The following is a 72,089-nucleotide window of genomic DNA, read 5'->3' on the forward strand; positions in this document are numbered from 1 at the left end:
GCGACTGGAACACCGGAAGATAAACAACCCTCTAGTTTGATTTATGGATTAGAACAACTGAAATTAATTCAAAGTTAAAGCAATGTAGGATAAGAAGATTACTCCGAAAATAGTTTGTGTGAAAATAGTTTATGTGAATGAGGAAAGTGTTTCTAGTCCGGCCGACTAGAGATCATTCTCTAGTCCGCCACCCAAAAACACATGGGTCCCACATATTTGGGTGATGCAAAGCATTCATTTGATGGGCCCTGACATAGAGACGGTGTCCACAAGAAATTAGCTTCATAGGAGCATCCCAACCCTATGATTTGTGGAGCTTAAAATGGACGGCTATAAACCGCCACAAATCTGTCCATTTTTTAACTCCACAAATCGAAGGGTTAAGAAGATCCTATGAAGCTGAATTTTTGTGGACATCCTATCTATGATGAGGCCTATCAAATGAATGTTTTAGATCACCCAAATAAGTGGGACCCATGTGTTTTTGGGTGGCGGACTAGAGAATGATCTCTAGTCGGCCGGACTAGAGAATGATCTCTAGTCGGCCGGACTAGAAACACTTTTCTCGAATGAGAATATGTTACCTCCTCAAATTTACCCTCACTAACCTTGCGAAATAAAGATATGTGAGAAGGTAATTATCTAATCACGTTCACTTAATTATAATAAGAACACAAAATAAAAATAACAATGATATTTGCACCTCTTTCCATCATTTCCCAATTTATGTTTGTTTTTGCCAAAAATAATGTTACTTGGAGGAAAAGAACAATTGGATGCTACCTGTTTGAAAAAAAAAAGCGGGAACCTTCATTACGACACGTGCATAAGAAGACGATGAAGAATGAAGTCTTCTTTTTCTCCTTCTCTCAGCTTCAAAGAAGAGGAAGAAGAAGAGCGGGAAGAAGATGAAAAATAAGAATAAAAAAGAAGAGGAATAAGAGAAAAAGGAACAAAAAGAGGAAGAAGAGAGGATGAAGAAAGAAGGGAAAAAAAACTAGTGGCTTAAAAAATGTAAAAGAAGACAAAGAAGGAAAAAAAAAAGAATTGACGCTTGAAAAATAGAAGGCGTCAGAAAAAATAGAAGGCGTATAAAAAAAATAGAAAAGAAAAGGAAGAAGGGAAAAAAGAAGAGTCGACCTTGAAAAAAATGTCAGACCCAGAAAAAAATGAAAAGAAGAGAAAGAAAGAAAAAAAAAGAATCAATTCTGAAAAAATATAAGGAGGAAAAAAAATGAAAGATCCCCAAAACAATGAAAAAGCTTTTGGTCTCCTTGTAAATGTTAACAAACCGCTCACAAATGACCCACTTATTTAGGGGAAATGATTTCTATGCTCAATTGTTTTGATAAACACGTGCTCTACTTGTTTGTCGTGTAGTGTATAAAGGGTTTTAACTTTTAAGAGCTTTAAATACTCCACGTGGAGCGCCTGTTATCAAAACAAGGAGCGCAGAAATCATTTCCCCTTATTTAATTTGTTTGTTTTTTCTCCCAACACATCCGAAAAGCTGCTTATCTCTCGGAATCGGAAATTTAGAAAGACGACACACATCCCCTCTGCATTCCTTGTCAAACCCCCCAAAATCTCGCCGGAATTCGACCAGAAAATATCATCAAAACACCTCGAGAATCTCAAACACCTAAATCCGTGTGCACAAATTCAAATCGATTTTACTGTAAGAGCAAGATATCACCCCATTGTTCTCTCTCTAACCCTAAAATGGAGAAATCTGGTTACTGTACGGACGGTATCTACAGGTCTCTCCGCCCTCCTCTCCTTCTCCCCAAAGACCCAAACACTTCCATGGTCTCATTCCTATTCCGGAACTCATCTTCCTATTCTTACCGTCTAGCCCTTGCCGATTCCGATTCCGGCGAGTCCCTGACCTTCCTCCAATTCAAATCCATGCTCATCAAGGTTTCACATGGTCTACGCAAAATAGGCGTAAAACAAGGTGATGTTGTTCTACTTTTCACTCCGAATTCAATTCAATTCCCACTCTGTTTTTTTCGGAATCGTGGCTCTCGGAGCGATTGCCACGACTGTAAATCCTCTATATACAATCAATGAGCTTTCTAAGCAGGTGAAAGACTCTGGTTCTAAGCTTGTGATCACTGTTCCTCAGTTGTGGGACAAGGTCAAGGAATTAGGCCTGCCCGCTGTAATAATTGGATAAAAAAACCCTAAAAACGACCCATCTCTTTTTGACTCTGATTATGCTAGAATCGCCTACTTTTCCGACCTGATCGAAATGGCGGGGCCAGTATCGGAATTCCCTCGGCTGTTGATCAAACAAACGGACACGGCGGCGCTCTTGTACTCCTCCGGTACTGTAAAGCTTGAGCTGTTAGAGTTGGTGTTATTTAATCTTTTATACTTCAACACTCCCTCTCACGCTTGGCCCCTCTTTTTTGGGTGGGCGTACACGTGGCAGATGCGAATCCTCTTTTTGCGTTAGCCATACACAAGGAGATGGTGGTTTTTGAACCAAGGACCTGTCGTGAGGCAATAACTCTAATACCATGTTTAACAACCAATTACTCCAAAAGCTTAAGCTGTTAGAGTTGGTGTTATTTAACCATTGGGATTTGCTAAGCTCCATCGCAAAAGGCTTTTCTCGGCTGGTCTGTCGCAAGTCAGACCAGCCACCTCATGAATGGAGACAAAAGCTGTTGTCTCCATTCACGAGGTGGCTGGTCTAAAGTGCGACAGACTAGCCGCGAAAAGCCTTTTGCGATGGACGCTAGCTATTCCCTTAATCATTTATACTTTAACACTCCCCCTCACGCATGGCCCCTCTTTTTTGGGTTGGCCTACACGTGGCACATGTGACCCCTTTTTTGGGTTAGCTGTACACAAGGAGTTGTTGGGTTTTGAACCCAGGACCTGTTGTGAGGCAATAGCTTTGATACATGTGAAATAACCAATTACTCCAAAAGCTTAAGCTATTAGAGTTGGTATTATTTAATCATTTATACTTTAACAGGTACGACGGGCACTAGCAAGGGTGTCACCTGACGCACCGGAATTTCATTGCTACAGCGCTCATGGCTTCTTCAGATCAGGATTCCAATGGAGAGTTGCTTAATACATTCCTTTGTTTCCTTCCTATGTTTCACATATTTGGGCTCTCAATCACTACTTATGCACAACTTCAGAGGGGCAACTCTGTTATAGTGATGGGAAGGTTTGATATTGATGGGGTTTTGAGTTCGATCGAGAAATATAAAGTGACCCATTTGTTTGTGGTTCCACCGGTCATGATTGCCCTCGCGAAGCAGAGTTTGTTGAAGAAGTATGATTTGTCCTCGTTGAAGTGGCTTGGTTCTGGCGCAGCGCCTTTGGGGAAGGATGTAATGGAGGAGTGTGCAAAGAACTTCCCTCAGGCCATAGTAATGCAGGTATTTCAGTTTGGAATGAATGAGTAATTGAAACAAATGGTTTATAATTTTTTGTGGGCTTGTTCAGATAGGTTGTAAATTGAATGTTCAATCTCTTAGTTTATTTTGACAAAAATTGAAAATTTAGGTTTGCAAGAGTGGCAAGCTGAGAGATTATTGGGGTCCTAGGTGAAATTCCAATTTGTGGGAGGCTACATTGGAAAAAAGTCGTTGCTAACTTGGACTTATTTCGATTATTTTTTTTAAGCAACTGGAGAAAGGATGGCAAAAATTATCTTGATCTTGGGTAGCATTCCATCAAGTGTCATAATCTTAAGGCAGGTGATTAAGCCTTTGGGATGGGTTTAGGTTAGTACTTAGTGAGGAAAGGCCTAGATGCGATATGATCAAGATGGATAATTTTCATATAAGCTAGGTTCTACGGATTGTTTCTTGATCTTGATAAATCAACCAAATGACTAGTTTTAGTCTTTTAGTGTAATTTAATATTTGGATGAAATTATGATTTGTGAGATGTTATCCGGGCATATCCTTAGGTCCTAGTATGAGAAAATGGATGTTAGATAGTTAGACATGACTCGAGTAATTTTGAGTTGGTTATCTGCCATTTGATTATTCAGTTTTAGTTTAAAGTAAAATGTTATTATAAGTATTACAAAAATTTACTCGATAAGTGGATGAGTGCGCCCTAAGGTGAATCGTATCTCTAAGCTATATGCTTGCATGAGATTGGAGATAATTCACTTCAATGTCTATTGTGTGAGTCCAGACAAGTTAAATGGAGTTGGGATATTATCGTGCTAGTCTGATAAAAGTTTGATACAGTGCTCTCGGTATTGGGAAAGTGAATCAGTCCCGAAGATCTCTCTCCTTAGGTTCTAGTATGAGAAATCGATGTTAGATTGTTAGACAGGACTCTAGTAATTTTGAGTTGGTTTAGTGCCATTTGATTATTCAATTTTAGTTGATAGTAACACATTCAAGTCTTATGAGAATAGTGGCAATGATGTAAGTACATGGAATGTTTTTTTTTGAAAATGTAAGTGCATGGAATGTTATTTCACTTTGTTAATTAATGGGATAGCTGTATTTATATGGGGTATTCTTGGATTATTAATAATTCTATTTTTCATTTGGTAGGTTATTCTAATTTAGTTAGAATAAGAAAAACTGCCTTCCAGTTCCAACTAATCAAGGTGGGGGAACCTATATGGAGTTTATAAAAACCTTCCAAAGCGTCTCTTCTTACTATAGATTCATGCAAAACCCTAAGAATCCCTTTCTCCTTTTTCCTAACCTTCCATCTAAATATTTGTCAATGATCTCGACCCTCAATTGTCATTCGGTTAGAGATTTAACACATTGTAAAGCTATAAATACCCAAGAGTACACATCCCCTTTGATGTGCCGAGCCTTTCCACTCCATTGGACTTTTGGTCTCCATTATGATGATCTCAATGTAATTATGCGTATGGTTGAAGATCCTAGCAAAAAAAAAAAGAAAAAGAAATATGCTTATGTTTGCTAATAAATTTATGTTGAAAATTAAAATGTTTTTTCTCAAATGTATGTAAATGCCTAAGGGCATAGTGGCCTTTTTGTAATGGTCTCTCTCTTGATAAATACATTAGTGAGGGGAGCTTTCTCCAAATCACTTTCTTCTTCTCCATTCTTTCTCTCTAACATGGTATCAGGGCCCTAGGGTTTTGATCCCCTAGGGACCACCATCGACACCCCACCACCATCACTTTTCTCTCGGTTCTCAACCTCTCCACACCTTCCCTCGTCTCTTCTCACCCCACCCTCTCGGCCCCACCTCTCCACTCTCTCGGTCCCTCTCTCCCATTCCTTCCCACCCTCTCAACCCCTCTCTCCCACCCCCATCTCGCTGTAAGCCCCCCCCCCCCCCCCCCCATCCCATCAGATCTCTCTCTCTCTCTCTCTCTCTATATATATATATATATATATATATATATATATATATCACCCTCCGTTTAAAATCCTAATCTTCATTTCTTCCATCATGTCTTAAATCTCTTTACCCTTCCTTCTCTTCATTCCGCAGCTCCGACTCCTTGTGGTTCTCTTATACTTTATGTCTTTGAGGCCATATCATGCCTCCGTCTTCTATTGTTTACTCTTGGAGCCGCGATCTCTTCTCTTGATACCTCTTATATCCCCTTGTCGTTATTGGGCCTCTTAGTTTCGATTTCTACACAAGGATTCCCTCATCATTGAGGATCCCTCTCTCGGGCAGCCTTCTCTTCCTCTTGTCCCTCCGCCTCACCCATCCTCTTCTTCATATAACCCCTCTTCTTCGGTGGATGGTTCATTCCCACCCATGACCACAGTCGAGCTCGATGGGTCCAATTACTTGAATTGGAAAGTGGCTCTGGGGACTTACCTCATTTATAGGGGGGTGGTCTCTCTTATCTGTCGTGATCCTCCTGCTACCACTGATCCCACGTATGAGAAGTGGGAACAAGATGATGCTCTTATTCGTACCCTCTTCTGGCAGAGTATGATCACTTAGATTGCAGGTACCATGATACACCTTCCGACTTCTCGATAGATTTGGGATCATACTTGGGTCCTTTATTCCGGAGTGGGCAACCTTGCCCGCATATGTGCCACCTATTCATAGTGGATGCATCTTCGGCGTGGTGACTTTCCTCTCTCTACCTATTATAGTCAGTTTGTTTTCCATTGCCAACAACTGGATGTTCTTATGCCCCTTATGAGTGATCTGACTACGGCCGCCCAGCAGCGGGATCAGCTTCGTGTCGTTCACTTCCTTGAGACCTTGGGCCCTGAGTTCCTGCCTCTTTGCCAGCAGATCTTTAGATCCGGCACTATGCCTTCCCTTCATGAGGTTTGTTTGTGTGCCCAGCAGTGCCTTTTTAGTGATTCTTTGCCGTCTCCCTCTGTTAATAGCACTACGACAACGACATATGGAGTGGGTGATCGTGCTACCCGTGGTGGTGGCACCTTTGGTTGTGGTCGTGGACGTGATTCTGGCCGTGGTGCTGGCCGTGATCTTCATGCTGGTCGTGGTGGCCGCCCTCGTCCCTATTTCTCTCACTGTCGACGAGAGGGACATTTTCTTGAGACATGCTATGCTCTGCACCCTAAGCATCGCCCTTCCACTGAGCCTCAATTTGGCCGCTTCGCATACCTTTCAACACCGGAGGCTTCAGAGTACTTGGCCACTTCATCTCAGACCGGCCCCGCCCCTACTGCTGATGGGGTCCTTCTCTCTCGTGCCTACTATGATGAGTTCCAGCGCCTCAGGTTGGCCAGCCACCCCCGAGTTCCGGTTTCGCCTAGCCAGGTAGCTCCCTTGCATCTCTTCTTACTAGCTCCTGCTCTTGAATCATTGATTCCGGAGCCTCCAATCATATAACATGTACTTCCTCACTTTCGTTTCGTTTTCTTTATTCTAAGTCTGTTACGCTTGCTGATGGGAGCTCTACTCCATTATCTGGTATTAGGAACATCTCCACTCGCCCGGCCTCACATTGTCCTCCGTTTTATGTGTCTCCAAGTCGCCTTTTAGCTTGCTTTCAGTCAGTCAGCTTACTAAATATCGTAACTGCTCTATCTCATTTTATCCCTCTTATTGTTTGTTTCAGGATCTTTCAACTGGGCGTATGATTGGCTTGGGCCGTGAAGTGGATGGGCTTTATCGTCTGCACTGTGGCTCTTCCCGTGCCATTTTGCACAACTCCATTTACGCCTATCAGTAGCACTGTCGCCTTGGTCATCCTTGCCTTGCGCGTTTATGGCGGACCTCTATTGTTTCTTCTCCTGTTCAGTCTTTTCAGTGCAAGGCATGCAAACTTGGGAAACACCATCATTTGTCCTTTCCTCATAGGCCTGTTAGTTGCGCCTCACGCCCTTTTGATTTAGTGCACTAAGATGTATGGGGTCCCACGCGGATTACCTTTATTTTTGGACATCGATATTTTGTTGTCTTTATTGATGATTATTTTTGCATGACTTGGCCTTATTTAATTAAAGATCGTTCGGAAGTTTTCTCTGTGTTTCGTATTTTTCATGCAGAAGTTACTAATCAATTTAATTGTACCCTCAAATGTCTGCGCACTGATAATGCAAGAGAGTATTTCTCCAAATCCAATGGTTTTGACGACTTTCTTTCTACTCACGATTTTCTTCATAAATCTTCCTGTGCTCACACATCTCAGCAAAATTGTGTAGCTGAACAGAAGATAAGATCCTTACTGGATGGCACCCGCACTCTTCTTATACAAGTGCCAAAGAGTTATTGGGGTGATGCAGTCCTTACTGCAAATTACCTTGCCAATTGGCTTCCTTCCTCGGTCCTTGGAGGTTCCTCTCCTTTTGGTCTGTTATGTCCTCATCATGACCCTTTCCCTTACTTCTCAGATATTTGGTTGCGTGTGCTTTGTCTACAACCTTGGTCCTGGTCTTGATAAGTTGGATCCTCGATCTGAACGACGTATCTTCCTTGGTTACTCACGAACCCAGAAAGGTTATCGTTGTTACAACCCTCGCTTGGGTCGGTCCTTCGTCTCGGCTGACGTCACCTTTTTTGAGACCGAGTCTTACTTTCTCACTCCTCAGGATGATCCCCCTTGGTTCCGATCTTCCTCTCCCTATTCCCGTTCTCCCTGACCCTGTCGTCACTCCCTCTCCATCTCCTCCCTTCTGAATTCTTGAGATTGTTCCTGTTTGCGAGACCTTGTGTTCCTTACCGGTACCTGCAGATCCGCCTCCAACGACTAAGAAGACCTATCAACGCTGACTGAAATCTGCCCCTTAACCCTCTCTGTCCGCGCCATCACCTGCTCAGCAGGAGATCTTGCTTGCCATTTCAGAGGTACCTGTCGACTCTCCTATTACCCCTCGTACACGTTCTCATAGTACTGCTCATAATATTTCTTCTGTTCTTTCATATGATTCTCTCACCCCTGTTTTTCTCATAGTTTTGTGCCTGCCTACCCTCTGTTTCTTTGCCACAGTCATTGCAAGCGGCTCTTGATCACCTAGGGTAGCGGACGGTTATGGATCTTGAGATGGAGGCCATTCAGGCCAATCAGACCTGGGATTTAGTCCCTCTTCCTCCTGGTACTCGTCCTGTTGGCTGTCGTTGGGTTTATACAGTCAAACACTTACCTAATGGGACTGTTGAGCGCCTTAAGTCGAGTTTGGTTGCCAAAGGCTATACTCAAACTTTTGGCGTGGATTATGGTGAGACGTTTTCTCCGGTTGCCAAAATTCCATCTGTTTGCGTTCTCTCTTGCTGTCAGACATGGGTGGCCCTGTGGGAGCCGATTTTTTCCTGCGCGTGGGCGGCAGGGGATCACCACATCGGGTTCTTTGGGAGTGTTAGTTTGATCTGCGTTTCTTGCGGACTCGGGATTGAACTTCGCAAGAAAGAAAAACTCAGAGTCGCCACCTAGGTTAGGGCCTAGGACCCGTGCTTGTTCTTCCAAGGAAATGAGTAATGATACTGGAATTTCATTGGAAGAACAGTAACCAAACGAGTTCTTTTGCTCTGGGCCTAGAACCTTATATTTTGCTCTGTTTGCTTAAGGCATGGTCCTTACAGATATCTGGTTAAGGGTTATGGTTACAATCGGGGAAGGTGTTAGGCACCCCTTTTGCCCGGACGAATTCAGTCTCTTAACTTAGATTGGCATTTGTTGAAGAATTTAAAACAGGATAACTTATCTTTTTATCCTTTATTTAAGTTATGCTTAATTCCAAGATGTAAATAAAGGTGAATTTACAAAAAGACCGAAAATAAGCGCTAGTTATCCTGATCGATGTCGTAAGTTGTATACGGATCTCTGAAGATCTCTCAACTAACTCACGATCAGGTTAACTTAAAACTAACGTAAAAAGACAGTGCAGAAAGAAAAGTAGAGGGATTTATATCATAAGTTCTGAGGGTTACTGCAAACCGGATATCTTATGATGTCACCACCTCGTACTTTACTTTGTAAAGAAAAGTGCAGAAAGTAAAAGAAAGGTAGAGGAATTTATATCATAAGTTCTGAGGGTTACATCAAACCGAAGATCTTATGATGTCACCACCTCGTACCTTACTTTGTAAAGGAAATTGCAGAAAGTAAAAGAAAGGTAGAGGGATTTATATCATAAGCTCTGAGGGTTACTACAAACCGGTGATCTTATGATGTCACCAACTCGTACCTTACTTTGTAAAAAATTACATAAAACTGTTAAATAAATGGAATTTTACCAAAAGCTGATGGGAAATAGGCAGGGTGACTGCACTATTCTGAAAAGAGAGGGTTCCGAGGCTGCGAAGATTTCGGCAGCATAACGGCACTGTGTTGACGAAGAGACTTCGGGTTTGCCGAGATTTCGGCAGAACAACGACGCTATTTAGATAATAGGGCCTTGGGTTCTTTGAAAATTCGGCAGCGCAACGGCACTGTGTTGGCAAAGGGGCTTCGGATTTGCCGAGATTTAGGCAGAACAATTGCGCTATTATTTAAAAAATAGCTCGTGTTTCTGCGAAATTCGGTAGAACAACGACGCTAGTTAAAAGATGTTACTCCGAACCTTCAGAATTTCGGCAGAATGCCGACACCCGGTGTGAGCAGCCTAGAGTTTCTCTACTTTCTCTCTTCTAAAAGCAAATAAACTAGGGTTTTTTGGAATTCAAAAGGGGATTTGGGCTGGAGATACACTGAAGTTGGGTGTATATACACCAAAAGAGGGAAGAGAGAGAGAGAGGTGAAGAGTTTTATTTACTCTTACCCCCCATATTTATAGGTTTGTGGGGGGGGGGTAAATTGGTCATTTCGACCAAATTTCGTCAAGTGGCGAAATTGTGATGTCATCTGGATGATATCACTTTTCGAAAGGCGCAATGTTTCGTCTTTTCTGTCTCGGAAAATGTGAGTTTTTGTCTTTTAGCGGTGAGTTTCGAATGTTTGTAACTCCTCCGATTGAATTCCGATTCACACGCGTTCAGATTCGTTGGATTCCTCGTTCTGGGGGTTTTCCAATGAACCTAATATCGCTTGCTTTCGGGAAACGAAGGGTCCTTTGGGTAGAAACGAAAGTTTCTGATTCAAAGTTAACTTACCGATTGAAATGCCGTGTGACCATGGGCTTACCGGCTTATGTCGTAAAAGGCGGGTGCTGTGTAAAACAGTCTTTTCGGTTGTCGAAAAAGGTGGGTGCTGTGTAAAACAGGCTTTCTGGTTGCATTTATGAGATAACACGGTTTTTTGGAAATCGTTTCCTTTTGCAAATACCCTAAAGAGAGATTGAGAGAAACTGAACTGGTTCTCTGGGACTTGTCTTAAGGTTCTTCCTCGCGACACCTATCATTAATACCGCCTTGACAAAATTAGGTGTCTACAGATGCCCCTCTTTGGTAGAGGGTGCAAGGTACCTGAATGCCACAGTAAGGAGACAATAGAATTTTGTTACTGGAGACTAATGATAGGCTTGCAAGACTCACATCGGATCCTAAGGCATACATCCTTTACCTAGGAATCTTGCTGGTCATCGAGTGGAAACCTCTCGCCTACAGTTTTTGGGGTTTTGAAAATACGACCGTTAGAACGAGCCTTGGGTGGACGTCCTTACTAACAGTCGGGAGGGTCATCAGAAGTCAGGTTTGGGGCCTGACTTGGGGAGGGACCTCGGGGGATGTCGTTTTGACATCCAGTGCTGTCACCGGTAGCAGAAATGCCGAAATGGCACCTGGTGATTAGTACAATAGAGCAGATGCATGATCGTCATTTGCTCTTTAGATTTGAATAGGTTGATTTGATTGTCTGTAGTACTGAGTACAAAAGGATTTACTCGGGTTTCGAGTGGTTACGTTTGAACATTGACTTGATTGCGAATGAACCAAAACGTTGGGAATTGGCCTGGCGAGCGAGCGAGTCATGGCCAATGGATTCGACCAGGGGAGCGAGTGAGCCTTGGTCGATTAGGGATTGGCTTGGCGTGCGAGGGTGCCTAGAGCCAATGGAATTGACTAGGTAAGTGAGCGAGCCTATGTTGATCAGGGATTGGCTTGGCGCGAGAGTGTGCCTAGAGCCAATGGATTTGACTAGGTAAGCGAGTGAGCCTATGTCGATGAGGGATTGGCTTGCCACGCGAGTGTGCCTAGAGCCAATGGATTTTGACTAGGTAAGCTTGTGAGCCTATGTCGATCAGGGATTGGCTTGGTGCGCGAGTGTGCCTAGAGCCAATGGATTTGACTAGGTAAGCGAGTGAGCATATGTCGATCAGGGGAGCAAGCGAAGGAGCCAGGGCCAATGGAATCGACCAGGTAATCGAGTGAGCCTGGATTGATCAAGGATTGGCTTGGTGTGCGAGTGTGCCTAGAGCCAATGGAATCGACTAGGCAAGCGAGTGAGCCTATGTCGATAGGGGATTGGCCTCGCGAGTGAAGGAGCCAGGGCCAATGGAATCGACCAGGTAAGCGAGTGAGCCTTGGTCGATCAGGGATTGGCCTGGCGAGCGAATGAGCCAGAGCGAAAGGATTCGACCAGGCGAGCGAGTGAGCCTGGGTTGATTAGGGATTGGCCTGGCGAGCGAATGAGCCAGGGTGAAAGGATTCGACCAGGCGAGCGAGTGAGCCTGAGTCGATTAGGGATTGGCCTGGCGAGCGAATGAGCCAGGGCCAAAGGATTCGACCAGGCCAGTGAGTGAGTCTGGGTCGATCAGGGATTGGCCTAGCGAGCGAATGAGCCAGGGACAATCTAGGCTCCAAAGGATTCGACCAGGCGAGTGAGCCTGGGTCGATCAGGGATTGGCCTAGCGAGCGAATGAGCCAGGGACAATCTAGACTGACAAGATTGAATTTAATAAGTATCTTGGATGATGAGTTTAATAGATTCCTTCGGGGATTGATTGTCTTTTATTTCGACTTTGTTTGTGTTTGTTGTTTTGAAATAAAATGCATTTTTGTATTAAATAGACACCCGTTCTAGGTGGATATTTATACAAATATGCCCATAGTTTAATTCTTTTGAACAACTTGATTTGAGCATTTTGCATTGTTAGTGACAACTAACAATGCAAAATGCCCCTAGTATGGTTTCGTTAATGATTTGATCATACATTTTGTACTATTAGTCATACTTCTATGGCTGATAATACAAAGTGCCCCGTGTATATATTCCCATAGCTATGTTGCATGGATTCAGATTCGTGTGTCGGGATCCGACACGGATTCGAGGTGTCAGATTCGTCAAACCCCAAAAATTAGGATTCAGATTCGCTAATTTCTAATAAATAAAATTTAAAAATTAAAAATAATAAATTTACATCTATATAGATATATGTATTTATATAAATTCATGAAAATTTTGAGAGTGGAGGGTTGAGGCGTTAAAGTTTTTATTATGAGAGTCGAAGGAGGAGGAAGGGGGTCGAGGCGCTAGGGTTTTTATTAAAAGAGTGGCTTGTGCTTTCCCATAAAAAAAAGTTCAGAAGAAAACACACTTAAAGGAAAAATATATAGGATTCACATTTTAAAAGAGACAAAAATGAGTCAGATTCGCCTGAAAAAAAAAGATTCGTTCGGGACACAGCTACCACAAGAATTCGGGTGTGTCCCACGCGAATCCAAGTCCGATTTGGGTGTGGAGACGTGTCGACACGGATTCAGCATAGGGTGGCAGAGAATCCGTGCAACAGAGTTCCATAGACACGAGAAAGTTAATACAAGGTAAGAAACAGGAGAGCAATTTTATTGCAACGACAAGAGGGTTCTTTCTGAGCACTCCTGATCATGAGGTTATATCTTTCTGAAAATTCTTCTTCTGTACGCGTAGTACTATGCTATATCCTGATTTCTTCTAATCGTGGAGTGATTCTGAAATACCTCGAACGTCCCAAACGTGGGAATGTTTTGGGGGAGAGGGTATTTTTGTCCTCGTATATTAAATTATAAAATAATTAAATAAAAATTAGAAATAGTTAGTTTCCTAATTAGAATGAGTTAGGGTTTCCAAAAGCCTTTAAAATTAGGACTCTTAAAAGGAAGAGTCTATAATAAACTCCTAAGGCTACAGATTTTGGAACTTTAAACCCTAAAGAGAAATTGTGTGGAGCTTTTGAGAGAGGAGAACGAAGAAAAGCTTGGAAATCCATCTCCTAAAGAGATATGTAAATATAATTTTGCTTTAGTTTACTCTTTAAAGAGATTCAAATCTCTTGAGAATAAAGATTATAGTATATTTATGGTGATTAAATCAAGCCTTGTGTTCTTCGATTGAAGAACCATTGATTAGGGTGGAGGAGAATTAGTTTTTTCTCGAAGATCTTCGCTTTCTTTCGTGTTAGATGCCTTAACCAATTAAAGAGATTAATAAATAACTTGTTAAGGTATTTAACATGTTTAAAGGAATAAGAAAGAAGGGTTTTCGGGTTGAAAATCCAGAAGAAAACTTATGTTCTCGCGGGTTTAAGAAACACCAAAATCGCAAGGTTCGGACGCTCGAAGGGCAAGGGTCGGGCGCCCGAATACGAATACCCGAGAGGAGAAAAATCTCAGAGGCGCTCGAGGGGGTGGCTCGGACGCTCGAAGGGGGGTCCACGGACGCCCGGTTCGGACCAGGAAGGGTTGATTTTTTTGAAGATTTTTCCAACAAGTTTTGAGGGCACAGATCTGACCCGGAGGATATAAATATTGATCCAAAATGTTAATTGGTGATTGATATGGACTGTAGGTGATACTATGCACTGATTTAAAGATCTTGTTCGTGGGAAACGATTCACACGAGTACCACAGGTGAGTAGACTTGTTCTACCACACTTATTCTAATATTGAATATGATTTCTTATGCAAGTGTGCATGTTCGTGATTGATATTGACTGTATTGGTGTACACGAGGGTCAATATTCATAGTGTGGTATTGACTTCTAGTTCGGATCTACCATATGCACGTATGTGCCAGTTAGACTTTTATTATCACAGTTTTGTATCAGGACAACATGCTGTTGTCTAAGTGAGGATGCAACAGTTAATGTCCGTTGAGACAAAGTGTTAGGCTTGGTTACTAGTGTATGAGACTTTTTCTAGACTGTCAAAGTAAAGTCATGGATCAAGCTGCAGTATCATCTTTCGCGGTATTTTCGAGGGTGAAATCCCGTACGAGATCGTTGGGATTCGGCTTCCTACAAGTTAGTAGGTAGGTTCCGTTAGCTACATAGTCTACCAGTACTAGTCTCACTACATTAGGTGTCAGGCACAGTTAAAAGATACAGTTATAGATACAATTATGCATGATTATGCTAGTATTACAGTTTTGCTAGCTAGATTGCTATGCCAGTTATACAGTTTTGCTAGCTAGATTGCTATGCCAGTTATAGAATTACATACATTGCCAATTACTCTGTTTTTATTAATTGGTATTATGTTATTAGTGTAGACATGTTTATTTCACTGGGGATTAGCTCATTCCACGCATTCTATGTTACAGGTGGAGAACAATAGATGTTTGATTTCGCAGGCTTGGGAGTGAGCAAGGGCGACAGTTTAGGATTTATTATTTTCAGTTATTCAGACAGTAGCTTTAGTTGGAATGAACAATTAGTTATTTGATTTGGTTTAAATTGATGTAGTCCGTTGGATAAAGATATTTAGTCTCCGCATTGATTACTCTGATAGATAATTAATTGGTTAATTTTAGTAGCTCTGTTTATTGCATGGTTGTAGTGTGAATGCCTTACATATTCGTGGTTGATGAATATGTGGCGCTGTTGTGTGTCTAGACCCGAAACTCGATTTGGGGCGTAACAGATTCGCTGTGTCTTTCATTCAGCGTATGACTTCCTTTGCTGGGTAATGGCTTCGCTGGGGAAAGGGTAATCTTTTCTCTGACTTTTTCTGCGAGGGAGGAAAGGAAGGAGACTCGATTCTTACTGAAACAAATGCTTTTGATTCATTTTAGGTAGGTCGAACCCTAGAAGATGAGTTTAAATGTATTTGTTCATGGGCAGTGTTCCCCGCCCCTGGCTTTTCGTTCATGGTCCAAAGACCCTTTAGATTGTTCAAAGTTTTAACGCATTTTGTTTTAGACCAAAGAGTGAAGGCCCGGCCTGTATTGAAAACACGCCTTGTCAACAACCAAGTCACCCTTGTTAATAACCAAGTCACATTTTGCAGGTTTTCGACTTGGCGAACCGTTTTGCCCGAAATTTTGCCAGAAACGTCCTTTCGGGTTTCCATTTTTGTGGGCATGATGACCCTAAATTTTGCCTAAGTCGCCTTTTCAGGTTTTCAACCTAGCAGGTCTTCAGATCTTCTTGTTCTGGACATTGGGAAGACTTACTGGAGATTCTTAGAAAAAGGTTTATTGGCTTTGCCAAAGGTGACCGAGCCTGAGATAATCAGGTTGCCTACGTACCCCAATGAAGGATTGGGATCAGGTCCTTGTAATTCAAGGCTTTCTGCTGAGGAGCTAATTGGGTAGTTTGGCTTTGCCAAATGGGAGCGAACCTAAGGTGATCAGGCTGCCTACGTACCCCAAAAAAGGGTTGGGATCAGGTTTGCGTAGTTCGAGGCTTTTCTTGGGGAAAATGATCGAAAGGGGGTAACCTGAAAGGTTTTGTTGGCCTCGCCAAAAGGTGACCGAACCTGAGTTTGTTAGGCTGCTTACGTACCCCAAAGAGGTTGGGATCAGGTCCGCATAGTTCGGGGCTTGAAGGTATCTTCAAAGGGTTTTTGAATTTTGTAGGTGAGTCATTTTAGGCTCTGATCGGGACATGGAGGCCTTCGATATTTGTTCGAGGTTGGTAGGTTCTGACATTCTATTTCCATTTTGGTCAAGAAGTCAGACAGCTTTTCCAGACAGGATTTCATCAACGATGTAGAGGCCAGACCAGTTTGGTCTAAACTTTCCCCTAGGATCGAAGACAGGGATTCAGAATTCTCTAAACACCATATCCCTATCTCTGTAAGTTCTCGGTTTAGCTCTGTATCTTCAGTAGGTGCATCGGTTAACTATTTTTTTGACAAATTTGCCTTTGACAGATTGCTGAGTAATGTCCACGACGTCGAATTCTGACGAATGATCGTCAGGCGACTGCTGGTGATAACATCGAGGAAGATGATAAAAACCCTTGATTTTTTTCGAAGCTTCTTGACATTCAGGGTTCCACTGTTTGGATAGTTATCCTTTGGACAGGTTTCGTTCAGGTCTCTTGAAGTTGAGACAACATTGAACCTTTCTATCCTTCTTGGGTACTGGAATGATGTTTGCTAACCATTGATCTTTTGAAGTTGAGACAACATTGGACCTTTCTATCCTTCTTGGGTACTGGAATGATGTTTGCTAACCATTCGGGATACCTGACAACTTCTAAAAAAGATTGCTTTCAGCTGCTTGATTACTTCATCTTTGATCTTGAGAATCCATTCTGGTCTCATTCTTTTGAGCTTCGCTTCTTCATCTTGGCTTCTGGGAAGAGAGGAATATGGTGCTTCACAATTTCCCCACTTAATCCTGTCATATCTTTGTAAGATCAGACGAAGACCTCTTTGAATTCTTTTAACAATTTTGTTAATTCCGCACGCTCTTCAGGAATAAGGTTTTGCCGATTTTTATCTGCTGAAGCTGGGATTCAGTGCCGATGTTAAATAATTTCAATCTCATCTTCAAAAAGTTCTGCCCGACCTTCCTCCTCTCGTTTGATTAATTCCTTAATCTTGAGGGGAGTTTCATCTGCATCCTCGTCCGAGGAGGGTTGTTCATTATATTTTAAAGCATTTATTTCAGTAGAAAAGAAAGATAAAGGCGAGTACATAGAAAGTTCTTTGATTTGATTTGCAAGATAAATCAGAGGAAGAACGGACTGACGCCCCTTCTTCAGGCTCGATTACATTTGACACTCTTTCAAAAGAGGGATCAGATTTGAATTGTATTTTTACTCAGAGTTTGGCCCAGATGGGAGGACGAACGAACTGTTTCTTCTCGAGAAGATCTTGGATAACATGTTTTAAAGCAAGACATTTATCGGTTTTGTGTCATCTACCTCGATGGTACTCGCAGTACTCTCCGTTGCTTCAACTTCTTGGCAAAGGGTTAGGAGGCGGACGGGGTGCAAGCAAGAATATCTTATTTTCTCGGAGGAGTATTTTCATGATGGTAGAAGGACTGGCTGGTAAGGGAGTGAATTTCCTTGGCGGCTTATTTGCAATGGCAGGCTCTTGGAGTGCATCACTTTGTTGCCAGACAAAAGGTGGTTTAGAAGCTTCTGCGACTTCCTTCGCCGTGTTAAATTCTTTGGGTGCAGAGGATTTCTAAACAACGGCCTCCGTAAAAAGTTGAGCCTCAGCAATCCATCTACGAACCATGTGAGCCTCTATTTTGCTTTCAATGTCTGTGAAGCACTTTCGACTTGCGAAACAATGAACGGCCATGTGACGTAAAGGAAGAGGAGCAAGGTTCTGTTGCCTTATCCAAATTATTTCTTGTAGAAACAGATCCAACATTGGCGCTACTGGTTGTTGCAAATCCTGAATGTCTTGGGCCTGATCCATGGGTTTTGCCATGATGGCAAGAGGATTTGAAGGACTGGAAGGTTCTGAAATTTCTACCGAATGAGTAGGAACTGAAGGACAAGGTAGATCCAAGGTTCTTTCTAGACGAGCATCCAAGCTTTTGATTTCTTGGGTGCAATGGTTTCAAATGTAAGAACTTTCTACCTGCAGACGGGAATATTCATACACTAGTTTTAGAGCTTTTTCACACAAAGAGGAAGAACCATACAAAGTTTTTTTTTTTGTAATTTTTACTACTTTTCAAATTTTGACAGGGTTTTGACAGAACCTGGACATGCGAGGAGCTGAGACTGAGGTCTGCTCCTACGGTTGCTGACTGGGAAAATACCTTTGAATAGATTGAATTTGATCAGAGTTTAGATAAAGATCTAATCCTGATCTTGAGATGACGGATGGACAGAGGTTCGATACTTTGGTAATGACAAAGGTTGACTGGGTATATCTTCTCGCGAGAAGACATATTCATTTGAACAGAGCCCTGACGCTTTGACATTGAACAGTGGTCGGGATAGGTTTGTATTTAAAAGTGATGACAACATAACCTGAGTGTAACTCCTGAGTTACGGACAAGATACTGGTTAGAAAATAGGGCTATCTTCCCAGAGGAAGATGAAGACAATTTGGGCAGAGTTCTGCCGCTGTCTTGACCATAATGGGTCGTTGGGATGAGTCTAACCTTTCAGAAAGACTGACTTGAATTTGAGCAGAGCTTGGGTATTGTGACAATATCAATGGTCATGTCAAGATTATCTTCGTACAAGAAGACGGGTTAATTTGGGCAGAGCTCCGTCGCCTTTGACCATAACAGAGGTTAGGAGGAGTCTAACCTTTCGGAAAGACTGACTTGAATTGAGTAGAGCTCGGGTACTCTGATCATAACAATAGTCATGACAAGATTATCTTCGTACAAGAAGATATGTTTATTTGGGCGGTGCTCCGCCGCTTTTGACCATAACCAAGGTACAGGAAGGTCTATCTCTGTGTGGACAGATAACTTCAAAAAGGATTTGACCGGGATGGTCCAGACAAGTTTATAGATAGACTTATCCAGGCAGAGCTTTGCCGTCTTGACCATAACGATGGTCAGGATAGGGCTAGACTCGATAAAGCAGTAGAGCCTGACGAGGCTGAGACCAAGGCGGTTTGGACAAGAAGATGATTGAGGGATTATGATGAACACATTTATGTGTGAATGATAGTGGTAGGATGCATGTATATTTTATATTTTAAGCGGTGCTACTAAGGTATTTTTGTTGTTTTTGTTGTTTCAGGGTTTTTATTGGAATTATGAAGGAAATTGAGCTTAACATATGAAAATAGTGAAGAAATGACCAATTGCCATGAGAGTCCAAAGTTCCAAGATGCCTTGGTTGGCCGAATTGGCATGATGGTTTAGTAGGATCAAATTGATAATGCCACACCCCCTTACTTTGCTTTGAAAGATGAAATTTCAAGGATGAATGATGAAAAACAAGAGAAGAGAAATGATTTTAATTCCAATGGTTGAGATTGAAATGATCAAGAGAGGAGAAGGGAATTATTAGTTTATGTGCATTACAAAGGAAGGGTAGGTTTGCCATTTGCGAAAGTATATGGCATGGTTGCAATTCATTCGAAAGATAGGGACAATTTGGTCCTTTCATGCACATATTCCTCAACATGGAAACTTTCCATTATTTTTCTACCATTTATAAAGTTGCTTGACAATATAATTAGAAGGTTTTAGACAAACCTTTGGAAAGAAAAAAAAATAGGAAAGTAACCCATGCGTTTTTTAGAAGAGATATAGAAAGCCCATTCAAGCCTTAATCTTGTCCTTTCATTTGTTTCCTAAGATTAGCTTTTTAATTTCCACCTTACATCTTTTTCAATCCCTTAATTTAGCAACCTTTCACACCCAAAATCTATATATCAATCTCTCTTGAACTCTCTCCCATTTTCTTGATTTTTTAGTCTCGTCTGGTCTCGTCGCGTCTTCAATAGTTTTTTTAATTTTTTTTTAAAACTTCAACGGACCATAACTTCTTCGTTTTAGCTCCGATTCGCGCGTGGTCGGATCCGTTGGGCTCGTATCGACGAGAGGAGTCTGATCAAGGCTTGAAGGAGGACAATGATTCAATCATTGAAGGAGAAAAAGAATAAGTTTTTCTTATTTTGCTCTTTATTTTAAATTACAATTTGATGTGTTTTTGTTTTCAATTTCAATTAAAGAAGAGTTCTTTTTGTTTTCTTTTTCCTTCTCAAGTTCTTAATGGCAATTCTCTTCTTTCTACTTTTTTATTTTTGTTTCTTTGACTTTCTTCATGAATAACTAAATCCTATATACTTAGGGTTTAGATGAAACCATGGGGAAGGAGAAAGGTTTTTAATTAAATTTAATGGTATGGAATTAATGGTTTATAATTGTTGCATACCAATCATTCATGCCATTGGATTTCCCTTTTCGTATGAGTGTTTGCTATGAACATTATAAATATTTATATAGCCTTTAAAATTGAAGTGTGTCTTTGATAAATTACTCATGAGCAATGACATCCATTGGTCTTATTTCCCATAGACTAATTATCAAATATACAATTCAATACACAAAAATTATTTTAATTAATCAATCTAATCCAAGCCCACGGTGGATTCTAACCCTAAGTAATTATATTGAATTAAGGTTTTTACACTATTTCAAATTACTTTTGCAATTTTTGCCCATGGTTTTCTAATTAAATTAGATAAGTAGTTAAAAGAGATCATTAGAACCTTGGTACACTTTGCCTAAATTAGGATTTTAAATCAAAAAGATCTTAGTTAAATTTGATTCTTAGATTGATTGGAATATACGCTTATATATAGTATTGGCTCCGAGGTCAAGTCCACGGAAATCCTGAGTCCATTCCAGGCAACATTATATCATAGCTAGTATTCTAATCGGTACAAGAATAGGATTGGCAACTAGATTTCTCTTCCCTGAGTTCGACCTGTATTTACACGATCCGTGCACTTGCGGTTATTTAAAATCACAATCAGATTACAATAACCTTTGAAAGATGGGACCAGAATGAGGGTGTTTTGGTTAAGCGTTTTAACCGTAAGACGAACACCCCTCCAGGGCACAATGGTTGCTTATCCAAGAAATGTGATGATATGGGTTTGCAAACATGACTCTGGACAAAATTAAAGGGTTTGACAATAACCTCTAGTTTCGGGTAAAATAAGCTGCGACCGTTTGTGCATCAGGCTAGGGCAATGACATCCCTAGTAAGAATTAAGGCAACCCCGGGACACCTTTCTAGACTCGCTCGACATGCCTGAGGTGGGGCAAAGGTTTAGTGTATTCCTATTTGCAAAGATGCTTACATCTCTTGAGAGTAACTGATTTTGGCTTTACCTAACTCTAAGCTCAGCATGCCTTATGCGGGCATGGTAACATCAATGTGCGTATGCTGGGCTTATGCATTGTGATGAAGGCTTGAAGGTTCCTCTTGCCGAAGTGATTAAACAACCCTTGCTAGGTGTGCTCCAGTGCGGCGGGAAGTTTAATACATCATCGTTTTAACGCCACCACAAGGGCGACGTGCAAAGATGTGGTGCTTTCACATCAAATGGAGGCGAGACCAGCGGCAATCGGGTGATGAAATCCCAAAATTTACCGAATCCGTTCCAAGTGCTAGTCACTCCCGAGGGTAATAGGTGTGCAAAATATGGTGTGTGCATGCGTTTGCATAAAGTAAATAGGAAAGCCTAGGTGCCTCCCGGGGCATTTTCACGCAATTGGCGGCAATTTTGAGCATTGGCTCTTGCAATCCCTGCAGAACAAGCTTATGGTACTGGAAAGTAAATCTAACACTTGTTTTATTTCGCACGTTAGCTGCGTTTGCAACTAGCGAAGTGTTCGCAACTTGCGGATACCACTAAAGGCTACATCGGGTTAAGGATAACCCTGATAAAGGAGAAAAAGCCAAATTATTTGGTTGATTTCTTCGAAAATGCCAAGGTAAGTTATATAGAGTTATAACCTTTTTGATTTTGATAACAAGTCTCCTGAAGGGAAATCAAGTATTGTCCCCAGCAAAGTCACTAACCTGTGGGAGTCAGTTTTTTCCCCCGCGCGTGAGGCGCAGGGTATCACCACATTGGGTTCTCTGGGAGTGTTAGTTTGATCTGCGTTTCTTGCAGACTCGGGACCGAAATCCTAACTTCGTAAGAAAGAGAAACTCAGAGTCGCCACCTAGGTTAAGCCTAGGACCCGTGCCTTTTTTTCCAAGGAAATGAGTAATGATACTCGAATTTCATTGGAAGAACAGTAACCAAAGGGGTTATTTTGCTTTGGGCCTAGAACCTTATACTTTGCTCTGTTTGGTTAAGTCATGGTTCTTACAGATATCTGGGTAAGGGTTATGGTTACAATCAGGGAACGTGTTAGGCACCCCTCTTGCCCAGACGAATCCGGTCTCTTAACTTAGATTAGCATTTGCCGAAGAATTTAAACTGGATAACTTATCTTTTTATCCTTTATTTAAGTTAAGCTTAATTCCAGGATGAATTTACAAAAAGACCGAAAATAAGCTGTAGTTATCCTGATCGATATTGTAAGTTGTGTACGGATCTCTGAAGATCTCGCAACTAACTCACGATTAGGTTAACTTAAAACTAACGGAAAAAGACAGTGCAAAAAGAAAGGTAGAGGGATATATATCATAATTCTGAGGGTTACTGCAAACCGGAGATCTTATGATGTCACCACGTCGTACCTTACTTTGTAAAGAAAAGTGCAGAAAGTAAAACAAAGGTAGATGGATTTATATCATAAGTTCTGAGGGTTACTGCAAACCGGAGATCTTATGATGTCACCACCTCGTACCTTACTTTGTAAAGGAAATTACATAAAGCTGTTAAATAAATGTAATTTTACCAAAAGCTGATGGGAAATAGGCAGAGTGACTGCACTATTCTGAAAAGAGAGGGTTTTGAGGCTGCAGAGATTTCGGCCGCGTAACGGCGTTGTGTTGATGAAGAGACTTCGGGTTTGTCGAGATTTCGGCAGAACAACGACACTATTTAGATAATAGGGCCTTGGGTTCTCCGAAAATTCGGCAGCGCAACAGATCTGTGTTGGCAAAAGGGCTTTGGGTTTGTCGAGATTTTCGCAGAACAACGGCGCTATTATTGAAAAAATAGCTCGTGGTTCTGCGAAATTCAGCAGAACAATGGCGCTATTTGAAGGATGTCGCTCTGAACCTTCTGAATTTCGGCAGAATGCTGACGCCCTGTGTGAGTAGCCTAGAGTTTCTGGAAAGCAAATAAACTAGGGTTTTTTGGAATTCAAAAGGGAATTTGAGCTGGTGATACACTGAAGTTGGGTGTATATACACCAAAAGAGGGGAGAGAGAGAGAGGTGAAGAGTTTTATTTACTCTTACCCCTCTATTTATAGGTTTGGCGGGGCGGGGGGTAAAAATTGGTCATTTTGACCAAATTTCGCCCCTGGCGAAATTGTGATGTCATCTGGATGACATCACTTTTCGAAAGGCGCGATGTTTCGTCTTTTCTGTCTAAAAAAATGTGATTTTTGGTCTTTTATCGGTGAGTTTCGAACGTTCATAACTCCTCTGATTGAATTCCGATTCACACACGGTCAAATCCGTTGGATTCCTCGTTCTGGGGGCTTTCCAATGAACCTAATATCGCTTGCTTTCGGGAAACGAAGTGTCATTTGGGAAAGTTTCTGGTTCAAAGTTAACTTACCGATTGAAATGCTGTGTGACAATGGGCTCACCGGCTTATGCTGTAAAAGGCGGGTGCTGTGTAAAACAGTCTTTTCGGTTGCCGAAAAAGGCGGGTGCTGTGTAAAACATGCTTTCCGGTTGCATTTATGAGATAACACGGTTTTTAGAAATCATTTCCTTTTGCAAATACCCTAAAGAGAGATTGAGAGAAACCAAACTGGTGTTCTGGGACTCGTCATAAGGTTCTTCCTCGCAACACCTATCATTAGTACCGCCTTGACAAAATTGGGTGTCTACAGGCCCCTACATCAGTTGGATGTCAAGAACGCCTTCCTTCACGGTGAACTCACGAGGAGGTGTACATGGAGCAACCTCCTGGCTTGCCAGGGGGAGATGTCCTTCGTTTGTCGATTGAAGAAATCCATCTATGGCCTGAAGCAGTCCCCTAGAGCATGGTTGGGGAGGTTTAGTGATGCTATAATGCGCTTTGGCATGAAGCAATGTGCAGTTTCTGTCTTCAGTCATCAGTCTGCAACTGGTTGTGTGCTATCTACGTTGATGACATTGTCATTACTGGCAGTGATTTAGTGGGGATCCAGAAGTTGGAGACCTTCTTGCAAAAAGAATTTTCTACCAAAGATTTGGGTCGTCTTAGGCACTTTCTTGGCATTGAGGTAGCGTATTCCACCAGCGGAATCTCCCTCTCACAGAGGAAATACGTCTTGGACTTACTTGAGCAGACATGTTATCTTGGAGTGAAACCTGCCTCAGTTCCCATGGACCCAAACCCGAAGGAGACTTATTAGATGACCCTGACAGATACAGGAGGCTGGTTGGTAAGCTTATATATCTCACAGTCACTCTCCCAGACATCTCCTTTGCTGTCGGCATTGTGAGCCAGTATATGAGCTCTTCACATTGGGCAGCCGTGCTTCAAATTCTTCAATACTTGAAAAGTGCTCTAGGGAGAGGTTTGTTGTTTAAGAAGTATGGACATCTAAAGATAGAAGGATACGCAGATGCAGATTGGGCAGGATCTCCAACTGATAGGAGATCGACCACAGGATATTGCACTTTTGTAGGAGGTAACCTTGTGTCATGGTGAAGTAAGAAGCATGATGTTATATCTAAATCTAGTGCAGAGGCCGAATATAGACCCATGGATCACACAAGTGGAGAGCTTATTTGGTTACACTCTCTTTTATTAGAGATCGGTTTTCCTCCATCATCTCTTTCTCAGCTATATTGTGACAACAAGGCTGCGATATATATTGCCACAAATCCGGTCTTCCATGAGAGGACCAAACATATTGAGGTCAATTGCCACTGCATCCGGCATAGGATTCAAAAAGGGGAGATATGCATAGTGTTTACTAGATCTATGGACCAATTAGGTGATATGTTGACCAAACCATTAAACAAAGCAAAATTAAGTGACATTTTTAGCAAGCTAGGAATATTTGACATTTGCATTCCAGCTTCAGGGGGAGTGTCAAATGTATGTAAATGCCTAAGGGCATAGTGTTTTTTTTGTAATGTTCTCTGCTCTCTTTATAAATACATTAGTGAGGGGGAGCTTTCTCCAACTCACTTTCTTCTTCTCCATTCTTTCTCTCTAACAGTTTTAAAGCAAAACCAATGTATTATCCATCAATTTCTATTTTATTTTGATGAAGCAAATGCTATGGTACGCGAGAGATGCCTTTGTGGAATAATAGAGTGCATCTGCATAACTATGCATTATGCACCCTAGATTCCTTCCACCCTCTGCACTGTGTGTGACCTAGGCAGTAATGTGGATAGTATCTCGCATGTCAATTGTTATTGTGCTCTTAGGAATTTTTTTGGGAAACCGTGTTCTTATCTGTATGTACTCTCACTAAAACCTTAATGCCAGTCACAATATCACTGGTGTTAGCACTGCCATGTTTTAATAATCATAACCATAGGCATTCTCCAAGTGTTTACCTCTGGTAAAAATAGCAGAGGACTAGGACCATGATAACTGGCTAGGGACAAGTAGGAGTCATGCTGCTAAATAGTAGATAGCTGCAACACAGAATTTTCTTGGTTAGATGGCTTGTGGAGGCAAATAATGGAAGTGTGACACCTTTTTTTAATTAACGAAGGTTATAGTGCTCATGATTTGTGGATATGCTGCTATGAAATGAACATTTATGAACACTATTCTAACCATATTAAGAAACCAGCTAATGGCAGAACATCCTAAGGTTAAATTCTGTCTTGTATATTGACTTGTTGCACTATTGGTAACATTTTCATCTAATATAATACGTATATATTGCAAGTACTGAATTTTGACTGATACTAGATTGGAGCCATATTTGGTTTCTTGACAGGGATATGGCTTAACAGAGTCATGTGGACTTGCCTCACTAGAAAATAAAAAAGAAGGAGATCGACATTTTGGTTCGACTGGTACCCTTGTTCCAGGAGTTGAAAGCAAAATAGTCAGCATAGATACATCAAAGTCTCTTCCTCCTAATCAATTGGGGGAGATATGGCTGCGAGGACCAAATATGATGTCAATAGAGTTTAGGTTAATATTTTCGTGTCTTTTGTCATATGCTTTTCATGGGCTGAAATTTCCGGTTGATATTAATTAGATTGTGTATTTGATGAAAACTCTATTTTTCATTTCATAAACATATATGACTTCTACCTTAAATGTGGCTACTTTTTGATTCACTGATTTTTTTTTCCACTGACAGATCCTTGTTATCTAAAGGCATTGCGTCCCGTGAGTTTGAACTAGGTAGAATGTAAATTCTTCTTATTTAGGGGGATTCTTGTGATTTTACATTGATTTCTCCACTATAAGCCGTTCGACCTCTTGTTTTTTGTGGAATGAAATCTCTCTTCACCTAAGTTATCAATTTCATTTCGAAACGGCCAAAATGTTTCGTTCCTCTCCGAAAAATGGAACAAAATGCCTTTTGTTATGTTTCAGCCATAATTTTGTTCCGCTTTGTCCCGTTTCGGTTGTTTCGTTCCATTTCCTTCCCTTCACCCCTGTTTCGGCCTAAAAACATTTCGAAATGGCCAAAATGTAGTTTCGCCCCTTAATGACTCTTTTTTGGTTTTACCCTTAGTTGTAGCTTTTTGACCATTTTATAACTGTTTGAAGGGTATTTTTCTACCTTTTTCCTCCTCAAGCATGAAAAAACCTATACAAACCCCATCTAAACCCAATTAATTTTCTTTCTTTTATTGATGTATCACAATAAATTTAATGTTTAAGTAGAATAATTTGTTATTTTTTTTGTTAAATTTGGTTAATATAATAGTTTATTATATATTTCTAGCAGTTTTCTATTTTCTTAGATATATATTTTTAAAAAAATTAACTCAACTCAACTCAACTATGCCTTTGTCCCAAACTAGTTAGGGTCGGCTAATGAATCCTTTAGAAAATTTTCATGAAGAAGGTGAAAGAATCTACCCCGCTCAAATTGACTAAGTCTAATCCTGATCTAAGGTCATGTTCTCTGTTATGTTCCTAGCCCTCAAGTCTTTCCTCACTGTTTCTACCCAAGTTGTTTTCTGTCTGCCCCTACCTCTTTTAACTCCATCAACTTGACATGAGTCACTTCTTCTCACTGGAGCACCACAGGCCTACGTTGGATATGCCGAAACCATCTTAAGCGGTGTTCTCTCATCTTCTCCTCAATTTGTGCCACCCCACCTTTTTACAGATGTTTTCATTTTTAATTCGATCGAGCCTTGTGTGGTCGCACATCCATCTACGCATTCGCATCCCTGCTACACTCATCTTATGCACATGCTGCTTCTTGGTGGCTCAACATTTTGAGCCGTACAGCATGACTGGCCTCACAACTGTTTTATAAAACTTTCCCTTCAACTTGTAGGTATTTTACGGTCGCACAGAACTCCTAAAGCAAGCTTCCACTTCAACCAACCAGCTCTTATTTTGTGGTTAACATCCTCTTCAATATCTCCTTCCTTATGAAGGATTGAACTAAGATAGTGAACGATATCCCTCTTAGGTACTTCCTGTCTAGTCATATTTACTACATGGGGCGGGCTCCGATGGGTGAAGCATATGTAACAGGAGAATGCGGCCTGAAAGATTCAGGTCCTCGCCCCGCCTCCTTACATTACTAAAGTTGCACTCCATATACTCTGTCTTAGTCCTGCCCAGTCTAAAACCTTTGGATTCCAAAACCTTTGGATTCTAAAGTAGTTCTCCATAACTCTAACTTAGCATTAACTCCTGCTTTGGTTTCGTTAATTAATACTATGTCATTTGCAAATAACATACACCACGACACCTCGTCCTGGATACCCTTCGTAAGTTAATCCATAACTATAGTAGAAAGATAAGGGCTTAGAGCTAATCCTTGGTGCAGTCCTATTGTAATTGGAAACTCACTAGACGTGCCATCTGTAGTTCTGACACTTGTTACTGCTCAATCATACATATCCTTAATCATATCAACATATTTACTTTTTCCTTTCATTTCAAGGACCCACCAAATAACATTCCTGGGAACCCTATCATATGCTTTCTCCAAATCAATGAAGGTCCTTTTTATTTTCTCTAAATCTCTCCATTAACCGCCTAATCAAGAAGATAGCTTCCATAGTTGATATTTCGGTCATGAAGCCAAACTGATTCTCTGACTCCTTTTTTTTAATAGTCAATTTTTATTTAAGATTAACTATTAAAAGAATTTCTCCAGCTGTAGCATCTTTTCCTAAACGAAATGCCAAAACAGCCGAAACATTGGAACGTTCCGTTCCATTGACCAAAACTAACTGGTGAACGAAATGGAATCGATAACTAAGCTCTTGACTTATTTTCTTCTTTCCTTAGATTTCTACATATTTTCACATAAAAACAAAAGAGCCAGATATGTTCCAAAAGGTACCTGTTTCCTCTTACTTGTTATCGATCTCATTTCATCCATTAATCCTTCTTGTTATTTTTCGTCGTTTTCTTGTTTCTTCTTTAAACCCTAGCCGATTTCTCTTCCTCTCCTCTTTCACTTCCATATGTTTCATTTAAAAAGTCTACTTCTCATTCTCCATTTGAAAACCCTATTTTTCTACTCATGAATCCTTTTTTTTTCTCAGTTGTTAGAAACCTATATCTCACTGCTCTCTAATATATATCTCTAATTTGACATTTTATACGGTGCCCGACCGTCAAGTGCTGTCAAAGTTGTACCACCCTTGATATTTGATCCAACAGCAGCGCACTTTTTAAGAGGCTGTTGTTGGATCAAATATCAAGGATGGTACTTCCATCGTACCACCTTCACGGGACTTGACGGTTGGCCACCTTATAATTTCTCCCTCTAATGTATTTCTCTTCTTTATTTTTTATTCTTCACATCCTATTTTGAAACTCTAGTGCTCAACCTCTTTTTTTGAAACCCTATTTTTCATTTTTGAATCCCTATTTCTTATTATTCTATCTCTCCAATCTATTTCTTTATGCAAGTAAACTATTTAAAGTATCTATCACAACATGCACTCATGCGCACTTTCACATATAATAATCCACTGGTCATACTTCATATGTTTGCACTTGCCTGTGTATTTGGGGAGAAATATTTGATGAGAAGGATGCTTCTAGAAGTCACTTTGTGTGGGTAAAGGAATTATACAAGTTCAATGTTGATGCAAAATGAAGCCTTTTGTTATCCTTTAACTTTATATCCATCTTATTTCTAACCTTCTTAATCTGCGAATTTAGATATATTTTTTGTTTGCAAATAATGCTCAATTAAGAATTTGTCCAGGCTATTTCAACAATCCACAAGCCACCAAGTTAACTATAGATAAACAAGGGTGGGTGCATACTGGAGATCTGGGGTATTTTGATGAAGAAGGACGATTGTATGTTGTTGACCGTATAAAAGAACTAATCAAGTCTAAAGGATTTCAGGTAACCTAACCTTTTCTGACATTTTACTTTTTTATGTTACAAAATGTTATACCATTATTTGTATGTTCTGATGACAATATACGTGACATATGCTGCATGGTTCCTTTATGATAATTTAATGTATTGACCACCAACAAATCAATATACAGTATGGCCGCGTTTTGATTGCCATAATCAGGAATTGGAATCGACTTCCTATTCCGATTCTCTTGTAAACAGAATTGAACATTTTTCAAATAAAAAATTTAATTAAAAAAAATTACAATAAAATTTCATTCCAATTTGGGCAAAATCAGAACATTACCTCTTGGGTCGGGAAACAGATTTTGACATTTTCCTACCTTTAGTTCCGCCTTGGTGTCAATTCATCCCCCTTGTTCTGTTCTTTTTTTATTTTGAACCAAACGCTGGACTGTCGGAATCGGACTAAGATGCCGATTCCTACGCTTGATTCTGGCAATCCAAACGCACCCTATTATGGTATGGCTTGCTCAAAGCATTCATGCATATTCACTAAAGCACATTTGTAGAGTTGTTTTTCATTTTCCAATTTGATAAGTGCAATGTAGCGTAATTTTATTGAGGAATGATGTACAAGTATCATGTAGATAAGAGTTGAAAAAAGGTCAAATGAAATTAGAGGATAGGAATGTGACTCTAATCTTTTTTTTTTTTGAAGAACCATAATACACTAATCATTCGAAAACTTTCTGTTTAGCCATCATAAATTTACTTGCGTTCCAAGAATTTGGTTCTATTTACTTTCAGAGGTTTTGGATTTCCTCTATTATGTTTGTAGTTCTATAGAATTACTTCTTTCTATATAATTCTTTAGAAGTAACGCATTGTACATGTAATGATGTTGTGGGATCACCTTCCCTAATTAAATTTCCCTAGAATAAATTCAACAAAAATTTAAAGTCACTCCAGTGGACATTTGCCTTGGAAGAAGAATGAGCAGAAATAAGATGGGATTGGAAAGGATACTAGTTAATTACTCTCGTATGAACTTTTATTAAGATAATTAATGATTTGCATAGAAATTATGAAAGTACTTTTGGTTGCTGCATATGACTTGTAGAAACAAATGAAGATGAGGAAGAAGAAGGGAAGAAGAAGAAAAGAAGAATAGAGGAGAAGAAATGGTTGAATAATAGGAAAAGGAGATTAATCAGGAATGAACATCCATACGTAATATCATCTTTTATTTAGAAGATCATCCAGAGGTTCCTTACTTTTGATAAATGGATTTCATGTTTACCTATCGATACTTTTTTGATGAAAAGTAGAGTACATTGTTCTATCCCACAAGATGTGCAGTTGCATTTCTAGGACTTATAGTGCTGGAACACAAATTAATGGGGTCTACTTTTGAGACCATATTTGATTGATTGAACATGAGAGAGAAGGAAGAGAAAATAGAATCCTAACTCAATCTCAAAGAAATAATTGAAGGATGGAGGGGGGTTGTGTTTCTGGAACTTCTAGTGTTGCAACACAAATTAATGGGCTCTACTTGTCAAACTATGATTGATTGAATATGAGAGAGAAGCAAGAGAAAATAGAAAGAGCACAAGAAACCCTAACACTATCTCAAATTAAATAAATGATGGAGGACAAGAGGAGTTCTACTCGGCCTCATGACTTGTCTCCTCTACCATATGTTTAAGTCTAAGTAACAGTCCGTGAAAGCTCTTATTTAATACACATACGTTTAAAGACATAAAAGGAAATCAAACTATCTTGAATTACATCATAAGTCCTATTCAATGACTTATATACATTGCTAAATTGTGTATATAAGTGATATACAAAGGTCCTATTCCAAGCAAAGCCACACAATCTCAGTGGATGCTATAGACATAGATCAATAATCTACTTCTGCTGACGACTTTGAAAATACATCTTGTATCTTGCACTTCCTTGAAATCAAAGAATCTCGTGAGTACATACACCGTCCCCTGGTGGAGTGACGAGTACCAGGTATGTCTGTGGCACTGTCATCTGGGTCATATTATGTTGAAGTCCTTGAAATTGTTTCGAAACAAGTTTGCTTGGAATGATAAGTTATGGGAGTAGTAGTGTTTTCATCTGACAAGTACAGCCCTTTCTCCTCACAATCACCATCAATCATTTTATTCATTTTCAGGTCTTGAAAGATGCAATTAGAAGGGTAAAAATCACACTATAATTATATTGTTATATGATACTTCTCATTGTTATCAAATTGGAAGAAAAAAAAAGAACATATATAACTGAAGGCAATGATAACGAAAGTGAAACTTGATAAACCCCTTTCCCAAAAGACTTAAAAGGATCCATCTTCAAGTTTGACATCACCAAAATAATGAGAAAATGAAAAAAAAAATTCCTACCTTACATAATACGTGTAGCTCTTGAATCAATGATCCAGGAAGACGAGGGTTTTGATTTTCGCGGAAGCTTGGTTAGTAGAGGCATGTGTAGATATAATTGATGTGTCGTTAGTGGATAAGGTGCTAAACGAGGCTTTGAGGCCAGCATGTTGTTGACTTAGTTCCTTTATATCCTGATCTTCTGGGTCTGTCATCAAGATTGCTTAGGTACTAATGTTAACGTTTGCTTGGTGCACCTCAATTGTAGATGGATTCAAGGAACTCATCTTTCCCAAGTACCTGAACCTGTTGGAGTTGAAAAATCGCATTCAGGTCGGCCTGAAACTCAAAGATCCTTTGCTGCTTCATTTGCTTCTTCATATATTCAAAGTAGGGGATGAGGGCTGATAATGATGGAGTTAGTCCTCCGCTGCCCCGTTTTCTTCATATATTCGAGAGTAGGGGATGGGGACTGATAATGATGGAGTTCCTCGTATATTTGTCTAAGAGGTTTCAGACAATCTTTTATATATAAACTCTCTTGCTGCATAATCAAAACCTCCCTATGTAGTTGATAAATCCATGGTAGAACCCCCCATTGCGAATAAGTTTGGGCTACTGTGTTCCATATGTCTTTTTTTATCTTAAAAAAGGAGGACTTCTATTGATGCTTGGTTCCATTGAGTGCAAGAGCCAAGCCATCACAGCCAAGTCATCACAGTGAGATTTTCGCTTTCCCTGATCTTTTTCTTCACTCATGAATGTGGTTGGAAAGGAAGGAGTCAATTTCCGAAGAATACTCCTCAGGAGCGTATTTGTATCTTTTGGGCCCCTCTAGAGAGAAAGATGGGTCGGTCGCCAGAAAGAGAATGAAATAAAAACATATTTGCGATCCGGAATCCATTTACCTTTTTAAAATAGGAATGTTTGTAGAATAATGTTTTGTGATTGAATATGACTCGAAAAAGTCTAGGCCCTAGAATGGTGATGATAGTTCAGTTGTCGAAGAAAATGTTCCGCTGAACCTTTGTTCGCATTTTATGTCGCTAACCCGTGGCGGACAGAGCTAACAGGTGTCGGGACGGAGCTAACATTTCTAACGTCAGGAGAGGAGTACGTTGATTGAGGTTTTCCATGCCTAGTCCCAGTTTCGGTTAAAGACCCAGAGCAGGCTACGGATCTATACTAAGTTCGTTACGCCATAATTCATTGAGTTTGATCCATCCTGAAGTTTCGGTCTATCCCATCGCAATAGTCTCTATTTATTTTATTCACCCGAAGAATGAACTATTCTTTATTTCACGGGATGGATTTCATTAACACGGATAGACCGGAAATGGTCTTTGAAAAGCATACCCCTTTCTGTTTTAGCGGTATGGATGCTCTTCTTTGGGCTCTTTAACCTTCCCAATTACGTAACCTTATATTTTCAGCTACCAATAAACATGGTAGCCTATTGACAAGGTTTTAAATGTCCGTTTTGTTGTCGGTTTTGGCCACCACCAAACCGAAAATATTTCGGTTTCAGTGGAAATTTCTGCCGAAATCATGTCAATATTTGACAAAAATTTTGGTTTTCTTAAAATTTCCACCGAAAAGTACAAAATTGCAGTTGAAATTTCGGCATTTTCAGTAGAAATTTCGGTAATTTTGGTGGAAATCTTAACATTTCAGTGGAAATATTTTACATTTTGATAGAAATTTTGTAAATAAAGGTGAAAAACAAAATTTCGGATTTTGGCGATATTTTCGGAAAATCATGTAAAAATCCCATTCAATGTAATTTCGGTCCAAACCGAAACCGAAATATTTCAGCCGAAATTTCGGATTTCGCCATTTCGGCTGAAATTTAAAACTATTCCTATTGAGTCCATTACAAATAGTTTCTTTCATTAAGTCGAACCGCTGTAATAATGTGTATTGGTAGCCTATTGAGCCATCAACTACTCTTCAATTCTCATACCATGGGCAATATTAAAAAACTATTCATGTAAATACAACATACACAGCCAATACAAAACTAGAACACACCTTTGACTATTGGGGGATAATCCCACTTGCTGTCCATTGGCATCACAACTACCTGGGAGGAGACAAAAAAATCCAGATCTGGATTTTAGGGTTCTGATTTAGATTTGGATAGACCATGTTATAATCTAATCCATAGTAGAGTATGGAACAACCAAAAAGCAGTAGAAAGAAGTACAAAAGAAGGAGAAGTAATAGAGGTCTGTGAATGAGAAGAGAGAAGAGAGAAGAGAGAAGATGAAGAAGAGATGGAGAGGAAGATGTGTTCGTATTGTTGGTGAAAACCCAAACCGATGAAAGCCTTAATATGCAAAGCTCACTTAAGCGAGTTAACGGAGAGGGAGGAATGGATTACATATATAAGGTGGGGGCCCATCGCTTAAATATAATCAACAAGAGTGAAAACAAAGAAATAAAATTTGTGTGCTCTTTCTAACACCTCTATTCTTTTACAAAGGCCTTTTTAGCTGAATTTGGAGTTTTTGAGTACTCTGCATCATCATTTGGAACAATAATGTCGTCTACATTTACCGAAAGCATATGCATGGATGCCTATATCAGTTCTCTTGATAAATAAGGCACTACATTTGAGCTTCTGAGAATGTCTTTCTCATGGGAGAAATTATCTTGACAAACCAGATTCTTGGTGTTTTTATTAAGCCATAGATTACTCTTTTTTCAACCTATCAGGTCCTATCATTTTCTCTAGCTCCATGTTAGGTAGCAGACAATGCAAAAAATACTTGTTTACATCAAGCTGATACTTGGATGGTGAATGACGAAGGATGAGATCCTGCCATCAACATGTTGGTGCAAAGAGGGAAGAAACTGCAAGAAATTTGAGGCTTCTTTATGTCAAAGCTTACTATAGATTCCTGACTTCTTATCAAGTAAAAATGTATCAAGCCTTCTAAGGCTTGGTTTAACCCACCCACCCTTTGTGAGGAAAAACTAATTCTTATGTTAGAAACCCGGTCTAACCACTTTCTAGAAAACTTTAGCTGAAAAAGAGTAAAAGACACTTGACAAAGTAGTTATAGAAGAGAATGCCACTTTATATTATTATAATCTGGATGACCAGTAATATTGAGATGGATCTGATCGCAAGAAATGAGTACCTGGACTGCTCTCTATGCTCACTAATGTATGGGCTTGAAGAACTTTCTTTAGCCAGAATTCAAAGTCGTTTTGTTTAAGATCAGAAATCCTACCTAAATCGTCATTTGGCATGTGGTGGAATTATGTTATTGAAGTGTGTCATTTTGTTTAGATTGGAAAGCATCTAAAGCATGTGCTTGCACTAAACTCTTTTTGTCTGCTATAAAAGCATTAATTTTCATTTGTGTAATTGTTTGTAGGTTGCACCTGCAGAGCTTGAAGGGTTGCTTCTTTCTCAGCCCGAAATATTAGATGCTGTAGTCATTCCGTGAGTCGTGACCAATCTATGTAATATGTATATGCATACATGTATACATATTTATGTATGTACTCACATGCACAGACTCGACATAGGAGGCACGGAGGCTATTCTCGGTGGGATTTTGCACCTGGGGCCTCCATGGTCTAGGACACACTGTGTTGCATGGATTCTTTGCCCCCTATGCCGAATCCCTGTCGAAATATCTCCACACACGAATCGGACATGGACTCACATGGGACACACCCAGATTCTTTTCGTAGCCATGTCCTGCACGAAGGAGGGACACAGGCTATTCTCGGTGGGATTTTGCACCTGGGGCATCCATGGTCCTGGACACACTGTGTTGCATGGATTCTTTGCCCCCTATGCCGAATCCCTGTCGAAACGTCTCCACACGTGAATCGGACATGGATTCACGCGGGACACACCCGGATTCTTTTCGTAGCCATGTCCTGCACGAATCCTGTTTTTTCGGGCGAATATGACTCATCATTGTCTCTTTTAAAATACGAATCCTATATATTTTTCCTTTAAAGGTGTTTCCTTCGTAACTTTTTTTTATATGAAAGCACAACCCATACTTTTTTAATAAAAACCCTAGCTCCTCGACCCTAGAACATCGACCCCGTTCCTTCTTCTTCGACTCTCTTAATAAAAACTCTAAGGCCTCAACCCTTCATTCTCAATTTTTTCATAAATACATATACATATACATACATATACTATATATTTATATATATTTAAAAATTTAAGTTTTATGTTTTAAAATTTTATTTTATATAAAAATTACCAAATCCACGAATCCTACCTTTTGGGGTTTGCCGAATCCAACACCTCAAATCCTTGTCGGATCCCGACACGCAAATCCGAATCCATACAACACATAGGACATAACACATATACATAATATATATGCGGACACGCACGCACACACACACACACACACACACACACATATATATATACACTAGTAAAAAACCCCGTGCGATGCACGGGCCGACAAAGAACTGTACGGACCACATCATAGGTTGATCCAAACTGTCCATGTGATGGAACACAACATAAATAGGTTGTGCCCCAAAAATCATTTCCATAGGCTGATCCTAGCCCTCCAATCTATAGAGGTTTCCATAATATGTTGTTCCTCTTAAATTGGATGGTTAAGATCACCCTATAGATTTTTTATGAAAAAAGTATAAAGGAGGGGGGGTAGGATTGAAATTATGTGGCTTTAATGGGTGCCTTTGTTAAAAAGCATAAAGGAGGGGGTAGGATTGAAAATATGTGGGTTGAATGGGTGCCTTTGTTAAAAAAAGTCAAAAAAAGTGATGTGTAATTCTCATAGAATTTTGGGAGAAATTCAAATAATTCTCTTATTTTCTCTTTTACTATTATATATATATATATATATATATATATTTTCTCTTCTACTATATCTCTCTCCCTCCCTCTCTCTCTCTCTGTATATATATATATATATATATATATATATATATATATAGGGAAATGATATCAGCACAACCATGTTTTAATAATTGCACAAACTCATCTTGTCTTTTCTTTTTTAATTGGCTTGTGAGAGCTTTTTGAGAACCGTAATAACTTTTAACAGTTCTTTAAAGAATAAAAGACAAGATCAGTTAGTGAAATTATCAAAACATGGTTGTGTTGCTATCACTTCCCTATATATATATATATATGTATATATTTACTTTGTATCAATGTATTTATTTATGTATATGAATATACATTGAAACTAAACTGTATCTTTTTACCCTTGTAGATTTCCTGATGCTGAAGCTGGTGAGGTTCCAATTGCTTTTGTTGTTCGTTCTCCCAAGAGCTCACTAAATGAGGAAGATGTTCAGAAATTTATTGCAAAACAGGTATGGAAATGCTTTTCGTGTGTCAATTTGTACCATACTTCCACAATTGCATACTTTTGTTGAAAGCATAATTGTTTGAGAACAGAAAAGAATGCCAACTATTTTATGTATGGAATGCTTTTCTTTCATAACTGCTACCCATGTCCGTATGCTCATGTCTTCCTTTTTTGCATGTAATTGTCCATCATACTGCTCAACAATACAAATGTGACATGATAATTTTTTGACTGGAATATCCTTTTTTACCTAGATAGAAAGATGAATATACCCCTTATTTTTATGTAGTTTTTGTGACAGATAAGTATCAGACTTTATCCTTGTCCTGATTTTAAGAAAGATTATATATTCTTGGGAGGTTTTGCTTGATAACCAAATTGTACATATGAGCCTCATGGTTTTCAATATACCAGGCCTAAACCCAGCAAAGTTTTCCCTGTTGAACAATCCTATTGGTTCAATCAAAGGATTTCTGTCTATTGAGTGTGGATTGTTTGTCCTATCCCTTTTTAATTATCCATTTGCAAGACAGATATCAGGGATTGTTAGGGTTGTCCAACTGGGTAGATTTTTGTGGCATGACTCATCCATGGTTTGGCCCTCTAATTAGGATCATCGAAGTGGTTTTTTCAATAGGAAAAAAAAAATGCTTCTGTGGTTTGGCCCACTGATGAGGATCATCATAATGGTTTTGCTGATGGGAAACAAATGCTCCTGCCTTTTTAGTTTTGAACCCCTTGGGTCAGTTTGAAAATTTATAAGATTTTATGCATGTAGTTTTGGTCATTGACATAACTTCCTCTCAGGTTCAAGTTGTGTCATTCTCTTTTTTTTGGGAAGCATGATTTAGGGAGATCTGACCTAAATGTTATGCGCAGTACAATTTATCATAGATTAGAAGTACTATTAAGACAGCCGGATGATATAAATGACCCCAACCAAGTTGATGCAGTCTCAGTAAGGGTTTTACATGCCAAATCAATTCATGATTAATTCCGAAACAGATCCAAATAATCACAAATTTAAATAATCTGTAACAAATTGTGCCAGAATAAATTCACATAAACAACAACAAAAAAATCCTAATTCCTAATCAAGAGAAGATGGAAAAGAGAATATGAGAATTATTTACCCGAAGGGAAATCTCTAAAATCCAACCAAGCTCCACTCCAAATCCATGTTTTGGAGGAGAAAACAAAAAAGAAGGATCCTTTAAGAAAATGGAACAAAAAGAATTTAATAACCCTAACTGTCATGGGTATTGGCCCTTAAAACAACTTACATAATATCAGGTGAAACTACACAGTTTTCCCTCACTTAGGCCGCATACTTCACCAGAAACCAATATCATTTTTTTTTTCCAACTAGAAGCCCTTTAGATAAGGAAAATTACCTACCAAACTTAAACTAAAAACAAGGATCTTCCAGCGTCACTCTCAATCTTCTTCAACATGACAAATGTTTAGCCTTTTGTTGTCAAGCTTGTTGCACGTATGTACTAAAAACCATTCTTTGTGCAAATAAATCATGACGAGATCGCCTTCTTGAAACCGTGGTTTTAATTTTCGACAGAAACCGACACAAAATGACTGAAATGTTTTCGTTTCTATCCCCACTGAAATGAAATCCCAATAAATTCGTTCCACTTCATTATTTCTGTCGAAAATTTTAAAATTTCTACCGAAATTCGGACGAAATAGTCGAAACGACCAAAAAGTGGAAAGATGTTATGCTTTATGGCGTAAAGCTATTTTTGCTCAAAACAAAAAGAAAAAATCTAGCCACAATCTATTGTAAATCGAAGAAACACTGCAAATCAAAGAAACACATTTTCTTCTTTTGCATGGAATTTTTTTTGGAAAACCTTGTAGAAAAAACATTTAACATTTTTAATCTTTGTCAACAAGCGTTGTGGGCCCATCCGAGTTGAATAGAAGGTGGGCCCACTTTTCATTTCAATGTGAAGAGTCACGAGAATTTCAAATTTCAAAACCTAAGCATCATACAAATAATGAGTCTCTGTCTAAGCATTGAAAGGGAAAATGGTATTTTGTTGTAAGCCATTTTACTTTGCATTGTATTTCATTTCATTAGTATAGAGAATAATATTTGGTAGGTAGCATCATTGAACTGCATGACGAAGTAACCGTCATGGTTTTAAATTTCCACTGAAATCGACACAAAATGACCGAAATGTTTATGTTTCCATCCCCACCGAAACCAAAATAACTGAAATGCATAAACCCAAATCGTAAGTGCAATAGTTGTATACTATATTAGATGTATTATATAATTATATTTAAACGAAGTGAATGCAAAATGTGGTGCATGCATAATTTATAAATATTTATATGAATTACATGTGAAATTTGGTAGGTACTAAATTGTTTGACAATCACGAGTCATGACAGTGCATGCCATTAGGTGTTTGATGTCTTTAAACCATTATGGGTGGTTTTCTTGCTTATATGATGATCTGTAAGTGTGTATTTGTGCTTATTCTAGCCTTCATTGAAGTTTCATCTTTAAATTCTATTATTTGCATATCTTTTCATACGTTTCCTTGATTTTACATGATTTCCACCGAAACCGAAATGTTTCCGTTTCCGTGGTGTCCGAAATCGAAAGCGAAATTTAAAACCTTGGTAATTGTACCTTTTGCATGAGATTTCAGATCAGCATGGGATCCATAATACCTTGTAATTGTGTGGTATTGAAATAGTTGGGGTCCTTGGAGAGGAGATTGGTCATTTTACTTTCTTATACTTTGTTACATTGTCCTACTCTATTGACTTTACTATTCCAGACATATGCGACAACTCATGCCACGAAGTGTTCGATGTGACTAAGCCATTATGAATGGCTTTCTTGCTTATGTGTTGATTTCTAGGTATGTATTTGTGCTTATTCTATCATTTCCCAAAGTTTTATCTTAAAATTTCATCATTTGCATGTGTTTCCATACGTTTTTGGGATTTTACAAGATTTCCACTGACATTTCCATCTGAATTCGAAATATTTCTGTTTCCTTTCCGAAGGAAACCAAAACTGAAATCTGAAAATTTGCCTGGAACTTTTGATGTATCTTGTGCTTGTCAGCTTGACTCTTATACTTTGAATTGATCAGCTCTTGCATTTTGTGCACCTGCTCATGGATGTCTCTTATGTGCGCCCGCCACTATCTCTTCTACATCATCAGTGGTCATTCCTACAATCAGCAAAGGCACATGATCAATGTTGCAAGAGATGGAGAAAGAGAATAGTGAGTTAGAGCTAGGCTCTACCTCACTGAAGTATTTATATAATAAGAGAAAAGTACAATCACAATAATGCCCCTACTAGGCTTATTCTAACACTCCCCCTCAAGCTGGAATGTATAGATTATACATTCCTAGCTTGTTATAGATATTGCTCAACTTTGCTTTATTCAATGGCTTTGTGAACATATCTGCCAACTAATCTACAGAACGAGTAATACAGTACATATCTCTCCTTTTTGAATTCTCTGACGAATGAAGTGATAATCGACTTCGATGTGCTTTGTTCGCTCACGGAAGACTGGGTTTGTCGCAATATAGATGGCAGCCTTGTTGTCACAGTACAACTGTGAAGGCGAAGAAGATACAATACCAATCTCAGACAGAAGTGACTTGAACCAGATAATCTCTGTACTCGTGTGTGCCATCGCTTTGTATTCTGCAGCAGCACTTGACTTTGCAATGATGTCTTGCGTCTTGCTTTTCCATGACACCAGATTATCTCCTACAGAGGTACAATACCCGGTAGTTGATCTCCAGACAGGAGATCTAGCCTAATCATCATAAGAGCATCCCTCAATTTGCATATGACCATGTCTCTAGACTAATAGGCCCTTTCCTGGTGCACCCTTCAGGTATTTAAGAATCTGAATCACTACACTCCAATGTGAGGTACGTGGAGAGCTCATGTACTGACTGACTACTCTTACAGCATAAGATATATCAGGATGAGTAACGGTACGGTATATGAGCTTGCCCACAAGTCTTCTATGCCTGCCAGGGTCCTCTAACAGGTCTCCTTCTGGAACTAGTTTTACATTGGGATCCATATGTGCAGACACAGGTTTTACGCCAAGATTATCTGTCTCCTCCAACAAATCCAAAACATACTTCCTCTGTGATAGAGACAAACTACGAGAAGAGTATGCCACCTCTATCCTAAGAAAATATCCTAGGCGTCCCAAGTCTTTTCTAGCGAACTCTGTTTGTAAGAAGGTCTTCAGTTTCTGTCTTCCCCCTGAATAACTACTTGTGATGATGATATCGTCAACATATACAATCAATAGAATGCAACCTGTTGCGGACTGATGACTGAATACCGAATGATCTACAACACACTGTCTCAAACCAAACCGCATAACAGCCTCACTGAATCTGCCAAACCATGCTCGTGGAGACTGCTTCAAGCCATATAGAGATTTCCTGAGGCGACAGGCAGAAGAGGACATCTCCCCCTGAGCAAGATACCCTGAAGGTTGCTCCATATACACCTCTTCATGAAGGTCGCCATGTAAGAAAGCAATTTTCACATCTAATTGATGAAGATGCCAACCATGATTGACTGCAAGTGACAGAAGAACGCAAACAGAGGGTATCTTTGCAACTGGAGAGAAAGTGTCATTGTAATCAACCCCGAACGTCTGAGTATATCCTTTGGCCACGAGACGTGCTTTCAATCTCTCAATAGTACTGTCTGGCAAATATTTGATAGAGAATACCCAACGACAGCTAGCAGGTCTAGCACCAGAGGGGAGGGGAAGCAGATCCCACGTCTGGTTGGAATGTAGAGCACCCATCTCAAGGTCCATGGTAGCATGCCATCCTGGGTGAGCCAGAGCCTCATCCAAAGAATGTGGTAACACAAAGAAGACATAGAGAACACAAAACTTTTGAAAGGAGGAGTCAGACGATCATAGGAAACAAAATTAGATATAGGGTGTGCAGTAGAGTGAGAATGAGTACGAGAGGCAAAAGGTGAATAAGAGACAGCGATAGGAGAAGGAACAGAGGATACATGCGTAAAGGGTAAAGGGATCTCTTCCTGTGAAGGTGATGTCTCGAGTTGAGGAGGAGGCCCATCTTTCCGCTGACGTCTCTGATAGTGCTTTGTAGTAGGTGGTGGATCCAATGCTGGAGAAGAAGATTCGACCTGACCAACAGGAGGTTCAGAGGGAGATGGTAATGAGGCCGGATAGTGTCTGGAAGCACAGGGAGAGAAACAGACACCTCGGGCTCCAATAGAGAGAAACTAGGCACAAACTAGGCACAGATGGAGGACTAAAGAAGGGCTCAGACTCAAAAAATTTAACATCGGTCGACACAAACCACTGATGCAGATGGGGACTGTAACAACGATAGCCTTTCTGAGTACGACAGTAACCCAGAAAGACTCAGCGTTCCGACCGTAGATCGGGTTTGTCCCGATCAGGACCTAAATGATGAACAAAACAGAAACACACAAACACACGTGGCGTAAGAGGAAAAGGATCCTGTTGTGGATATAAAGCGTGAAATGGGGAATCACCATGTAGGACAGAGGACGGAAGGCGATTCGCTAGAAAGCAAGCAGTCAAAATAGCCTCACCCCAAAAAGACTTAGGCACCCGCATATGAAAGAGTAGGGCATTGATGGTCACGATAGCCTCACCCACAAAAGCCTTGGACACGGACACTAGCCTTGCACGCTAGCCATGCATACAAGCCTTGCACACTAGCCTTGCACACAAGACTTGGCCTCGTTGTGTGGCATTGATGGTCGGTTCCAAAGAACATGCGCGCTTGCTCGTGTTGGAAGGGTTGGTGTCCTGGTCCAGTTGGGTGGCACATATGCATAGTTGCGGAGACCATGGGCGCATAGCCATGGAACGTTGGATGATGCTTGCTCGTGCTGGCGCCCCGACACTTTCCGTGGCATTGATGGTCGGGTGCAAAGACCATGGGTGCACGGCCATGGCACAACGGATGATTGCTTGTGTTGACCTCGTTGGGTGGCATTGATGGTCGGTTACAAAGAACATGCACGATTACTCGTGTAGGCCGGGTTGTAGCTCCCTTTCCGTTTTGGAGGGTGGGAGGATGGATGCTCGGTTGTGAAGACCATGGGCGCAAAGCCATGGCACCGCCGATGATGGCTCGCTCGTGTTGGTGCCTGGCACTTTCCGTGGCATTGATGGTCGGTTTCAAAGACAAACGTGCTCAAGGCCAGGGCGCCGCGGGTGATTGCTCGTGTTGGCCCCGTTGGATGGCATTGATGGTTTGTTGCAGAGAGCATGTGCGATTGCAAGTGTCGGCCGAGTTTGTGTCCCGTCCCCGTCAGGTGTCACGAATACTCGGTTGCGAAGACCATGGGCCCAAAGCCATGGCACGGCGGATGATGGTTCACTAGCATTGCACCGCGGATGGTTGCTCGGTTGCTGCCATGCACACAAACCCTGCACGCTAGCCTTGCGTACAACCCTTGCACACAAGCCATGCACTCAAGCAATGCACACAAGCCTTGCACACTAGCGTTGCACACAAGCATTGCACACTAGCGTTGCACACAAGCCTTGCACAAAAGCCTTGCACACAAGCCTTGCACACTAGACTTGCACACAAGCCTTGCACACAGGCCATGCACACAAGCCTTGGACACAAGCCATGCATACAAGCCTTGCACACTAGCCTTGCACACAAGCCTTGGGCACTAGCCTTGCGCACTAGCCTTCCGGGCAAACACACACAAGCCTTGGGCACTAGCCTTGCACACCTGGTTGATCCTACCAGGAGTCATATGCTTGTCTCAAAGATGCGGCGCTTGGTTGTGCGCAAGGCTAGTGTGCAGGGCTTGTGTGCATGGCAGCAACCGAGCAACCATCCGCGGTGTAATGCTAGTGAACCATTATCCGCCGTGCCATGGCTTTGTGCCAATGGTCTTCGCAACCGAGTATTCGTGACACCCGACGGGGACGGGACACAAACCCGGCCGACACTTGCAATCGCACATGCTCTCTGCAACAAACCATCAATGCCACCCAACGGGGCCAACACGAGCAATCATCCGCGGCGCCCCGGCCTTGAGCACGTTTGTCTTTGAAACCCACCATCAATGCCACAGAAAGTGCCCGGCACCAACACGAGCGAGCCATCATCGGCGGTGCCATGGCTTTGCGCCCATGGTCTTCACAACCGAGCATCCATCCTCCCACCCTCCAAAACGGAAAGGGGCTACAACCCACCCTACACGAGTAATCATGCATGTTCTTTGCAACCGACCATCAATGCCACCCAACGAGGTCAACACAAGCAATCATCCGCTGTGCCATGGCCGTGCGCCCATGGTCTTTGCACCCGACCATCAATGCCACGGAAAGTGCCGGGGCGCTAGCACGAGCAAGCCATCATCCGACGTGCCATGGCTTTGTGCCCATGGTCTCCGCAACTGTGCATACGTGCCACCCGACTGGGCCAGGACACCAACCCTTCCAACATGAGCAAGCGCACATGTTCTTTGGAACCGATCATCAATGCCACACAACGGGGCCAAGTCTTGTGTGCAAGGCTAGTGTGCAAGGCTTGTATGCATGGCTAGCGTGCAAGGCTAGTGTCCGTGTCCAAGGCTTTTGTGCAAGGCTTGTGTGCAAGGCTGCAACCGAGCAACCATCCGTGGTGCAATTCTAGTGAACCATCATCCGCCGTGCCATGGTCTTCGCAACCGAGTATTGGTGACACTCGACGAGGACGGGACACAAACCCGGCTTACACTTGCAATCGCACATGCTCTCTGCAACAAACCATCAATGCCACCCAACGGGGCCAACACGAGCAATCATCCGCGGCGCCCCGGCCTTGAGCACGTTTTTCTTTGAAACCCACCATCAATGCCACGGAAAGTGCCCGGCACCAACACGAGCGAGCCATCATCGGCGGTGCCATGGCTTTGCGCCCATGGTCTTAACAACCGAGCATCCATCGTCCCCCCCTCCAAAACGGAAAGAGAGCTACAACCCGGCCTACATGAGTAATCGTGCATGTTCTTTGCAACCGACCATCAATGCCACCCAACGAGGTCAACACAAGCAATCATCTGTGGTGCCATGGCCCTGCGCCCATGGTCTTTGCAACCGACCATCAATGCCATGGAAAGTGCCGGGGCGCCAGCACGAGCAAGCCATCATCCGACGTGCCATGTGTCACGTGGCCATTTCGTCCAGCGCTGTTCGCATGGCCTATGGCCCGTGACTTGGTCTATCAATGTAATATGTAAGACTCATGCCTATGTACATGTTGTAGTGAGGACGTAGTTGGTATTAAAAATCCAAACGTAGCTCGTCTCGTTGCGTCTTGGAAAGTTGTTGTTTATAGCACCTTTGGTCGCCACTCGCCGCTAAGTGGGTTGGTTGCTAAAGCTCTTTACCCTGAGATCTTGGTTGGATATCGAGTGGTGCATTGCTAGTGCATATCCTAGCAGGGATTCCATTCTAGTCAACGGGTGATCGGGGACCTTTAGGAGTTGTAGACCTTTTGGCATAATCCTATTGTAACTTGTTCTAGAATCATCAATAAAGCTTAACATTTGCCTACTTGCGTGCCCTATTGCTTTGTGTGTGTTTGGAAACTTAGCACTCAATTTGTGTTTGTTTTGCAGGTTTGATTCTCATAACTTTGCTAGGCTTACTTGCTTGTTGTGAGGCAACGCAAGTGGCGCACGGACCTCAATCCCAAACCAAAGGTCCGTGACAGTTGGTATTAGAGCAGAAGTTCCTACCTACATTCAGAAATGGCGAAGAAGAATGCTACCCAAACACTCTCTCCAGAGTCTAGTCAAGTTCGTGATGATCAAGAACCACTCAATGAACCAATACTGGTGCGAAGTACAAGAGAACGGATTGCTGGTGTTGAGGAAAGGGTGACAGCAGTAGAGCAACAACAGTTTAATCTTGCCGAGTTGACAGAAGGCCTTGGTGTGGAGACCAAGGGCATGATAGAAGAGGTAGAAGAGCGAGTCCATGCTCTTGCTGAGTTATTGAATCAGGCCGCGATGGAGGATCTTCGAAAGCAAGTTGAGACCCTCACTGGCCAGGTGAATTTACTCATGAGGACCATCGGTAATGGCATAGGTGGTCATGGTGATGGACAGGGTAGCAGGGTACGAGTGCCTGAACCACGATGCTACGCCGGTGCCCGTGATGCTAAGGAGTTACAAAACTTCTTGTTCGATATAGAACAATTTTTCCTTGCAACACATCTTGATGAGGAGGCCAAAGTCACTATGGTCAGCGTGTACCTCAGTGATGATGCCAAATTGTGGTGGCGAACCCGTTATGAAGAGATTGAAGCGGGACGGTATATTATTGACAGTTGGGAAGATATGAAGCGAGAACTTAAGGCACAATTCATGCCTGAGAATGTGGAGTTCATTGCCCGAAAGAACCTACGTCGCCTTCAACAAACCGGGTCAATTCGAGAATATGTCAAGAAATTTTCGACTCTCATGCTTGATATAAAGAGCATGTCAGAGGAGGACAAGCTATTTCAATTTATGGAGGGACTAAAGCCTTGGTCCCAGACAGAGCTCCGAAGAAAAGGAGTTCAGAACCTTGCCACGGCAATGATCGAAGCAGAAAAGTTATTTGATCATGTGGGGGATGACGCAACAAACAGGAAGAAAGACTTCAACAACAAGCCATCTAGCAACTTCAACAGGCTTCCCAGCAACATGAATACCTCTAGTCGGTCTTTTAGTAGCACAAAAGGAAGAATCCAGGGTTCAGGGGGTGATAGGAGAAGCTATCCCAGAGAAGGGTCCAGACAATACAATGAGGCACCAACTTCTACGTCACAGGGGCCGTGCTTCATATGCACCGGTCCACATTATACTCGGTTTTGCCCAAAAAAGGGGACTGTCAATGCTTTGCTAACTTCAACTTCCTCACCCCACGCTCAGAGCGAAGAGGAAGAAGATGAGGAGGAACCAAAGATGACAGCTCTAAGCCTGTGCACTGCTATCAAGGGACAAGGTGCCAAGAAAATTCTTTCTAAAGGAGTCCCATCCAAAGGCTTGATGTACATTGAAGCATGCATTAATGGAAAGATGACTCGGGCTATGATCGATACAGGTGCTACACACAACTTTGTCTCGGAACAAGAGGCAAAACGTTTGGCGTTGAAGCTCGAAAAAGATGACTGGAAAATGAAGGTAGTAAACTCAGAGGCCCGCCCCGTCACTGGGAAAGCAAGGAGTGTACCAATCAAGATTGGGGCATGGTCTGGAACAACCAATCTCATGGTAGTACCCTTAGATGATTTTCATATCATCTTGGGGATAGAATTCTTGAACCAGGCCAAAGCAGTCCCAATGCCCTACTTAAACTCCTTATGTATGTTTGGAGAAAAAGCACCTTGTATGAGTCCTGCCACTAGACAAGAGAGGAAAGACGTCGAACACTTAACGACCCTTCAGCTGAAGAAGGGTTTAAAGAAAGGGGAACCCACCTTCGTGGCAACCTTAAAAATGGAAGAGGCACTGGTGGGGGAGATCCTCATTCCCCCGAGCATCAAAGATGTTATAGAAGAATTTAAAGATGTCATGCCTGAAAAACCACAAGTGGGCCCCACTGCGATTATTGCTCCGTAGCCAATGCTACAATCGCATTGAGTCAGTGGCTTCCATCGAGACGTAACCCTAAAGATAACCGTCAAATCATCACACCCCTAATTACATCAAATGTGCAAGTCCTTTCTCCAAGTCCACATCTACTGAGTTGAGTCCTACTTGGGGTGGACATCAACTACCCCTTGGGGTCACTTACGGTATACCTTTCAGTCAAGCAGTGTTGGCCCGCAAATGCATTTGCTGAAAACATTTCAAAAACTTATTTTGTGAAATCCGTTTGATATACACTTTATCAAATCACCTGGCCAGGTATTTTTCTAGGCTTACTGCTCTGACAAAAACCGTAGATGTTATCCTATAAAATAGGTGGAGAATTCCATGTCGGGTATCACTATTGACCTCGAAGGTTTGTCCAACACTCTAGTACTACCCTCTGGTGTCTCCAAGAGAATCACGGTTAGATAGACCAAGAATGAGAGACTCGCCAACAGACCAATATGACCCCTCAGGTCACAGGACATGTAAAGAGTCCTGTCTGGTAGAATAGCTCAATTGCCTCTTGTCCACAAACTATTTTAGTGTGATCCTGTTCAGTACGCAATCTCATTGTCGTACCCATTCTATCTTGCTTAGGTCTACTACCCGAGTGATTAAGATATGTCATTCCACATCTCGTGCATGTTGGCAAGATAGATGCTAGTTGTATACAGGAGGAGGTGTCCAACCTCAACCCCAACTAGGAACTATTAAAGTCTGCAAAGAACTGGAATCTCATATCTCCTTGCTCCCTAGGATCTGTGAATCCATGAGCATAGGTTTCCTACTTTGCTACCTAAGGACAAATACATGTCAATAAGAAGTAGCATGTCACACATATTTAACATTTAGTTACCCATTAATTGTCATGTAAAGAAACTTTTATTGATTAACATGCGAAATATACTAGGTTTTAGGGCACCAACTCTAACATGCTCTTGGTAATTAACATGGACCAGAGAGCGGTTCAAAGATTGGCAACGCTGATTGGGTGTAGTGCTGGGACCTTCCCTATATCCTACCTGGGTTTACCTTTAGGGTTTGGGGTATGACGGCTGCCCAATGGGCCTCGGTGGTAGAAAGGATTGAGAGGAAGCTAGCAACTTGGAAGAAGAAGTATATCTCTCTCGGGGGAAGAATAACATTAATAAAAGCTGCACTTTCTAACATGCCGGTGTATTTCATGTCTCTGTTCAAAATTCCGGCCAAGGTAGTATTGATAATTGAAAGATTACAATGAAACTTTTTATGGGACGGAGATGGTAAGTCAAAGAAGATGAAGAATCTAATCAGTTGGGAAAAGGTCACACAGTCCAAACGGAATGGGGGCCTGGGGATTGGTAAGCTCAGAATGCGTAATAAATATTTACTTGGAAAATGGTTATGAAAGTATGGTGTGGAGAAATCAGCAATATGGCAACGGGTGACATGATTGGAATATGGATTGGAATGGGGGGATTGGAATATTAAGAAACCTTCGGGAGGGAAGGGATCGGGAGCTTGGAAATCTATCTATTATGTCAAGGAAGACTTCGAACAAGGAATTCGCTACAAAGTGGGTAAAGGTACGAATGTGCGATTCTGGCTAGATGTTTGGTGTGGTCAGTCATTGCTCAACATGGAATTCCCAAGACTATTCAGAATTGCCATCCCCTGAAGCAACGGTTTCAGATTACCTAGTTAGAGAAAGCCACGGAGGCAGAGGCTTCTGGGATATTCGCTTACGTCGGAATCTTAAGGAGGAAATCCAGGACCTATAGAGGCCTTTCGATGTTGGAAACGACATATTGCTCACAGTCTAAGGAAGACGAGCGAATTTGGATTCCAGCATCCAACGGAGATTTCACTGCAAAATCTTTCTTTATGGCCTTAAATACTGGACATCCATCACCAGCTAGGCGAATCTGGAAATCTCTAGCACCCCCGAGGGTGGTTGCGTTTGGGTGGACGTTGTTTTATAGGAAAATAAATACCTGTGATCGCTTAAAGAAGAGACAATTCAGCCTAGCAAGTATGTGCATCCTCTGTCAACAACATGAGGAAACGTTGGATCACCTTAACGTTGGATCACCTTATGTTGCATTGCCCATACTCAGATCATCTGTGGGTAAGAGCAATCAGAGCTTTTGGGATTTCCTGGGTATTGTGTGACCCGATCTCAAGGCGCCCGAGGGGCCTCATGATCTCCACACGAGTTGGAGAGCTCCGCTGCCTCTCAAAGTAGTGCCCTCACAGAATGGGTCATGGCATATGCGATACCTCTTGATTCGGAGTAAGAACTCGGAACCAAGACGTACCTAAATATAAAGAAGAGTCACCATCCAAGGATTAAGGCCTTGGAACCCATGAAATACTCTGTGCAACGGATAACCAGAGAAGAAAAGGTCCATGCCTGGTTATGAGTGAGGAAGGTGTTAGGCACCCTACTCGCCCGAGCGAACTCGGTCTCTTATGTCATTTTTATTATTTTCGAAGAATTTTGGGCAAAAATCATATGAAATGGGAACAGACATCCCCGAGAAGACGATCTACCTAAGCATGCATGACCGGGGATGGGCAAAGAAAGAGAAACTTCCATGTCCTACAGAGGGTTGATATCAGTATCACCTGACATTGGAATGAACACTAGAGTCCGCCGTCTCCCCCTCTCAAATCCTCACATCACTCATGGGAAGGCGGAGAAGACTAGAGCCAATCCAATATCAGATAACCCTGATACCTGTCTCCACTAATCCTAACTCATCACATCTAACCCTAGCTCATCATATCTAAGAAAGCAGTAAATAACCACATGCATGCTACAGCTAAGTAGGTAACCAGATATAATGAGCAGATATGATAAGATAAGATAAGCAAATAAGCAGTAAAGAGCTACAGCTAAGCAGATAATCTAGATAATATGAGTAAGTAAATGCTACAGCTAAGAATGTAAGTAAGCAGTAAAGAACTATAGCAAAGTAAATAAACAAGTGACAATAAGTAAGTAAGCAATAAAGAGCTACAGCTAAGCATGTGAATAAGCATGTAAGGAATAAACACACTATCATGTACCTATACAAGAAATCAGGACAAGCAACAGACCACAGGCCCTAAAACCTTAAGACTCTAAAAAAGAAATGTGTCATGTGTGATCTTGACCTGGATAGCTGTCCAAGCTGCCTACGTATCCAAGCCTCTTTTGAAATCAAGATCAACCTAGTTCGGTGGCGCTATTATAAGCCACGATGCCTATTGTGCCTTGAACCACTAAACTAGACTCGACCAACTAGACTGGGACTAGTGATTACATTTTATTGAATATGATTAGTTAGGTTAAAGTTGATTGTGGGTTTTTAGGACACCCTATATGCTCCGAACTAAATGCAAGTTAATCCTGGACTAATGCAGGTGGGCCCTACATCCTATGTGCGACTAGGCTTTACCCTAAGAAAAAGATGGGCTATCTAAGTGAATCCTATTCTAGCCATCAGTTGACGATGTGTACAACTGACCAAACAGAGGCTCATAACTTTAGGAATCTCCTATCTATCTAGGACAGACTCCTATATATCTAACCAACATGAAATCAACCTAAACACGTCTTTTCTTCCTTTGGGCATTTAATTTGAAATTTTTTAGGGTCACCTACAGCAGAAGAGAAGATACTATGAAGCCATTGTCAAAATGTGACAATGCACACTACAGACCTTTCAACATCACTTGGAAAGAATAATGGAACAGATCATACATGTTCATTTTACTCTGGAAATTTCAACATTCAGAGCCTGAACTGAAAACCTGTTTTTAACAATCTGATTTCTTTCTCGAGCATTCCCTTAACACTCTGTATCTATTACAGCTTTTAATAAACTTAACAAAGATAATTTTAAATAAATGAAGCTTTTCAAACCTGGTAATATTAATAGTATTGTGAAAGACTAAGAATTAGCCAAAATACATTATTAATGAAAACACAGTCACTGTCTATGCATAGTGAATAAGAGAACAACAGTCATTAACAATAATGTAATGACTTGTACTATTGAATAGGTGTAAACTAAAAAAACCAAACCTCTTTGTATTTCCAAACAAGACTTGTTAATTAATATAAACAGTGTTGATATGATAGCATTTGTTATTCAATATCTTATAAGGTGAAGATCAACATTAAACTAGATTTAGCATGTGAAATTTACAAGACAGTTATAGCAATTTAAAAATTAAGACAAGGATCCTTCATATCATTTAAACAATAAAATAACTCTAAACAGCTCTACCAGTTTTCAATTCATTTAATAAAAAATTCTCTCAAATACTAGTAGAAATGTAACGATCAAGACTTTTGAAAATTCAACTAAAAACTCAAAAAAAAAAAAAAAAAAATTAGACAAAACTACAGAACTATTCTTCATCAATAGCTATTTTACATAATCAACTACAGCCAAGATAACTTGCAAATGGAAATCCTTAAAAAAAATAACAAATCTAAAACATTCCAGTTATGGTTAACGTGCAAGTGATGCTTAGATCTTTCTCTCAAAGCAATTCAAAACAACAGATTTTCATCCACTTTACATAGAAGGTGAAATTCTTTGAATTAAAGTAAACATTATCGGATCAAAGGAGATCTCCATACAAGCAAATCACAAATTGAAGTATTGACAAAGGTCAAAATATCATCACAAACACAGGCAAGAAATCAACTTCAAACTTTCAAAACAAAAATTAAAATTAAGAGCAGATTTCACCTGACGAAAATCACAGTTAGAGGTCTTCAATTCACCGGATCTTTTATTTACTCCAGCGAGAGATGAAAGCAGTGATGGTTTTCCTACTAGAGACCAGAATTCTAAAATCTTTCCCTTCCTAGATCTTTTAGATCTCTGATCTCCTCCTCTAATATCAGCTCTCTCCTTGATTCTTACAAAATTTAAAGTAAAAATCTATAAAACAATTGTAAAATGATAGATCTGCTGGTTCTAGCTCTGAATGGAATATCAAAGAGAAAATCTGAAGCAGATCTGTTAAAAAAAAGTTGGAACTAGCTGAATCTAAAGATATTTAACCTGGTTTGAGGTAGAACATCTAGATTTAGGGTTTGGAATTATAAAAAATGGATTTAAGATGAAGGATCTAAAGTAGAGAAAATAGGATCTGAGGTTTCGAAGCTTGAGCTAGGTTTTATAGTTAGAGCTAGGGTTTCTATGAAGTAAAATAGGATTTAATGGTGTAGAAGGAAAAAGTAATGGTAACAAAGGCTAGCAGGGAAGGAAAATAGAGTAGCTAATCAAAGAGAATCGTCTGGCCGAAGCTCCGGCTAGCTCGCCGGAGAAGGACGAAGGGGAAACTATTCTCTCTCTATTTCTCTCGTCTCTCTCTGTTTCAGTTTTTCCAATGAAAGATGAGCTCCCCCAAAATACCCTAATCGAGTTGCTTATAAAGGCAATGATGTATTTTACTCCCTCTTTTTACCCTGGACAGCTTCCTCTTAGATAATCAACTCCCCTTTTTATGTTAATGAAGAAAGTAATATGCTTTCTATCTCTTCCCTTCAACACCACTTCTTTTGGATGATTCAACCCCCTTGACCATAAAAAAAACAATAATATACCAATCTTCTTCTTTTCCTAGGTCACCCACTTACTGGATAATTCATACCCCCTTTTTGCACTACACTACACTACATTACGAACTAGCCTCGTCCTATTAGGTAATTTTTGACAGATTTCGACGAAATTTTGCAGAGGACTACTTGGGATCCTAACCTACCCTAGGGTGAAATTTGGGACACTAATTCACTGATTTGATGGCTTTTTGTTCGAATATGAAGGTTTAGGATTCTGTCAAAATGGGGTGTCTACAGGTATGTCTTGAATCTATTAGCTCGCTTTACCTTGGATGGCGTTCTGGCCCCTTCAGTGACACAGGTCGAACGCTTTGGGTGACCTTCCCCTACGCCATAACTTGAGATATCTGGAAAGAGCATAATAGATGCATCTTTGAGGAATAAAGTAGAACTTCTATTCGCCTGGCATCTGACATTAAAGTGGAATTGGTCTCATGGACAAAGTTTAAGAAACAAATTCCCTATGGGATGGGAGATCTTATAAGGAACTGGTGGTCGATTATATGGGACAAAACTATCAGAACGAAGCCTAAACCTAAATGGATTCCACCACCAACGGGGTGGCTGAAACTTAATTTTGATGGATGTTCCCTTGGGAATCCAGAGAAGGCGGGTATAGGCGGAGTCATAAGAAATTCTTCCCCTACGATGGTTATGACATATTCCGGACCAGCTGGGATATGTGATGCAAACGAGGCGGAAATCAGAGCTCTACTATTCGGATTGTGTTGGGCCTTTGAGAATAATTAGCAATCCTTAATTGTGGAAGGTGATTCCACAAATGCAGTAGCCTGGGCCTCTGTCCTCTCGAAGGGCCCTTGGATATTGCAGGAAGTGGTTGCGGAGATACTGGATCTGATAAGGGTACTTGATCCGCTAGTTGAACATCGAAGACGATCTGCGAATGAGGTGGCTGATAGCTTAGCTAAGGCTGGAGCTGAAGGGTAGATTTATATATAGTATCCTTTCTGTAAATATCCCTCCTGTTTAAGGAAGGATCGAGTTTTTTTGGATTATTGAGTTGTCACTTTTACCCTCTGTTTTGTATTGGCCTTGGGTATGCCTGGGACTCCACTTAATATTATGTATAAGCAAGCTTGGACTCTTGGTCCCGAATGCTAATTCAATATTAATGGAATTTGTCAATTTTCAAAAAAATAAAATAAAAAAAATTCACATGAATAACAAACTAAAATCATTATCATGAGAATGTGGAAAATAAAAAAACTGGTTACTCGAAGGAAAATTTCCAAAATCCAACCAAGCTCGATTCCAAATCCACAGTTTGGAGACAACCATGATAAATCTCACTTGAATCAGGTGAGATGTTAGGTGAACCTTGCATAATGTTATCGGAAATGACCCAATTACCTCTCACTTAAGTCCTCCTATGGCCATGGCTCATGCATGCATAACGTGTCGATGATTATCCGTCCAAACCTTATTTCGACAATTTTACCTTTGTTTTTTGGTGTGTTGAATAGTTGATATATCAACACAAGAAGGAAAATCAAACAAACTACAAGGGAAAAAAAAGAATAATATGATCAAACAAAGAAACACTCCTTGCTATCAGGAGAGCATATTATCTCATCATATTACATCATCTAGCATATCACTGTCAAAACCTTACCTTTTTGTAGCCTATTAATCTCACTCTTGCATTAGCCAAGGAATCTGCAGCCCTTGTTCCATCTCTTTCGAGACAAAAGATCCGGTCTTCAGAGTTATCCATGTTAAAGCATAAAAGATAAATAACGCCTTTCTCCAACAGCTCAAGCTTTTGGAGAAGTTGGTAAGTTAACATGGTATCAGAGCCAAAGGTCTCGAGTTCAAACTTCTCGGATGGCAAAAATCCACATGCGATGGTCGGCCCAAAGTGGGACCACATGTGCCACGTGTTTGTTAAGTGGGCCACACGTGCGGGGGAATGTTTAGGTTTAAAATATAAATAACGCTTTTCTCCAACAGCTCAAGCTTTTGGAGAAGTTGGTAAGTTGACAATCCAGATCCCCCTCAGCTAATCAACATCCATCCTATATTAGAGTTTTATTTGATTACATTAATGATGACTTGAGACATGAAAGTCTCCTATCAAATCCTTTTTTAGACCCATTGATGGCTTCATCTGTATGTTTTAAATATTAAACTGACAACAAGGCAACCCACAAAAACCTGTCCATAAAAGTAGGCATCCATCTTCTTCTTCTTCTTCTTATCCTACCTTTTAGTCCTAAAATATATGAGTGTAAGCTGCGGTTAATGTTTATGTGGGAAAGGTGCAAAACAATAAGTAGAAACTATGAAAACACAGAGGAACCTGATGATAGGGAGAGGGAGGACCTTGAAGTGTTCTGCAGTTTTATTTTTGACCATTGAAATGGTTTTAACTTGTTTTATTGCTTTTCATCTCTTTATGGAGGTCATTACATTCAAGTTGTACTTCACAACATACATGACATTGTACAGTATGCGTGCTTCTTCAAAATACATATATACATCTCTATTTATTATGCATATACACATAATAAATATACACTTTCAATTAGCGGGCGGGCGTTATCAAATCTGTGGTTGTGTTTTTCTGCAGGTTGCACCCTTCAAAAGATTGCGGAGGGTAACATTTGTAAATAGCGTTCCAAAATCAGCTTCTGGAAAAATACTTAGGAGAGAGCTAATCGATAAAGTTCGGTCGAAGATATGAGATATATTTGTTATCTTTTGTTCTTAATCGTTCTTCGTTGCATTGATCGAAGAGTATAGCTTCTATCAATCTAATTCTGGCTTTCAATGTTAATGTTCAAGGAATGATTTACGTGTATAATTGGTGTGTAATGAATGATTAACATGAGATCATCGTACAGCTACTAGGTGCTGAGGATCCACAATTTTCTAAGGATGTTTGGGTCCTTGGATAAAAAAAATTTCTAAGGCCATGTTTGGTAACTGAAATTTATTTTTCCATGAAATATTAGGCCCCGTTTGGATTGAAAGATTTTTTTTGGAAAAGTTTGGAAAGGAAAAAATATTTCTAGGGAAATGATTTCAGCACTCCAATCTTTTTGTAAGATGCGGGAAAGCATCTTTGTTTAGTATTTAGAGTGCTTGTAAAAGTTTCCTATAAAAACATAGCAGCATCATTTCTCTATTTCTAGTATTTCTTACTTTTTCTACACCCAAAAACAGATAACTCAGAGCCAACCTACTTATATTTCAATTTAAAATGATAACCCTCAAAATCAACCAGAATCATGTCAGTTCCCTCTAAATTGTAAAAAGCAAAAAGCCAAAAGCAAAAAAATAAATAAAGAAATAAAATAAAAAACTGTCAGAAATGTTTTTCTTGCAATCCAAACAGGGCCTTAGTTGATCAAGTAGTTAAAGAGGGGTAGGATCTAGGAAGGGTGGGAAGGAGAGTTTTGAGAGGGCATGAGTGAAGAGATGCTGAGAAGTGGCTAAAAATAAGGGAAAAATAAGTTGCATTTTGAATGGTATATCCCCCCCCCCCCCTTGTTTTCAGTCTTTTCTTGCCCTCTAGTCAGTCCTCACTTTGATGCCCATCAGGTGTCTCCCTCTCCCAGCCTCCCTCACCGTTGGATGAGCTAATATTCCATGGAAAAAGAATTTGAGGTTACCAAACGTCTCTGTCGGCATCCGGTTCCTGGAATCCCAGGAAACAGAAATCAACTTTCTTGATTACACATGGATATTTTGATGTGGGATCCAACAATTGACGACTTGGATTGATACCCAAGACGACTGTCTCCCTAGTTAGGCTCATTATGTTAACAAGGATTGGAATTTGAAATTGAGATTCAAAAGGAATACAACAATCCAAGACTAACTGCTGTTTACTCACTTTGAAAATCTAACTGCTGTTTACTTAATTTGAAATTGGATGCAAATCTAACTGCTTTCCACTTGGTAACATCTCAAAACTATAAAAATCCCTATGGGGCTACTTGATCGACTTTGTTTACTCCATATAATACCTATTCTAAAATGTGAATTGTTCTCAGTTGTTCAGTTATCAAGATATATCCCAAAATGGGATTTGCTAGAGTCCATCGCAAAAGGCATTTCGTGGAAAGTCTGTTGCGTGAGAGAACAGCCACTTCATGAATAATGACAAAATCTGTTGGAAAGAGAGCCTATGTGGCTGCTCTCTCGCGCAATAGTCTTTGTGCCAAATGTCTTTTGCGATGGACCCTAGCAAATCCCTCCCAAAATAGTACTTCTACCTTCAAACATGAGGAAGGATAACTCCAGCTAAGCTTACTTCATTTCGTTTTTTGAGAGAAAAAGTGTTTTCTAGTATAAGGAATTTTATGCAATAAATTTTATCCAAGAACTTATCTTAGAATACACAATCAATGAAAATGTTTTATCCAGGACAACCTTTTCTCCAAACAAACAGAAGGATACTTATGCAGTAAATTTTATCCAAGAACTTATCTTAGAAAACACAATCTATGAAAATGTTTTATCCAGGACAACCTTTTCTGCAAACAAACAGCTTCTCTAGGTCGTCCTTCTTAGAGATCTGTCCCCCTACACCATGCACTGAAATTGTCGGTCCTGGTTGTTTGCACACGTTCCTTCAAAAAAAGTGTTGGGACCCAGTTAGAAGGTAGAACTCACCCTTAAAAGGTAGCCGTGATAGTGGGGGTGCCCAAGTTGTTATAAACCCATCCACATCCATTTACTTTTCCGGTGGGGGATCTTTGGTTTTTGCATGGAAGCCCCAACAAAAAGCTTGGGGAAGTGATATATCCGCCCCTTTTGATTACTTGGGACACCTAGGCCAGTGTACGTGGCAATCAGCCCCATTGAATCCTTCTGACATGAACTACATCAGCCCCTCTGCCGTCAGCTGCTGGGTGTCCCAGGCAATCAAAAGGGGCGGATATATCACTTCCCAAAGCTTGTTAGATTCAAATGATTGTGTCCGCAACTCTCCAACATTTTCCCTCCCCTGTAAGGGAATGTGTCCGTTGGAAAAGTGAAGGCTTCATTTATATATAATGATGGATGAACATGAGAAATCCTTTCATGTTTTGGGGTCTGCGAGACTGTGTAAGATCTTATGTGGACAACCATTGATCTTATATAAACTATTTGGATTAAAGAGTGAGATTAAGTGTGAAATTACTAAATTTACTCATTGACCAAGTAATCAATGAAGGGTATATAAATACACAGTACATCTTATTGTAGTTAGACATGAATATTTTAGTGCACCCCTAAGTTCAACTAAACCAATTAGAGTTTTGTTATAGGTGAAAATTGTAGGGGTGGTCTCTTCTTCCATCTAATTGAATATTAGGGGATCTTTCCCATAAAAAATCTAATAATCTAGAGAGTTAGTAGAATATCCAGCCCAGATTGATCAACTACCATGGCCGATCGAGGTAAGTTCTTAATCTCTTTTGTATTTTAGATTAATTGCATGCTTAGAGCAGTTTAGATTTAATAAGTCTATTGAATGATTTGATTTGACCTATTTTATATGAAATCTTAGCATTCTTGATCTTTAAACAATTACTTTTAGAAAATGGTTGAATCCCCTTATCCCAGATTTACAAATTAGTCTCACAATTAACCATCAACTTCTATTCGAACCAACTCAAATTTCTATCAAACTTATCATTATGTATTGCCATGTCTATAAAACTTAACACTATGCATTGCCATGAAGACTGGATTGTTTAAGGGGTTTGAAATGATCATTGATTCTTATCAACCAAGCAAATGTCCTACAAAGAAGTGAGTTTCACACCTTTTTAGACGAATAGGATCTAATTACGAGAAAATGGTTGTATACATTTTTTGAATTTCTTAACTGACATTTGTTTTGTATCATTTTTTTGAATGGTAGCAAACTTTCATTCAAATGGGAGGAAGGACCGAGATGGTCAACGCTGTTAATTATACAGGATCGTCATAGAGATAGAGAAATGACATAAAAGCAAAAAGGATACCAAAAGAAAATACAGGTTAAGGGGGAAGGAAATCAAACATCTCAAGCTTTTCCTTATCTATCCCTGCCTTTGCTAGGCTATCCATCTCACTATTGGAATATCTTCTAACATGATTAAAGATAATCGAAAACCCCAGGCACACGGTCTTGAATTTCATCAAAGAACTGCATGAATCTCCAAGGGGGCACGCTGGGACCTCTAAGCCAACTGATGACGTTGAGGGAATCTTCCTCCACTACCACCCGGTTCAAACTCTCATTGTCCAGACACTTAATATCTTGGTAGGCTGCTCGAACCTTTGCCTCATTTAAAAGCCGATAGAACTGCTCCCCCATCGTCTTTGAGAACTCCACCGATACCCGTAGGACCCGAGTCCCCAAACTAAACCCATCAAAGTTGAGCTTTAAAAATCCTTGATTGGGGGGGTTCCCAATGTTGCAATTGCATAATTGTCTGACGTTGTGCCAAGCTGAAGCAGATGTCCCTCCTCCCATTCCAAAGATCAAAGGCCGAAACAAACTTTAAGGGTTGGATAGTTTTTACCCAAGCAATTGTGCGGGCAATATTTTAATAAATGAGAAAGAAGAGGATTTTGTCACACCCTCAAAAATCTAGTTATTGTGTTCTTTCCATAGCACCCATAAAGTAGCTAAAAGACATACATTCCATAGAATCTTACCTTTTTTTCTTCCAAGGGACTAAAAGCCAACATTCTAAATGGTCAGGAAGCGAAGAGGGAAACACCCAACACATTCCAAATTTACAAATAATTAGGCTCCACACCTCCCTGGCATATCTGCAATGTAAAAAAATGTGATCGACTGATTCCCCTGCCACTATACAAAGAGCACAGTGGTCTACTATCAAGAACTACTGCCAATGTAGTAGGAAGTCGACCGTCTGGATCCGTCCTAGTGTCGCGGCCCATCCAAAAGTACACACCCTTGGAGGTGCTGGATCCGTCCTAGCGTCGCGGCCCATCCAAAAGTACACACCCTTGGAGGTGCCTGGATCATACAAACACTAGTTGCTGTGGAGAGCACATGACAGTGCACAAGCTGATTGTAAAATGATTTGAAACTGAAATCCAAAATTCATCTCTAATATCAACAATCAGGAAATTTAGGGTGTGTTCAGCAAGGGCTTCCCATTCTTTCCTAAAAAACAGGGTAAAATGGAATGATGGCTTTGAAGAATCCGAAATTTTAGCTGTGAGAGAACGTAAAATTTCGGAAACGAGCTTAGTGACCCAAGTAGCTGAACGAGATTCTATGAGATAATTTTGCTCCTGTCATTCTTCAGCCATAAAAGGAGAATCCCAATAAAATATGGTTACCGAACACTCCCTTACTTTTTCTTAAACCCCAACCTCAACCCAACCCCAACCCCATATATGTGGTGCTCCCAATTTTTCCACTGAAAGGTCCTATACGCTTGACACCTCTCGATAATCTAATAGCACTCTCCCGCTCCCTCTCCCTCTCCCTCTCCCTCTCCCTCTCCCTCGGCTAAAATGGATGCACAGTTACATGTGAACGGAGATGTGTATGTTTACATTTGCTTTATAATTTTGTAACAATCAATGACAAAAGTATAATAATAAAGGCAAGAGTGCCATATATATAATATTGGGCGATGATATTTTCACCCCCCTGCATTCCGCATGCGCCACCCTGTTAAAGTGATTTGACGTCAAAAAGCGTTAAAGTTGTCCATTGTTCATGTCAAATCACATTATAATGGGAGCGCATTTGGAGCGGGGGGAGGGGGGTGAAAATATCATCTCCCATAATATTCCTTACACCTATTGATGGAAATGTTTCATTTTCGCCATGTGACATACCCCTAATGATCTTGAAAATTTAATTGTGCTTCCACAATACAATGTTTTCCCAACATTTTGTGTCCTAAAGAATAGCGCATGTTTGGATGCTTTGATTTCATTTTCTCACAAATGAGTTTTTCACTATTTGGTTAACTCATTTACTAGAGATTTTTTTATTTTCGGAAAAATGTCCCAAAATAGAGAAAATAAAAAACTTAGTCATACTTGTTATTATCTTTTCCAAGAAAGGAAAATATCTCTATCTTGTAGAATACCTTTGTCTGTGTCTTCACGTTATGTTTGAGAAAAAATAAAAAATATTGAGCAAAATCTTAAAAAGGAAAAAGCCCTAGAACCCCTTATTTCGTAAGAAATAACTAAAATACCATTATCTCATATAAAATGACTAAAATAACTTTATCTCATCGAAGATGACCAAAACACCCATGTTTCATTGAAAATGACAGACAACCCTATTTCATTGAAAATGACCAAAATAACCCTATCCTGTAACAAACCAAACTAATCATATTTCATAGAAACTGACACAAATACTGTTACTTCATGGGGAATTGACCAAAATACCTGTACCCCATGAAAAATTACGAAAATATCCTTACTCCAAGTTTGTTTATCCACATTAACTTTGTATATCTACGGTAGATTTCAGAGAAAATAGAAAAGAAGAAAAAAAAAAAAAATTAAAAACTTTTACAAATTAAAACAAAAAAAATCTTAAAACATCCCTATTTTATAAAATGACCTAAATGGCCATATCTCATTGAAAATGATCAACATACCATATCTCTTCAGAAATACCCGAAACACCTATTTTAATTTTTTTTTACCATAATACCCTATTCCGTAGACAATAACTAAAACACCCATATCTTATAAAATGACCAGAATACACTTATCTCATGGAAAACTGACTAAAACACCCCTACCTGACAAATGACCAAAATTCACCTATCACGTAGAAAATAACAAAGATAATCTCGTTTTTATTTACCCATACCTCATATGTATTAGAGGTAATTTGCTCATTAATTCTGAGATAGGGGTACATTAGTCATTTTCTATGTGATACTTTTCAAGAGCAAAAAAATTATAAAAAATCTTTCCAAGAAAAATACTTTGAAAAAAATGCTTTTTCTGCATCCAAACATTTCCTAAAGAGAGAGTATTAATTTTTAAAATTTTTCTGACACTTTTTATTTGCTCTTTATTTTAATGCAAATCCAATAATATTGTAGGAAAATACTCCAAATTTGAAGGTGCTTTAAGAAATTCCCAAGAACTATATTAGCTATTGTATTCTAAATGCTTGAAGGGAATTGTTGGAACTTAAACTAATTCTTATTGGCTAATAAGAAAAGAATAATGGTGAACTCTAGAAGCCAAAATATAAGTTTATGAGTCTCTGGGGTCTTACACATAATTCTTAAGGGAAAATTTATTTGGAAAACAATCAACGGATATTTTACGTTTAAATCAATATATTACCTATAAATCCCTAACTTACAAAATAGGTTTCAATTAATCTTTGAGAATCATAGTTTCACCAAAAAGTTTAACTTTTAAAAATTATATCTTATAAATCCTTAATTATTAACTATTATAAAATTTATTAGAGACTAAACTATTTTTTTTGACAAAAATGCCCTTTTAGTAACTCAAAGAGTATGATAAATTTTGCCTTTTTTCGATATTCTTATGAAACCTTCAATCGTTTTTAATATGAGAAATACTAGATTAAAAAAAGGCAGAAAAATAATGATTTGGAATTGAACGAAGGATACTTGCATCAATTAAAATATGACATCATTTTTTGGGACATCTTGGATTTTTTTAGAAGTTTGTTTTTCCGCCTTTTCATTCTTTTCAGTGACTAGTTAAAAATAATTTTCAATTAAGGGAACTTGCTTCAAAACAAGGCATTACACCCTTGCTCATAAGGCTAGCGCGACATACTAAGAAGGGTGTTTATGGCCCTTTACATGGCCTTTGGCACTAACTTCCCGACAAACTTTTAACCTAGACACAGCATGTGGTCTCCATCCAACTTAAAGTTTCGAGTTTTTATATGGTGCCCGACCATCACACCTTGCTAGCGGTACCACCCTTGATATTTGATCCCATAGCATACTCTGAAAAAGTGGTCTGCTGTTGGATCAAATATCAAAAGTACTGCCCACAAGGGACTTCAAGGTCGGGCACCATATAATTTCTGGTTTCGACTGTATATGTCTCCATCAAATGTGAAGTTCCAGTCATCAACAGAACCAGCAGGTCCTGTCTGGACCGCAAGAAAAACATTTTTGATGGAAATTTTTCCTAGAGAATTTTTTTTCTTTCCATGATATAGAGGGAAATTGAATAGAGTTGGTTGAAGTTATCTTTTTTTTTTTGTGTAAAAAAGTTGAAATCTTTAGAAATACTTTTCCTTTCCAAACTTCCCATAAAGTTTCTTGCAATCCAAACATGGACTTCGGACAATAGCTCTATCTTTTGAATACATGAAAGGCATACGATTCATCATCCATAGTCAGTTCAGGCTTTTTAGATGCTAGTTTAGAGTGACCCAAATTGTACTAAAAATGCAAGTGGGTTACACCGATTCAAACTCTTAACGCATCCGAGAGACAACACTTATTAATGCCAGGATACTTAGCTCAAAAAGTAGTGACTTGTCGGAAAAACACTACAACTTTGAATGTTTGAGTGCTGCTCTTTTGTGCATGCGGGCACTCAACGCAGGAAAAGAAGCTTCACGGCTCATTTCAAACAGAATGGAAAAATGGAAAGTTACTTCTCATAGATTCATCCCTACATTACCTTGGAAGATTCCCTCCAAAGTTCAAAAGAAGGTTTTGAGTTGTTTTTTTTTACAGAGGAAATGAGGGGGTGTCTCAACAAACATGGGCCATCTCGCGGTACACATTAACCAGGATGATCCAAAAAGCTTGTGAAGTCCAGTACTTTTCAAAAAGTACAGTAGGGCTCACTTCATAGGGTGATCCAAAATCATTCATTTGTTGGGCCACAACGTAAAAATAGGCTATAGAATGTAGATCATCTCCATAAGATGATCCTAACCCTTCGATCTATAGAGGTTTCTACGAGGCACATCCTATTTCTGTTGAGGCCCAACAAGTGAACGGTTTGGATCATCCTATGAAGTGAGCCCCACTGTACATTTTGAAAAATACTGGACTTCAGATGCACGCAACCCATTTTATATGATGAGTAGGCGTACAAACACATAATATTGGTACCACCCTTGATATTTGATCCAACGGCAGCTCACTTTTTGAGAAGCTATTGTTGGATCAAATATCAAGGGTGGTACTTCATCTGAGAAGCTACTATTGGATCAAATATCAAGGGTGGCACATCCATGCTGTACGTGTTTGTAAGCCCACTCATCTTATAATTTCTCTTTTCTAGATCCATGAGATGGAGAAGACTCTCTCTCTCTCTCTCTCTCTCTCTCTCTCTCACATACGGACCCCATTCCTTCTACATTCATCCAAGATGATAAACTCCATTTAAGTTTATCTTCTCCAATGGTCGTCAATTGGACATGCCCATGTGGATCAATGGTGGATCTTTGCCAATGCCACTTAATAGGATACAGATCAATTACCCTAACAAAGCCTCGTCATGCATAAGCAATGGACAAGATTTCATTTCTTGGTTTAAGTGATCAAATTATAGTGATCGTTGATGTAGGATCATGGCACTACCAATATGACAAAAAGCAATTGCTGATCGAAAGGGCGCAACCATTATCATTGTTAAGTAGCACCATTGTGACGCCACGGCATTGCTAGCACGTACCAGGCCACGTGGCTAACCTGGGTCCAATACCTCGTCTAGGCCAACAACCTCCCCTAGTGTGAAAGAGTAGTCATAAATACACTAGAGAGGGCTATCCCAAGTAAGAAAAGGGGGTGAATATATCATTTCCCTATGAGATTAGGGTATCAATCTTAATAGTTTGACTATGTAGGTAGAAAAATCCCAATCAATTTGGGAAACTATCTTGGGTAGTGTCGGGTTTATGTACCGTGTATAAACAACTCCTCCTCTCCCAATTGAACCAACCGGCTCGAGTAAACTTCAATTTATGATAATTTCCCTGTAAATTAACCATAACCATATCATTTATCTCTAAATTGTGGAAAGAAATAATTCTCCCAAGAAAAAAATTTCTGTCAAAAATGTTTTTGGTGCAATCCAAACATGGCCTAATATTAGAGATAGTGAAAATCTTCTAATCTCCTCCATGAGCTAAATACAATCCTAATCTATTGAAATTTTTATTTGTTCTTTATTTATGATTTGTTGCTTTATTATTTAATGATTTGATCCAAGGCTGTTTAGAAAGACAACCATTTTCTTAGCATTTTCCTTGGGGAAAAAAAAGTAGTTACTAATTTCCTCAAATTTCAACACTATAAGCTCCATTTGTCTAAATTTGCTTTGAAAGCAAAAAAAGAAAGACCTTCCAAATTAATTCTATATTCGTACAACTAATTTTTAAAATATTTTTTTATTGGCCCACCAACAATTAATTAAAGCACTTGAGTTGCTTGTTGGTGAGCACCACAGCTACCACTACACCTTTTTTTTGTTTTTACTCAATCTTTTAAAACTTTTTTTTTGGGAAATGATATATTCAGCTTCATTTCTTCCATGGGCCAGCCCCTTCTAGTGAAAAAAAGTACTCATAAACAAGGTTTTAAATTTCGGTTTCGGGAATAGTTTCGGTCCTCACTGAAACAGAAATTTTAACCGAAATCCGGAAATTTCGGCCGAAATTTGGTAAAGGCACTCAAAATGTCATGTTTTGGGCTGAAATTTCGATAATTTAGGCTGAAATTCTGTAAATGAATAAAAAAATAATGTTTAATAAAAAAATTTAGCCGAATTTCTGAAATTTCAACCGAAATTTGGTAACTTTCGGCAATTTCGGTTTCAGAACGTTTCGGTTTTGGTCCTCAACGAAATCCGAAATTTTGGATTTCGGCCGAAATTTAAAACCGTGGTCATAAATACACTAAAAGGGGATGATCCAGGGGAGAAAAGGGGTCAAATATATCACTTCCCTTTTTGTATAGAGAGGGCAAACACAATAACTTCCATGTGGATCTAGTCAATCATAAATGGGCCCAATAGCATTACTTGGATCTTATTTATCAGATGTCTAATAATGAATGGTTCGGATAATTAGATCTAATAGGAATGGGACCCACATGGTGCATTTATGAGGCCCACATATAGTACATATGCTGGGTCGTACTCCAAGTGAGGACTAAAATGTGATAAAAATGAGTGGATCAAATTATGATCAATTAGGCCCAAAAAGAAGCCAGGCCCCGAAGTGGATTGGATCATTGGATCGCGAGTATGTGTAGGCTTTCCGTCAAGATTGACGACCAAGAGTGAAGTTGAATGACGAGCAATGATAATATATAATGGGCTTGTACGTAGTTGTTGGGACGGTTTGGATACATGGATTTTATATAATCCAGGATTGTATAGATTTTACAAGCTCAAAAATGGATTTTAAATCCTAAAACCTGAATTTTAAGTGCTTAAATAAGCCATGTTACCACTCGATCAATCTTGTAAAATCCAGATAAAGGTTTTAGCTTGTAAAATCCAGGATTAAAAAATCCATGTATCCAAATGACTCATTAGTGTTCCAAATTATGTAGGCCTTTAGGTTTAAAATATTATTAATTATTCTAAGATTACTAAAAATTAAAAAACATTTCACCATTTGATTGTCCCTTATTTTCTAAATTCATAATTACTGCATTTTTTTGAAATTTCTTGTTGTGAACCTTACATATAACATCTGCCTTAGTGGAATAGGATCAACCAATTAAGTGGATTATGTTGATCATAAATGGACCGAACAAGATGAATTAGATGCAATCATCTGGTATGATATAATAGGAATGGGACCCATTCCTTAAGTACACTGTTACGAACCTAAATCGATTCGCAACGGATTTGATCTTCTTAAACGAAAGATCAGCCTCTTAACCCACTTCGAGGGAAGGGTCGTTTCTCCTTTCTGTGCAAAAAACACAAATTTGGGATAACTCTCTTCATTCCCTCCAAAAGACTAGTTACAGATTATTTATTAAAAATCCATAATCTAGATAAGCTTATCTCTAAGCCTCCTAACTAACTAAATAACTACAAAGCAAATATGAAAATAAGAAATATCACAACTAACTTATTTCAGCCAAGGTGGGACCCAAATAAGCACGTAACATTATTCCCCCCTTAAATCAACCTTGTCCTCAAGGTTGGATCATTGGAGAAGATAATTTATTCCGCCGGGGTCCCAAATCTTATTGGGCATCATCTTCACGAAAAACATAGTTGACATCAATGGTTGAGACAACTCCATCTTCAAACCGCTCTCATCCCGGCGTTCATCAAAGCTCATGCGGTGTGTTTTTCTGAAACGATTTGGATGTTGAGGCATTGATGGCTGTGGGCGAGAATTTTTTCGATGACATCGGACAGTTTGAGAACTGACTCGTAGACGGCGACAGCGAACTTTCTTTTGTGGCCTTTTCACCTGTTCTTCTAGCTGATTTTTTTGTCCCTTATTCTTTCCCCATCTTTTTCTGTTTCGACGTTTCTTTTTCATCGTGCAAGCCTTTTCGACCGTTGTGCCAGTTTTGTTCAAGCCGTCCTTAAATCGTCGATGTTCTTCCATCATTTCCAAAATAAGTGCTTTAATCTCCTGCAGATCTCCATGTATTGATTCTCAAATCTTCGAAGACGTAGCCATGGGCGCAAGATCGACCACTTTGATACCAATTGTTGCGAACCTAAATCGATTCGCAACGAATTTGATCTTCTTAGAGGGAAGATCAGCCACTTAGGTCACTTCGAGGGAAGGGTCGTTCCTCCTTTGTGCAAAAAACACAAATATGGGATAACTTTCTTCATTCTCTCCAAAAGACTGGTTACACGTTATTTATCAAAAATCCATAATCTAGATAAGTCTTATCTCTAAGCCTCCTAACTAACTAAATAACTACAAAGCAAATATGAAAATAACAAATATTACAACTAACTTATTTCAGCCAAGGTGTGACCCAAATAAGCACGTAAAGAAGCGGGGGCCCATGTAAACTGAGTCAACGGAAATTGGGCTCGAGGGATTGCTATGGTGACTTCCAGACCCCACATGAATAGTCAGGTGGGTCAACTCAAACACAGGCCCAATAGGAATGCTCGTTAAATACTGGGACGTAAGTCCCTGTTAGTATTGCAGGAATTTTCTGGAGAAGTATGGAAAGGAAAAATATTTCTAAAATTTCTTAATATTTACACAGAAAAATCAGAACTTAAACAAACCCTATTCAATTTTTAGTTATGAGGAGCCTTCAATTTATCATATTATCCTTCGGAAAGAAAACAAATTCTTAAATTGTAGAAAGAATAAATTTTGATATGAAAACATTTTTCGTAAGAAATGGTTTTCTTGCATTCCAAACAGGACCAAACGATCAAATGGAAATTAGTTTGGGCAGAAGGAAATGCATATCAGGGTTAAGCAATCTAAAGTGTGTGTAGGGCACACTTTTTTAAGTGGGCCCTACACACCAGCTACTAAAGTTTTGAAACAAGTGTCCGATAGGATTGCTTGGATTGATAATCCTAATGTGATGCAAGATGAATCTAATTGGATGATTAAATGTAAATTAGGCTCAGGTAGTTAGACCTAAAGCCTTGTTTGGATTGCAAGAATTTTCTATTTTTTTTTGAAAAGGAACAACTTTTCCATAATTTCCTGATTTTCCACTGTTTGATTACAATTGAAAAAAAAAAAAATTGATCCAGTGCCGTTCAAATTGTATATAGAACATCTTCATTTTACTATGATATCCATCTAAATAAGCCATAATTGTATTATATCAGTCTAAATTGTTTTTCCTACAATTCAAGCAGAGCATAATTGTAGTGAGCCTCCAAACAAAAATACATACGTTGGACCCACATCTAATGGGATTGCTTGGTTGAAATCGTGTGGTTAAGATGGAACAAAAGAAGATCACAAGATTGCAAATCAAGGTCGGATGGTCAAATCTGTTCGAAATAAGATTTGAGGTAATAAGGTCAGAGGATCGAAGGATCGAAAGTGGGGCCTATTGCATTTCAATTAGGTTATGTGCCACTAAAGCTTTCTTCCTTGCTCACTACCACAATTTTATAATGACACTACTCACTTTATGTTACACCTTTTTTAATTAGCTTTCATCTTTGTTAAATACTGGATGCTTTCAACATCCATTCCGAAACAATGTGATTAGTGTCATTATCAAATTATGGAACTGTGGATATCAGTCACAACGAAAATAAAGATTGCTTTCTGTTTGTTTTGGGGCGTGTCATGTTTTTTTTCATATACTTTACACAGTAATAAAATACGTCTCCACATAGGGCATGTAGATGTGTAAAGAAAGATATGGTTGAGATCCTGCCAAAATGAGGGAAACGAAATCAAACAAAATAGAAAGCGAGGGATGCGTGTGCGAGAATAGGTGCTTTTGTGACCAATACAGTTGTGGGTGTTAGAGGAATTAGGTCAAGCAAGAGGTTGCTTGAAGCATTACACCCAGGGTATCTAATTTGGAATACCAAGTTTGTTGCCTCTAGCCCCTATATATATTAGATACACTAGGGTTTTAATAGGTTAGTGGGCTCTAGCCCAAATAGGCCCACTACACCGGTCTATCATCTTATTGGGCTTATATTAGAACATACATGGGTTATATTATATACCCAACAATCTCCTCCTATGTTCTACATATAGCACAATCCAATAGATAGATAGTGTAATGTTCAAAACAAAATATTAAATCATCCACATCACCATATGGTTTATATCATAAAAGATCTGTAATCCAAATGAAAACATGAATCCTTTTATGACAAACCAAGAGTTTTAGATATACAACAAGCTAAACTCAACCAAAAGGTAGTTTCGCATATAAGTGAACCCCACTGATCTTAGATGAATTCATTCATGAGGTATTATTCTCATCGAGATCCAAAATAAAGTTCCACAAAAAAGTGAACTCTATGCATACTGAAATGTAAGCATAGTCTTTATGACTTTAGAAGATTTATTCATCAAGTAAGTCATCTTCATCAAAGTCCAAATCAAGACAAGCTCCTCCTATTTCGCCAATCCCTGTGAATTACCACATATGAATTTCATGAAAATGAATCCAATCATTTGTGTAAAACACTAAAGTATCTAGTTCTACCTGAAGAAGAACTTAGTACAATTCCATAATTCACGAAAGTATCTAGTTCTACCTGAAGAAGAACTTAGTACACTTCAAAATGACTGAAAAAGTATCAGTATCACTCTCACCATAAGCATCATTGTCAAGTTTTAATAAAGAACAAGACCTAAACAGCTTCTTTTGCAAATAACCATTCCTAATTGTCAAGTTTCACTAAAGAACAAGACCAAATAGTTTCTTTTGCAAAGAACCATTTCATGTTTCTTTTTGGAATGTTACAGTCATCTTATCCATATTTGAGTTAAGCTGTATCATCAAGTTTGGAATGTACAACCTTTCCCAAAAAGGACATGTCATAAAATGTGGAATGACACACAACAACTGTAAAAATCATCGAAACATATCAAGTGCCCTATCTTGGCCAAAACAGAGGGAGATTCGAAAAATTCAAAATAACATGGATGTAGGTTAAGACATGTCTACACGGTCTTTAACCCCATCTCCCCCACAATTTTGAATATTCGGTCTTTGGTCAGGCTCTGTTGTGAGAGCTTCGGTCTGTTATCCTTCGATTTCGTATCAATCAAAGTGATAATCCTGTGTTCTTGAGATAATTCAGCATATGGCTTGTTGCAGCCTAAGATGTCTCCTCTTACCATTACAGAGTGAGTTCTTCACAACCATTATTGTAGCTTGATTATCACAGAACACACATAAGGAACTAATCCTTAACTGGGTCAGTGGAATGTCCATAACCATAATCAAAAGCTTTATCTCCTCTGCTTTCATTTGCAACTGAAGCTAGAGCATAAAGTTCCAATTCGACTTCCACACAACAGCAGTAGATTTGCTGTCCCCTGATTCTGATCCCCATGATTTATCAGAATATTCTTCCACGAGAAGTGATGGCCACCATAGTTTTGAGCATACTCTTGAGTACACGAAAGGTATCTCATCAGCCTCATAAGGGCATCTCTATGCTCATGGCCAGGATTGCTAGTAAAACGACTCAGCATGCCAACTATAAAGGCTATGTCTGGCCTAGTGCAACTCATAGCATACATGAGACTACCAATCAGTTGAGAATAAGCTAACTGATTCACACTGTCTCTTTCATTAGAGATCAGCTTCTTGGTATAATCAAATGGTGTCTCAATCGGTTTGTACTCACTGCATCCCCATAAAGAAAGTAGTTTTTTAAGATAATAGGCTTGGCTAAGGGAAATCCCTTGCCTGTCAAAACTTACTTTCATACCAAGAATGGTGTCAACAACACCCAGGTCTTTCATGTCGAATTCTTTACCCAAGTTTCACATTACTCACTAGAGAGAGAGAGATTGGAAACAAGAATAAACATCTATATACAAGCAAATAATTATGACCTTATTCGACACAAAACGATAGTAAAGGCATTTATCTAAGTAATTGA

The 72,089-nt window shown here is 39.8% G+C and overlaps 1 pseudogene across 1 annotated transcript; it reads left to right on the forward strand.

Annotated features, from left to right (window-relative positions):
- Positions 1 to 1,451: 1,451 nt before the first annotated feature.
- On the forward strand, positions 1,452 to 56,385 carry LOC143854203 (putative CoA ligase CCL7; annotated as a pseudogene). Its single transcript, XR_013237457.1, has 7 exons — positions 1,452 to 2,330; positions 2,990 to 3,404; positions 26,029 to 26,215; positions 29,455 to 29,603; positions 35,344 to 35,411; positions 37,189 to 37,291; positions 56,152 to 56,385. The product of XR_013237457.1 is annotated as a putative CoA ligase CCL7 (transcript).
- Positions 56,386 to 72,089: the final 15,704 nt, after the last annotated feature.

Source organism: Tasmannia lanceolata, unplaced genomic scaffold (genome assembly GCF_043159265.1).
Source record: "Tasmannia lanceolata isolate RefF3 unplaced genomic scaffold, GAP_Taslan_0.1 ptg000020l, whole genome shotgun sequence".
NCBI classification, from domain to species: domain Eukaryota; kingdom Viridiplantae; phylum Streptophyta; class Magnoliopsida; order Canellales; family Winteraceae; genus Tasmannia; species Tasmannia lanceolata.